We start from the raw sequence: 72,089 nt of genomic DNA, 5'->3' as shown, positions 1-72,089 counted from the left end.
ATATGTGTCGTCAATGGGCATGCGTCGAAGGGTCTGGGAAAAGTTGTCCATCATCTCGTTCCTTGGCCCGTCGAGGGCTTCTTCGCGCAATAGTTTGATAGGATCTCCTACTCCCTTGTCCTTCTTTTCTTCCACCATGGGAGACTGTCAGCGTCAACTTGGGCGGTATTGCAAGGGCTTAACAAGTTCCAGTTCCAACTTCTTACACCCTGACCTCGTTGGGTACATGAACAAAAAAATAAATAAAGAGTAGACCACTATGATACCATTGATCCAAATTTATGATGGAACAAAATTAAATATAGATATAAACATAAACATAGAGCTACAATGAAAATAAAACTTCAATTCATTAAAACAAAGTATTGAAATTTGTTTACATGCAAAATGGAAATAAACTAGCTCGAGCGAAGGTAGCTTATCTATGAGAAGAGATGTGGCGACTACATGCCTTATGAACTATGTTCTAATGAGGCTCAAAGGCCTTTTTATATTTAGAAACAATGTAAAACCCTATACATCCAAAATAATAACTCTAGGAGATGAAGCGCCAAAAGTATGTGGGCCCCTTTGGGGTTAGTTGGTACATCAACTTCCCGAGGTCGTAACTTTGGCATACAATCTTCATTTGACATGTACAATATCTCGTTAGAAAGATGTAACCAAGGACAACAACTTTTGCCTGTAGACCCCCATTAATGGCCATAGGTTTACCTGTTTTCCAAAGGAACGTTGTTTAGGGCCTCAAAACGACTCTGGAAGTTTAGGACTCAAAAAACTACCAAAAATAGTAAATTGTGCTACAATTAAGAAACTAAAAGAAATAATGGTGGGGGTCCAAGTGGAATAGGTGGGTGGCCACCAATATCCACCCGAATCATTGTGTCATCAAGGTCATTGTTATACACTTCTCTGAAGGTTCTACTCAACACTGACAGGTACTGAAGATTTATCTGTGTGTGAAATTAATGACAATAGGGTTCACCAATAATATATATATCCTAAAATTATTCACAAATAGGTTACAAGAAAATCATCTCCATAACTATTAATTTAATGTACCTCAAATACCATATCACACTCTTTGTCAATACTAACTATACCTTGTGCACAACATTGTCAATACACTCCTTGATTAGGCACAACAATTACTCTACACAAATCTCCTACATCGATCTCGTTGCCATTACATTTAGATCACCCTTGTTGTGTCTTTTATTTGTCACACCCAACACTACAATTTATGTTACAGGTGAATTGTGTTCAATCTTAGGCTAATCCACGCTCATTCAGTAATCACCCACTGCTAACCAAATGACCACACACCAGGCTTCATGTTTAGATATAATTTGTTTGGATCCTAATTGCACTTTGACATTGGCTGCATTACTCTTTTACCAGATCGCTTCATGGCATGTTCCACACACGTTACACCCCAAACAAATGACATAGAGAATGTGTATTTTTACCATCCTCACACACAGGCAACCTCTACTCAGACGTTTCATTTTTAGCCCTTAATCGCATTGTGTGTGCAACCTCTACTCAGACGATGATCCAAGAATGAAAACCATTGTGCATCATGTTTCTTATTGCATTATTTGGTGATACAAATATGCTACAAACTTCCACATACCCCATCGATCTCGGGTTCATTAATTCAACACTCAAATCACACACATTGCAACCTTTGCCTCAAGAATGTGCACAAAATACTAGGTATTGAAATGCTTTAGGCCTGAAAAATGCGTATATGACAGTTGGGAATATTGGTTAGGGTTCTTGGATCAATCAAGGTTCAGAAGAAAAAAGTCATCAATGCTACAAGAAGTTAATTTTTTTGCATGAAGCCATAGACTTAATAAAACATATGCCCATAATAGCCTAGGTAATTCTCCTTGTTTAATGACCATAGGGATAATCATGTGTACGCCACTACCCTAGGATGAATGTACATTTTCAAACACGATTCAAGTGATATTTTTGCCCATCGATTTATGTTGCACAAAGCTTGTCAACCAACAATGCCCTATGCCCAAAATAATGAAACCCTTAATAAATCATGTTAGAACACATCCCCAATATGTCACAGATCTGTTGTATTGGGCCACAAAGAATGGACCAAGTTCAATTTCAAAATATGGCAAAACAACCTGCAAAACAAATTCAAATCCCAAATGAATCCCCTCAAAGTGGGTGCATCCCATTAACCCTTCAAAACTTCATTTTGGTAAAAAAAAATTCAATGCACAACCATAAACATTATAACATTGATCACTTCTGAGTTTTTCTCCACTACTCCTGGACATATGGAAATTATAGAGAAACTTCACTCTCCTTTCTTGCCTATCGGAGAGGGAAATCAATATGTTTATATAGTTCTTGGAGGAAGGCTGTTGAATTCAACCGACTTATGGTTTTGGAGGGAAAGGCCTTCTTTTAAAAAATATTTTTCAAATGAATTAAAAACTCCAATAAATGTGGACTAATAAACATTTTAAATAAAATGACCTCCACCTTTGACTTCTGGGAGCCACAGGTTAATCTTCCCAAAAATATTTCCCTTACTTTTAATAAATGTTGATACCCTTCATAAAATCATTTAATTTAATTTATAACAAATGTCCTCTTTATTTTAGCCAATGAGGAATTGCCACATCATCAACATTTATGGCTTTGACCACAAGATGGAGCTTCATATCTTCCAATAGGCATATCTCTCAAACTGTGAGGGCCCACAAAGTACTCTACATGTCAACAAAATGAACATGATGAGGAGAATCCAATGGTGAGGGTCTCCAAAGAAAATTCATTGACCTGCATCTTCAAAAATCTCAACAAACGTGGGGTGTGCTCATCGTACACGAAATACAAACCATAGAGCTAGGGTTTCATTAATGCATCATCTCATTCACGCATACCAAAATATCGAGGACATCAATGATGACATCCTGCACCTTCTTTGATATCTTGCACCCTCTTTGAAATCCTACACCTACATTGACATCAATGACAACATACTCAATAATTCCCCCCTTTGTCATTGATTTCAATGCACCAATCATCGTCTGGCATGTTGCATAGGTTCTCCTTAAATTCATGCTTCTTTCTTTCATTTATTTCCAATATTCTCTCCCCCTTTGAAATCAATGGTAAAGGGTGATTGACGAGTCCTCTTCATTGATGATATCTTGATTTGACATGTCTCCCCCTGACAATGTGCTCTCTTGCTACATCATCTCTTCCATTACACATGCTCCCCATGAAAATACACTCACTAGTTGCATCACGTCTTCCAATTGTGTGAGAATTCATTGTGAAACTTGTTTTCTTTGCCAAACCTTGGTGGTCTTGTCTTCTTACTTGGTGAACGTCCTTCCTTCCTAGTTATGTGGGGTCCACATCAAGATGCTTCTATATTCTCATGCAAAATGGCCAAAGTTATGACATAGGTAACACTCTATAACAGGTCTAAATAATGGAGCAAAGGTGTTGTAAATTTTGTTGTCATAGGCATATGGGGTTTTGTCTTGTCTTCTTGAAAATCCACCTCCAGGGCTTTGATAAAACTCCTTATCATTTCTCCTACTATATTCCCTACAATCTCCAACTTTATGTCCATAGTTAGAACATACATAACAATAACCATAAAATGTGCCTACGTACCTGGGTGTATAGGGTGATGGTCTCTTAAATGTGTCTCATCCTTGAGAGTATCCAAGGATTTGTTGCTCTCCACTTCTGATTTTTCTTTTATGATTTGGAGTCTTGAATACATCATCTTGATTTCTTGAGGGATTGGTATTCTAAATTCTGATGGTTTACTTGTGCGAATCTTTGACTTTGGGCTTCTCTTCATCTTTGTTATGATTCTTCCTTTCATGAGGCTTCTTTTCTTCTTTGTCATGTGGCTTCTCTTCACAAGGCTTATTTTCTTCTTTTACATTTGGCTTATCTTCATATTTGGAGCTTTCATCCTTGCAACATGAGGACTCGCTAACATATCCAAAACCTGTCTTGATAAGTGGTGATCTTTGGCAATTGAGAATGTCATCCAAGACCTGTGAACTCCTCAATTTTTTATTCAGCTTGTCCACTTCTGCTCTTAATGTGACGATTTCTTGTTCATGTTTCATGCAATCCTCTTCCTTCTGCTTCATGTGACTTCTTATAACTTCCTCAATCCTTTTGGCTTCTTCAAGTTCCCTCTTCAAGGTGGTGATTTGCTTGCCAAGTTCTTTATCCTACTTGTTCCATTTATTTGGCTTTTCCTTTTCCTTGAGTTGGCTTGTCAAGGTGCTTTCCCTATTATTTTCCTCTTGCAACATGCTTTTGAGGTGATCCACTTCCTTCTTTTCTTCATTGAGTTCATGATCATTTTCTGGTGTTAGTTGGCTATCAAATTGATTTTGAAGGTGGCTAATTTTAACCATGGTTGATCTCCAATTATCATAGTTCTTTTTATTCTCCTTCTTCAATTTTTCAATTTCCAAAAAAGAACTATTTACATACCTTTCAGCAAACTCATGTCCCATTCCAATTTACTAATTTTGTCTTTTAGTGAATTAACCTCTTCTTTAGGATCAAGATCCATCTTATCTTCAACTTCAAGCTCCACCAAATAGTTTTGTATGCTACGGATCTGCCTTCAATCGGTTAAGCTTCCAATGAAGGACTGACTCTAATACCAATTGTTTGAAATAGTGAGAAGGGGGTGAATCTGTATTTCCCTTAATTTTTCATAATTAGTTAGATTTTCTTTTAAACATTCAAAGCATGAAACATCATCACATCATAAAGATCAATACATAAGAATTTTTTCTCAATAAGCTTTGTTATGTATGGTTCACATACAAATTTACTACTTGAACAAGAAGGAATTACAAAACTCCCCAAGAGTTTTACCAGTAAGGCTGGAAGGAAGCAAATTCTCCCTGAATGAGTTTCGACTCTCATACCATGGACAATGACCCAACTACAATCTGCTCCTCATCTATTACTGTCACAAGTTGTCGCCTCTACTGCTGCACTTCATTGTTACTCCTGCTGCCCCTGCTCCAACTATTCGCTGCCACTATTGCTACTGTCACTTATACTGCCACTACTGTCCACTGTTGCCACTATTTCTACTGTTGCATATTAACTCAGTCATTCAGCTTCAACATTATGCTGAAAAGGGCATGAATAGCATTTCCATGCATCACGTGTCATAAGTCATAAGTCACTGTGATAGAAACACTACCATGCATCACACTGTCATCAATCATAAGTCACTGTCATAGAAACATTGCCATGCATCACACTCTCATCACTTATAAGTCATTGTCATAGAAACATAACCATTCATCACATTGTCATGAATCATTGCCATGCATCATGTTGTCATCAATAATAAGTGAATATCATAGAAACACAACCATGTATCACATTGTCACGAGTCATTATCAATGCAAACCCTAGCCGCTCATTAGATTTCAATGATTCTACTCAACAACATATCCCATTCCCTTGTGAAAGTAGCATCAACAAAAGATAGTACAAGAATGACTAGGTCATACATCAAGGTCACTGTGTGTATTTTTACGTAGAGAATGTGTAGTTTTACCATCCTCTAGGCATACACATGTTTTATTTTTTAGCCCTTAATCACGTTGTGTGTGCAACCTCTACTCAAATGATGCTCCATGACTGCAAACCATTGTGCATCATGTTTCTAGCCACATTTTTTGGTGATACAACTATGCTACAAACTTCCACGTGCCCCATCGATGTCAAGTTCATTAATTCAACACTCAAATCACACACAATGCAATCTATGCCTTAGGACTGTGCATAAAATACTAGGTCTGTAAATACTTTAGATCTGAAGAATGCACATATGACAGTTGGGAATATTGGTTAGGGCTCTTAGATCAATCAAGGTTCAGAAGAAACAAGTCATCAATGTTGCAGGAAGCCAATTTTTGTACATGAAGACATAGACTTAATAAAAAAGATGCCTATGATAGCTTGATGAATTCTCCTTGTTTGATGACCGCTGTGATAATCATGTGTACGACATTGTGCTAGGATGAATGCATAGTTTCAAACATGATTCAAGTGAGAATTTTTTTCATAGATTTCTCCTACACAAAGCTTGTCAAGCAACAATGCCCTATGCCCCAAATAGCAAAACCCTTAATAAATCATGTTAGAACACATCCAATTTATATATCACAAATATGTTGTATTGGGCCACATAGAATGGACCAAGTTCAATTTCAAAAGATGGCAAAGCAACCTGCAAAATAAATTCAAGTCCCAAACGAATCCCCTCAAAGAAAATGCATCCCATTAACCTTTCAAAACTTTGTTTTGGTAAAAAATGTTTTAGCGTACAACCATAAACATTAGAATGCTATGAATATAATTTATATAAAAATAATAAAATTAATGTAAACAATGATAATCATAATAAGTGAACTAAATAGTCATTAGTAATAAGAAGCCATGTCTTAAGACATGACCATTCATGAAGAGGAACCCGCCTGGGTATATAAGCATGCCTCGATTGTAGCATTCACATCATCTCATTAATTATTTTCTATAATATTCAATATATAATTACTTGTCCTACAATCAATGTCTTTGTCTCCAAAGTATTCTGAATATTACTGCATAGTACGAACCTTGTTCATTACATTGGTATTAGAGCATTCCTTTGAGTATACGAGCTTTGTTCGTTACATTGGTATCAGAGTTGTTCAATCCTTTGGCCGCTCAGCCATTGCACAGAGTTAGTTTGATTCAACCTTTGGCCATCAATATTCGTCAGCTTTGTTGTCGTCATGATTGAAGGGTTTTGATACACAAATATTTGGAGGTTCTCCATTCTATTGTTACGCCTTTGGCCGTTAAAAAAGAAGAAAAAAAGAAGAATAAGACTATATTATATATATATATATATATATATATATATATATATATAAAGAGTTATGTTAAAAAAATATACATATTAAAAAAAAACAAAATAAAATAATAGAAAAAAAATTAAAAAAACTAAAAAAAAATTACATATTAAAAAAAAAATGCGGCTACTGACTAGATGATTGGTCATCTGCGATACTCTTTGCCATCGTCTACCACTTTTGTCCATCCGCATTGGCCATTAGTGTTGTCACAAGGCTGTTGTCGCTGAAAGATCCCAACTCCCTTTGAATCACCATTGTCTCCGGCAAAGATCCCAACTCCCTTTGAATCACCATTGTCACCGACGAAAGACCTTGAATTGCTTTTGAATCATCATTGTTGCCGCCGAAAGACCTCGAATCGCCATCGAATCACCACCGAGCATTGCTGCCTCTCCAACCACCAACCTCTGTTCATTGAAATTAGAAAAAAAAGAGTGAGCAAAACAAAAAAGTAAGTTTGTCCCTGGCGTCGTTGGCTTATCTAAGCTACCATCGAACCTTGCTTCTAGACAATCAAATTCTACTTAGTGTACTGACGTACTAATTTAGATGGTTACATCCTCTATGGACCAACTTATTAACTGTACTAACATTATTATTGAGTTATTCAAAAAAAAATATAATATTAAATTAAAAAGTTATAGTATTAAATTTAAAAATTGGAGACATATAATTAAAAAGTTATAGTATTAAATTTAAAAATTGGAGACATATAATACAAAGGACAAAGAATAAGAATAAGAATAAGAATAAGAAGATATATATATTGAGGTTCTCCACATTGTAGAAGCTATACATAAATAGTTAAAAGGAGTATTTCATATATATATATATATATATATTGAGAAGTGAATTTGTGTGCAAAGAAAAGATTATAAAGGATTCAATACTAAGTTTGAAGGAAAAATTAAGTTTAAAAAAAAGGTAATATATATATACTTTAAAAGTATTCTTATAAAAATTAGAAGGGTTACTTTTAAAAACCCTAAGTTCATCTTGACAAAGGAAAATGGAGTCTAATCTCAGAATGAAGGAAGAAATATTTTCCTATAACATTTTTTCAATCACAAATTATAGGTTAATTACATTAAAACGAAGTATCCAAGAGAGAGAGGTGAATATTGTCATTAGCACAGGAAACGAGAAATATTACATCAATATTATTTTGGCGAATCAATTATTAATTTTATAGGTTAATATAGACAAAAGGAAATATATTTTTGGTGAAAAGGAGTACGAATTTAATGAATTAAAGGTAACAATTGATCACTATGAATGCACCTGTCAATTCAGTGTTGTAACTATGTTTAACAAAAAGATTGACATAATTCTTGGTCAACCTTGGTTTAAAAAATTGGGTATATTCATGTTAAATATAGAGGAAAACTTTTTGATGTTACCTTATAAGAAAAAAATGATCACACTCCAAGAAGTGACAATGAAGTCGGAATCAATATTGCATTCATCGGAAGACTTTAAGTATATTTCGAAACTAATGCTTTAAGAAAATTAAGAAACAATATCAAAGAAACAAAAGGAGCTTAAAGAGGTCACATCCACTAAAAGTGAAGAAAATTATCAACTTATGAACCACAATGAAAAATTACTTTCATAGGTCAAGAAGTCCAAGGTTAAGAAACAAAAACTAAAACATGAAAATGAATTTTTTGAGAAGAAAATAAAGGAGAATCTATTATAAAAAGAAGAAGAAAATTTGTGCTTAAAAACCCTTAATCAAAGGTTATTAGAATAAATCAAAGATTTAAAAGATGAGAAACATAAAACTAAGATTGATGAATAAGAAACTTAAGAACTCATACGTCTCAAAACCCATAATCAAAACCTACTCACTCAAATTAAGAAACTTAAGGATGATAAGAAATCATTAAAAAACAAATTAAAATAACTTCCCACGAAGGAAGTATTGAAGTCGTCAGATGTAACTATCCAAATTGAAGAAAAATGAACGAATACCAATCCAGTCAGTATCACAACTCAAGAAGAGGATAAACCAGTTGAAGTGAGGATGTACTTAGACATTGCAGTCCAAACAACAAAAGTTTCAAGTGAAGATCTCACAATTAATCAAGAAATTTCTATACCTGAAAGAAATCAGATACCTCCAATAAACTGAGAAATCGCCACATATAGATTAGGGCAAGATCAAACTGCAAGAACTCTTATCGACATTCGAATCACAAGAGTAGAAAACTAAGTTAGTCTATATATTTTAACCATTTAGAACGTAAACAACAGATTTATGTTCCGAGGAATACTGAAGTTTTCAGAATCCAGTCCTATGATAGCAATTCATTACAAATTTCTAATGATTGGAAGATTCCATAGAAGATTAATCTAGGATGGTTAGATCCATTCCTAGTCTGATAATTTTATTTATCATTCATAGGATCATATCGTCTTGTATTAACGAAGATGAAAGTACTGAGACAGGAAGATATTCGAAACAAAAAATAGATGAAGCCCTTTCATCATTAAGCTTTGAGGACAAAGCTTTTTGAAGAGAAAGACAATGTTATGAATATAATTTATATAAAATTAATAAAATTAATGTAAACAATAATAATCATAATAAGTTAACTAAATAGTAATTAGTAATGAAAACGCATGTCTTAAGACATAATCATCATGAAGAGGCACTTGCTTAAGTATATAAGCAGGCCTGATTTGTAACATTCACATCATTTCATCAATTCTTTTATAGAATATTCAATATACAATTACTTGTCCTACAATGGATGTCTTTGTCTTCAAAGTATTATGAAGATTACTGCATAGTACAAACCTTGTTCATTAGATTGGTATCAGAGCATTCCTCCGAGTATATGAACTTTGTTCATTACATAGAACATTAACGACTTCTGGGTTCTTCTCCATTGCTCTAGGCCACAGGGAAATTACAAAGAAACTTCACTCTTCTTGCTTTCTTATTGTAGAGGGAAATTGATGTATTTATATAGTTCTTGGAGGAAGGTTCTTGAGGTCATTTTGACCTATGTTTTTGGAGGGAAGAGATTTATTTTAAAAATTAAATTTTCAAATGAATTAAAAACTCCCACAAATTTGGACTAATAAACATTTGAAAGAAATCAACCTCCACTTTTGACATTTTGGAGCCACGGGTTAATCTTCCCAAAACATTTTCCTTACTTTTAATAAATGTTGAAACCCTCTATAAACATCATTTGATCTAATTTATAACAAAATTCCTCCTTATTCTACCTAATGAGAAACTACCACATCATTGGCATTTGGGGCTTTGACCACAAGGTGGAGCTTCATATATTCCAACGGGCATATCTCTCAAACTGTAAGGGCCCACGAAGCGCTTCACATATCAACAAAATTGACATGACGAGGAGAATCCAATGGTGAGGATGTCCAAGGTAAATTAATTGACCTGCATCCTCAAAAACCTCAATAAATGCAGGGTGTGCTTATCGTTAAGGAAATCCAAACCCTAGAGCTACAGTTTCATCAATTTATCATCTCTTTCATGCATGCCAAGATACCGAGGACATCAAAGACAACATCATGCATCTACTTTGATATCCTGCACCCTCTTTGACATCCTATACCTGTTTTGACATCAATGACAACATACTCAACAAAGACCCGATTGCATTGAGTATTACTGAAGCTGAATACATAACATCAAATGAAGTTAGTCAAGAAGTATTTTGGCTCCATAAGTTGCTTGTAGATCTAATTGAAGGACCTTTAGATTTTGCCATCATATGTTGTGACAACGAAAGTTGTATAAAGTTGACAGAGGACCCGATTTTCCATGCAAGGATGAAGCACATCAATATCAAATATCACTACATTCGAAGCTTTGCTGCAAGATGGGGTCGTGAAGCTATAATACATTTCCACTGATGAATAGTTAGCAGATATATTGATGAAATATATTCCTAACAAGAAGCTTGAATATTTGTGAAACAAGCTTAGGTTTGTGGATATCTCCTCCCTAGTTGAGAGGGAGTGAGGATGGACATCGTATTCTCCATTTGCCACGTACTATGGCAAGGACTAATAGATGTAAGCCTAGTAAAGGCACTAGATTAGAGAATGGTGTATTGGATAAGCATCAAGGACATACATTCTTGAGTCATGTGACTAGGATTAACATCCTAAGTTGGATACATGGACTCGGTAAGAATGGTCCAGAGGACGAGATTTTCCTTGGGATGAGAAGGAAGTCCTATGAGGACATAATCTAGGAACACCTAGGTGGAGTATGTTCCTGAGAGGCCGCGGTGTCTGTTATCACTCCAGGAAACTCTCTGAGGTTGTAAATCAGAGATGCCTGGTAACATATAATCTTCAATATTGTTCTCTGAACTATTGGAATGAAAGATGGTTTGGATCAAGTCGGATAACCATTCCAGCTCTATTCACACTCAAGACATGCATGAACACCCCCAACAACGCAAGGCTTTAGACTGCTAATTCTCAATAGTTTGTAGATTAATGGATAGATGGAGAACACTGACTATGCCGACAGATAGCATACATGGACCTATATGAATGGCTAGTTACAGGCAGAAAAAGAACTCACTGACTATACTGGCAGATGCACATATAATCACACATATAAATGGCTAGCCATAGGCAGCAAAGAAGCTTGCAAATCTAGTATATCAAAGCAGAGATAAGATGACAGTTATCTGGACTTAAACACACAGAAAACCTGAACAAACTGTTCAAGTGCAAGCATAGAACATAAGAGAAATGGACATTAAACATGTAGCAGCAAAAGAAGCTTGTATTACTAAAGACTGCAGATGAGAAGCTTGAGAAAACAGGGGAGGAATAATCTCCAAAAGTTGAACCCTTGTTACATTTAGTTTTTTGCCTTTCATAGGCCCTTTACAATGCTCCTGAGCTCTCTAGAAGGTTCGGAGTCTTAAAATTGTCTGATCTGTCCCATAACCGTTTGATTCCCTCAATAGGCAGGCATGGCTCGGAGGTTTTCCGCTTCTGACAGAGGAATAACCATACTCAGATATTTTGGGCGGCCTGCTGTGATGTATGGGAACTCCCTCGTGCCAAAGATGCCCCATCATGTTTGTTAGGATGACTGCTGCACTGGCAGGGTCGTTAAGCTCCATGATTTTATTTGATTTGGTTTGAGGCGTGTAGTGGCCCTTCTCCTTCCCTTTCCGGGTTCTGTTTTCCGGTCGCTGTCCCTCCGCCGAAACCTTCTTCTGGTATGTAATCATAACTACACGATTTCTTTAAGGATGGCTTGCCGCTTGAACCTGCAATGGAGTGGCTATCGTTCCTATGAAATACCTGCACCGGTCCCTTTCAGACAATAGCTGCGAATGCTGCTTTTCTGTTATTATGTCTGTTTGGGTCATAAATAGCGAAAACGCTGCAATACTGCTAAATCCCGCCCATTTCTGCTTCTTTCGGGCTTCAAAAATCCTCAAACATGGTTTAACTTTCCATCGGGTCCACCTTTCGGGTCGCAGTGCATATCGCATGTGAAGGCCCTTCCCCTTTGGCTATCCCGATAGCGATATTGCGATGCGATATCCGCCGTTGATCTAGATGCGCGATCGATGGTCCTCATGGAATCGCCGATCACCGTTTCCATCGCCCCCTTTGAAAGTGCTGATGCGATACACCGATGTGATATCGGCAATTGCTCATCGCAAAATATAAAAGCCCAGACCTCTTCGTAAGTCCTCCATTGCGACTCGTCGACGCGATATCGGCGATCGCTCATCGGCGATGTCTTGTGCCCCGATCCTTGGTGAAGCGCCGATGAGATCTGGACCGTTGATCGGCCAGATCGAATGGCTGCGGTTCTTTTTGACCTTTAAGCCCGTAACTCGGGTTTTTTGACTGTTTAGTAGTGTTCTTTGCCTCCTGATAGTGTATTTCCGCCTTCCCAAGGGCTCTCCTCTTGCGATGGTTTTGATCGGTGGAAGGCCTTTGACCCAAACTTGGAGATTTCAATAGTATGCATGGATCCTTTGCCATGAATTTACATGGGTTTGCAGACTTTGGGGCATACATGGATCCTTTTTTATCCCTTTGTATAGCAGGGCTAACACTGGCTCCTTCTGGGGATGAGATCCTCCCTGTGAGGTCTCAAGAACTTTTAGAGCAATGCCTTTCCTGTAGAAAACAAATTAGCCAAAATTTCCTAGTGTTCCATTGGGCATGGAGTCTACTTTTCTTATACTAAAACTGATGAAATAAAATATTTACAGTTTTAAGGCCTAAAGACCTTAAATCACATAGATATTTTAGAAAACGCCCATTGACTGGGCCATCAAAAACTGCTTCCCCTTCCATGCTCTTCAGCATGAAGGTATTGTTCCCTTGGACCTGAGAAATGATAAAAGGCCCTGCCCAGAAAGCATCAAACTTCCCATGGTTCCCTTTCTTTTCTTTTAGTGCATCCCATTTAAGGACCATGTCTCCAACTTGAAAATTATCTGTTTTTGTCCCTTTATCAAAGGCTTCCTTGATCTTTTTCTGATGTGTTGCAGACTTTTCAACCAACTTCTCTCTAATCTGATGTACCTCTGCTAAATCAGTGATTCTTTTTGCCATTCCTTCTTCCTCATCCTGTTCTTGTTGCAGGAACTTTGCCACAGGGAGAGTTAACTGAATTGGGAACACATCTTCGGTGCCATACACCAGCTTGAATGGAGAATTTCCTGTGGACCTTTTGATGGTCACTCTGTCAGCCCAAAGTGCATATTTGAGCTTAGAATCCCAATTCTTTTTGTTGTCCTCCAACAGCTTCTTAATTATCCTTATCAGACTTTTGTTGGAAGATTATGCTAGACCATTTCCTTGAGGGTAGTATGAGGTGGAATGAACTAGTTTAATGCCCATCAAGTTACACATTTCCACCAATTCTTTTGCTCTGAAGGCTGCTGCATTATCTGTGACTAATTTATGTGGACAACCAAACTTGGTGAAGATATGCTCAAACAAAAACTTCATGACCACACTACGATCAGCCTTTCTAGTAGGGATTGCTTCAATCCACTTAGTAAAATAATCAGTGGCCACTAATATCCATCTGTGCTGGCCACTGGAATGCGGATTGATTTCTCCAATGAAATCCAAGCCCCACTGCTGAAAAGGTCCTTTTGCATGCACTGGTTTTAAGGGCAGGGATTTCAATTGTTGTTTCCCTTCGAATCTTTGGCACCTGTCACAAGATTTAACAAATGAGAAGACATTAGAAAATAAGGTGGGCCAATAGTACCTAGCTCTGAGGATCTTGTGGGCTGTAGTTTTTTGGTAATGATGTCCTCCACACATGCTGGAGTGAAACTACTGCATAACTTCCATTGACTTTTCTTTGTCCAGACACCTCAAAAGCATTCCAGATGGGTCTCTCCAATAGAGCAAATTTTCATGGATGCAATATTTTGCTGCCCTGAGTTTAACAGTTCTGGCCTGACTTTGAGTGAGGCCTGGAGGGATTTCTAACTTCAGAAAGAAATTAGCTATTGCGGAATACCAATCACAAGAAGCTAGGTTCTCTGTCAATGACTGCTTTTCTCCTGGCTCGGTTGTTTCCTCCTCTTCTGTTTGACCATTCTCTGAATTCGAACACATGAGGTTCATGTCCAATGTTCTGCGATTTTCTTCAGCTAATAGTCTGGCAAGACCCTGACCTCTGACAAGCTTAGTGGGCTTCAGCTCTATATTAAATTCAATTAACTTCACGATCCATTTAGCCCTTCTTCCATCGACATCAGGTTGTGTTAAGACATCTTTTATTGCAGCAGAGGGTACATATGCAACTACTTTGGAGTGCAGAATATAAACTCTGAAAGCCTTCAAAGACTTGATAAGAGCATATGCTTGTTTCTCAATAATATCATACCTCAACTCGGCATCCCTTAAGGTTTTACTGAAAAATGCCACCGGATGCTCTGAGCCGTCTTCATCTGCTTGCAATAAGACTGCCGCAAGGGTGTCGTCAGTGGCAAAAGAAAATATGCGGAACTCCTTGCTATAATCTGGACTAATTAAAGTGGGAGCCTCCATAATTTCCTTTTTAATGGACTCAAATGACTTTCTCGCTACACCATTCCACTTGATCTCTGATCCCTTCTTCAACATAGAGGTAATATGCTTCACAAGTTCTGCAAAATTTGGGATAAACCTCCTTACAAAATTAATCTTGCCTAGAAAAGACTGGATGTCCTTCTTCGATCTCGGGACAGACAAGGTCTGTATCGCTTTTACTCTTTCTGGGTCAATTCGGACACCTGCAGCAGAGACAATATGTCCCAACAACTTGCCTTCTTCTAACGCAAACTGCGACTTCTTAGGATTTACTGAAATCCCAAACCTTCTGCACTTCAAAAACACTTTCTTCAAATGTTGCACATGGTCTTGATGGCTGCTGGAGTATACTGTTATATCATCCAGGTAGATAAGGACAAATTTATCCTTTTCTCCCACAAATGCTATATCCATAGCTCTCTGAAAGGTGGCTCCAACATTCATCAACCCAAAAGGCATCTTGGAATACATAAAGGTGCCCCAAGGAGTGGTGAATGCAGTCTTCTCCTATTCATCTGGATGCACAACAACCTGATTATACCCTGAAAATCCATCCAAGAAAGACATCACTTTGGCTTCTGAGACCTTCTGCAGCAAGTACTCCATCTTGGGTAGAGGATAATTGTCTTTCTTGGAGCATTTATTTAAGTTTCTGAAATCAACACAGAGTCTGATTTCTCCACTTTTCTTTCTCACCACTACTAGGTTGGCTACCCACTTGGAATATCTGAGAGGGAATATGATTTTGGCAGCCAGCAACCTTTTTATTTCTTTTTCGATCAGAGGGATAAGCATAGGATTTATTGGCCTCAGCTTCTGTTTGAAAGGTATGGTGCCATTCTCTAAAGGGATTTATGCTGGATGATATTCTTATCATAGGTTTTCAGGTCACTATATTCCCAGGCGAAGACATCAGCAAATCGCTTCATTAATGTGCAGTATTCAGAACTTTGGTCAGCAGATAGACGAGAAGACAACTTTATATATCTAGGCTGACCTGGACTCCCTATATCATGCTGACAGACTGCAGATGAATCTTCTTTTTGGGCAGCCTTGTAGGGTACATCGTTTTGGTCAAACAGTCTTTCTAGAGGAATTAGACCCTTAGGAATATGATTGCTAGGAAGCTGAACAATGTTATCTTTGCCAATTTTGTTTTTAAGCTGGGATTGGGGGTTCTCTTGCAAGGCTTCGTTTTCTTGGTCAATTTTCATTTCGGAAAATTCATCAATGACTTGCAGAAACCTATTTATCTCATCGTCATCATCAAAAACTTTCCAATGCTGGACATTATCAGGCAAGGATGGCCTAAATTTCATTTGGACTTTGTAAACCAGCTTGGGCGGCATGGGAGGGATAAATAGACTAGCAAACACGTCGAGGGAATCAACAAGATGATTCTGGGCTCTAGGAATATATGAAATACATAAATAATCAAAAGAGTCTCTGATCCTCCATACCTCATCTCTGTATGCTTTCAGCCTTGGGTGCTTCGCTTGAAACGTTTTATTTACTTGCTGAATGATCAAATCAACATCTCCAAATACTTTCAGATTCTGGATTCCTCTGTCTTTTGCTGCATTAAGGCCTAGTATCAGAGCCTCATATTCTGCTATATTATTGGTGACTGGGAAGGCTCTTAAATGATAGCTGTGTGCTTTCTTGTTTTGGAGATATCAGCACCACCCCTGCTCCTGCAGTCTCCTTGGAACATGCTCCATCGAAGAACATCTCCCAAACCTGATTTGCTTGCTTCCCCTCAGCCTGAACAATTGGTTTCTTGAGCTGCAATGAGGCCTTATGAGATTCTTCAATTTGGAGGATACATGTTCCAAAATCAGTGTCCACCGCATAAATAGGATGATTAGAAGGACTATTTTCATCACTGATGATGTACGCCAATTGTGCTTCTCTATACAATCTCCTGCTTTCTCCTCCAAAAACTGGGACAGTGGCATAAGATAGGTCATTCTGCAATGTCCCACCTAGTCTCTTAATCCATCCTCTGGACAACAACATGCCAAACCTAGGAGGGACATCTGCCACCACAATATCCATCATTATGCTCTTCATGGGCAGCTGGGTTAGGGAAATGGCTAAATCTTTAATCAATCCCAGACATTTCACCTTCCTCGAATCAAATGAGAATAGGTCATGATATGGTCTGGTGATGTCAAGGCCTAACTCTTCCGTGACAGTTTTGGGCATCAGATTGTGACTGGCACCTGTATCTAGGAGGCAGTTGTGGAGAATTTTGTCATGAATGGTCAAGGAGACATAAAAAGGTGGGGAACTATCATTGGCAGGTTCAGTCATTGGGCTTAGCAAAACTACAGGCCTATCGTCTTGCAAATTGACAAAGTTAGTGGAGGTTCGTGTGATCTTCAGCTCGAGAGCCTCAAGGATAGGCTTTCTAAACATTTCACTCTTCACCAGTTCTGTCAGAGGAACAATTATTTTTAACTTCTGAACTTCTGATTCGAAGCTGAAAGAGAGAGGTAGCTTGTCAGGACCTTTTACCTCTTGAACTGGTGCTTTGAGGGTGACTGGATCAGCTGCTGGTCTTCTCTGTCCGCCATTCTGGGTCTCCGTTTGGACAACAACTTTTTGGGCAGGATTCCCCTTGATATTATTTGCATTTGACCTTAGATTATATCTTCGCTGCTCCCTAGTTTGTAGAACAGCCTCTCTGTCCCACCTTTGACTGTCTTGCTCCTACAGCAAAGATTTTCCGTATGCAGCTAATGTCAAAAAGGCATCATTGCCTTTAACTTCCATACAGAGAATTTCATTCTCATCTTCAATCTGTTCCTCCTCCATGACCACATTTTGGAAAGGAGCCTTAACTTTTTGATCTTCGTTAGTTTCTTTACCCTTCTGAATGATTTGCAATTGTTTGCTGGTTTCTCTAAATGGATTCGGATTTCTTGGTGCAAATGTGCCTGGGAGCCTTGTCTTCCCAGAGTTCTGCTCAATCTCTAGCTTAGAAATTTTAGCAGACAGTGACTGGATCATTCTAGTCATTTTATCAAGTTTGGTATCTGAGGATGGAGCAGAGGAAGAAGAAGCCTCGCCTCTTTGCCTCCTCCTATCAGTGTGGCTTTTGAGCTTTTCTGCAGCCATAATGTTAGACTCGACCTCTAGTGCTGCATCTTGCATTTCAGCTAGGGTAACACATCTTCTTTCTCGTAACAACAAACAGAAATCAGAGTCAAAGGCACTGGCGTAGGCAAGTTTGGCAGAGGTGGGGGTAGGCTTTACCTCGACTGGTATTTTACTATACATACGATTGAATCTTTTATTAAAATCAGATAAGGATTCCCCATTTTCCCTCTTCAGGTTTCCAAACTCCGTATGATAGTATAGCAGGTCCTTTTTATCTCCCCAATGTTTTAGGAACGTATCATCTAAAGCTTCGATATCTGCTATAGATCTTGGGGCTTGTTCTCTAAACCATTTCTTAGCCTCCCCATCTAGACTTTGGACAAAGACTCTCATCCACACATCATATTCACTAATATCCAGATTATCAGCATAGCTATAAAATGACTCAAGGTTTTCTTCAGCAGTGACACCTTCAGTCCCAGTGAACTTAGGCATATACTTCTGATATTCTCCAGTGGGCATAGCATTCAAAGGAGCGGGCAATATTAGAGGTCCATACCTAGCGACTATGATTCTTTCCATTTTGGTGGGTGCTTGCGGACCTGCCATAACTGTGGTGGCCAAAAGGGTACAAGGAGTCTGAAAGACGGAAGGCGGAGGAGTGATTGGTAAGACCAAAGGAGTATGGTGAATAGGAGGTGGGGTTCCCTTTGGGCTAACAACAAAAGGAGAAATTATAGAACAAGGAACTTTATGAATTTCTGAGAGATTTTCCTCACTACTAGTATTTGAATCTGTACTCTCAACCTATATTTGTTATATTGCAAGATCTTGCTGAAGAGATATAGAGTATTTTTTAGGTTTACTTGAACCTGATGCTCTTTTCTGCAATACTTTCTTCTCCTTGATGGTCTTTCCCGGGGAACTGGAAACTGAAGCTCAGCTTCCCTGGGAAACGACACAGACCCAACTTTGATGATAGACAAAGTCTGGGCACATTTTTGGTCCAGAGCACGAGATTTTCCTTGGGATGAGAAGTAAGTCCTATGAGGACATAATCTAGGAACACCTAGGTGGGGTATTTTCCTCAGAGGCCGCGGTGTCCATGCTCCCCAACATTGTGCTATGATCTAGTGGAGAGATAGATCTTAGTCGTCAAGGCCTTGGTACTTTTACAATGTCGGTTATGATGATGCAAATCATCATCGATGCTTATCAATTTGAATCCTTTCTTATATGAATATTACAACTTGAGATTTTCTTGTTGAGTCATTAAGAATGCCTCTCCCATTAAGATGGAGTGTTGAAAATGTAACTAGTGTCCGTCTTCATAATGTAAATTAATTTTATCATTGATGTATTTTTCATATTTATTATTATTATTATTATTATTATTATTATTTTGGTTAAAGGATGTTCTTCATGCTCAAAAGAGTAAAAAAGAGTCAAAATAATTTGTTATTGAGTCAAGTCCCATTTGAACTTTTGAAAGAAAAAGAAAATTATTATTATTATTTTTTGAGATAAAAAGTCAAAATGTGATCACAACTATAAATGCAAGTCAACTTGATTACTTGGAGAGTAATTCATCACTCAACATATCACAATGATTTATGTGCCAAATATAGAATAAAAATCAATCGAAGTCAAAGGAGAGAGAGAATTCACATTTTATGCCTAGTTTCTACTCACACATGCAAAATTTCTATGAAATTTTAGAGATATTATAGGGTTGAAATTCAATCTCTACTATAGAGTTGAAAATTTATGTGATTTGAGCAGAATCCAAAGCTTTGGCTAGCATTGACTTTTGTTGACTTTGAATTGATTAGAGGAGGAATGACTTGGGATCTTTGTGAAATTTTTTGGTCTTGGTCTTGGAAATATCATTTTGATATGCTTCTATAAGAGAATGATTTGTGGGTTTTCCCCCTTGTGGGGTTTTTCCCTAGCTTGGAGCCTAATTTCTGGTGTTCTTTGTCTCTTTGTGATCTTTGTATTTTGAACATATGTTCAATTGCTTGATGAAGAGAACATAAACGAAGTAAGAAGTCTGCTAATATCCACAAGTAATTATCAATGAAGGGAAAACAAGCATTAAACTACGTAACCCTTGGTTTCTCACTATAATGTCTACTTATGGAAATGGGGTCTAAAATTTCAACCTTTTTCAAACTTTTCAAATCCTAAAATAAAAAATGTCATTGTGTTTGTCTCATCGAGACCTTTCCGGTGACATAAAATTTGTCTCAATATGACTCCTAGATCAAAAGATATGGCCCTTTAAAGATTTAGTGCAATGACCTCTTGCCACATCATCTAGTTCTGCCATGACACTAGACTCTACCACATCATCCCATATTGCCATGTGGCACCCACGTGGTGCCCATGTGGCTCATCTCATCACAACCGTATCATCTCAAGTGGGTCCACGTTATTTCTATCAGTAGTGACCACCGGGGCCTATGCCACATCACTATGTACATGCCCCCTCCTTTCCACAACTTGCATAATAGACATATATGTATATATAATAATATACGTAAACCCCCTTTTTGGGAAATACACATGAATATATATATATATATATATATATATATATATATATATATATATATATATATATATATATATATATATATATATATATTGGGAAATACACATAATGCAAGACCACTGTCAAGTAGGGCCCACTCTGCTACATAATCTCAGGATGAAAATCCTGAGAGTTTCCTCTTGCACTTCCAATTAAAGCCTTTGGGTCTAGGGATTGGGACAAAAGTGCCTGTACGTTTTTTGACAAAAAATTCTTGTTCTAGGACATAAATCCCATACCTTTCTCCAAGATACCCCATTATAAAATGTCAAGGTGATGTCATCATTGAATATCCTTGGGGTGACGTCACATTGACGTTCCCCTCCCTGAACCTTTTTCCCCAAGACTTCTACACCATGCCCCTTAAGAAATCGTTAGGGAAATGTAAACTCAGGGTGACTTCATACCCAAGTCATTTTGACATCACATCCTTTATGTTCCCTCCTCCAGGAATGCCACATGTCATGCATATTTGGCCCATTTGGCCCTACCAAATGTCCATTCCAAGTGTTGCATGTCTGTTGGGAACGGGATCCCCCAAGGACAGTTTTGGGGCTAAAAGCCTATGTTTTGGGACGAATTTTATAATAAAATTGTAAAGTTTCCACATTTTGTGGTCGTGGAGCGCGAAGGTGTCACAAGTCATAAAGGGTTTTCCGCCCTTAATTTTGTAAAGTAAAGTTCGCTATAAAGATATACCCATGGTCCGCATTAAGTAAGTAAGCTCTAAGTAGTCTTAACGAGTCATGAATTGTAGTAAGAAGTCTTGAGCGATAAGGAGAGAAGTCTAAGTTTCGGGTCGTAGCGTAGGTAGAGGATCTACAACTGAGTGCGCAGAGGCCTAGGGTAGAAGTCTGCAGCTGAGTGCGCGGACCCCTGTAGTTGTGTGCATAGGGCAGATAGAGTTTGTAATCGTCTGAAGATATCAATAAAGAGAAGTATTCTACAAATTCTGTGTCTTTGTTTCCTGTTAATGCATCTTGTCATATTGTGTATGAATTTCATTTATAATACTTATGTGATGCACGAATGTATGTAATTATGTTGGATAATTGAACGCAAATAAGGATATCTATTTACGCGGTGCTAACTGTGATTATCTAATAAGATAAGTAAGATTCTTAAGATAACTTGGGAATCTGTGCAATACGCTGCCTTAGCAACACGAAAGTATCTAAACCGAAGGTTAGGGCTGTGCGAAGGTCAGTCGTACCCTTTCGCGGAGGTATCGAAGGGAGGAATAAGGGGCTAGGCAGACAAAGCCCTAGAACTTAATGACCTACGCGAAAGCAGGAATAGAAGGAATAAACTGACATCATGACCATCTCACGGTGCGGAAACTTGGTTCCAACATCCCCCCATACTGCTTCAGGTGAGACTTCGGTCCGCGCTCTGTGGGCTGATGCTGAAAGGGCCAGTAGTGTAGGGATTTGTTTGGCTAACTAACGCTGAACCTGGGTCAGGCCCCACCAAGCCAACAAATGGTTCTGTTGTTGGGACCGGAATCTGCATAAGAGATGTGTGATGTCATATCACTGGAATCCAACTAAGAAAGAGATCAGAGACTGGTTGGATAGGAAGATCCACTAATTCACGACATAGGAGAACAAAAGCCTGTGACTGACCAAGGAAAAGTGGCTGGACAGATACCTATATACAAAAATACACGAGATCTTTTTCTGTTCCTTTTTGGTTGAGCTATACGAGTGGATCACGAAGCTAGTAGATAGCCAAGGAAGGTGGAGACTTGATGGTCCTATTGTCTGGACCTCAGAGTTAGTACAAAGATTGGAAGCCTCTAAGGATAAGATTGCCTGCGCTGTCGATCATTGGCTCGATCACATCATAGGAGGATTTGTGACTAAATTCACTTTCGATACCTCAGTCATCTATAATGAGGTGGAGTGACGCTTTTTCAAAGGACCGCGAGGTAAGTACTTGAAGTCTTTGAATACCTGGATTAAGATGTTATTGTGCAAAAAATGGGTTATGCAGCTACCTTGATGTTCGGAGCTACGCAAAGTGGAAAAACTTACAGGAACAGAGGAAGAAAGGGTCCTGAATATAGTCCATTAATTTCACCTCGACAAGGTGATGAAGAGGGAGTAGCGTAGGCTTCTCCGCGAAGTGATATTCAATTAATAAGACAAGGGTTTCTGTGACTGCCACCTCCACCCACACCACCTCCAACTACACCACTGTCACCCGCGGCTTCACCCGTACCACCTCCACCTCCATCGACACCACCTCCAACTACACCACCGTCACTTGCGACTTCACCCGTACCACCTCCACCTTCACCACGGTTCAGCATGGCAAATTTCGTGAAGCTTCCTTTGTTTAAAGGCTTGGGAAATGAGGACTCGGACCAGTTCTGGTTCGTGGTGAAAGATGTATGGGAATCTCAAGGCATTACAGATGATCACTTGAAGAAGGCAACACTGGTTAGTGCACTGCAGGATTGCACGCTAACCTGGTACATTAAGTACTCTAACGATAACCCAAATGCTGGAGTGGCAGACATATAGACTGCATTGAACAAAGAATTCAGTAGGCCTAAATCTGAGGCACAATCGATTGTGGGGTTCAAAGAAATTGTGATGAAGCCAGGCGAGACACCTTGGGAATTAGATTAGAGGTTGAAGTGTCAAATCCACGAAGCTAATGTGAACTTGATAGACGGACAACATCGTGAGTGGTTTGTGGCTTCGCTCCTGCCACACCTAAGGGTTGCACTGTCACAAAAGAAGATAACGACTCAGGCAGAGGCCTTAGAGATTTCAATGAAACTGCATGAAACATCGATGCAAGATCCAAATCTGAGGGTTCAACAGTTCCATACATAGCTGAAAAATATGTGCCTTGAGATGCAAAGTTTGAAGTAGGACAAAACAGTTTGACCAGAGGTGCGCGAAGAGGTATGGTGCCTAAAATGAAAGGGTTAGGGGCATGAAAAAGACCATTGCCCGATCTTTGCGAACTACATGGCAGGAGGAGGACCAATGCCTTTGAGGTAGAGAAGTTCAAGCAAGACCAAGTGCAAGGGTTGCATTGTGGTGCGCTATATGTCAAGTAGTAGGAAAACATGCCACGTATAACTGTCATTTGCTGCAGAAGTTTGTACAAATGCCATAACAACTATTCTGCAACTTTTGTAGGTCGGTAGGGCATGATGAACACAACTGCAAAAGCTATGAATTGATGATGGAAAGAACACCTACCTATAGGGTTCAGGCAGAAACGTGCCCCCCTGACCAGAGCGCAGGAATGGCGTGAATAGGCTTTCAGGGGCGCGGATGAGGCCAAGGTAGAGGAGGACCTGGAAGAGGTCGGGGGCAGCTGATTTGCTACAATTGCGGAGGACCAGGACACTATGCCTGCGATTGCACTAACCCAACGCATCCGTCGTGCAAATATTGCACTCTGTTTGATCATGAGACGAAGGACCGTCCTACACTGACAACGAGGATATGCGACAAAGGGGCGCTACCACCCTAGTCAACTCAGAACCTGCAGATGATGAGGTCTGAGCATCCTGGAGAGAATTCAAATGTAAATATAGTGATCCGAAGTGGAATTGCAACATGAGATGATAAGGGGAAACAACTCGAAGACAGCGCATGGGTTCGCAAAGCTCTAGCGAAGGAGGCTGACTTCGATTTGGAACGCGCACATGAAACGTTCATGGAGGCAAAGAAGAGCTTCGCTGAGGCCTCCACCTTAGGGAGAAAGGATAAGCTTGATCAAGGAATAGACCTTTATATGCTTATGACCTTTCTGGAAACCTGAATGAAGTTGTTGCATGTCAGCAAGGCTGTAAAGGGATTACAGTTGCTTATAAATAGATGCGTCAGAAACACTCTGGGCGAACCACGCATGGTACGAAAGATTGGTAAGAATAAAACAAGGACATGATGGGAGATGAGAATGACCGCGCAGATAGGAGAGTATGTGATGGATCAAGTTATTCTGGATCTGGGTTCAGAGACGAACGTCCTACCGAAGCAGACTTGGGAACAGATGGGAAGACCTGCGTTGCAGTGGTTTCCAATTCAGTTAAGGATGGAAAATGAGCAAAAGATCATCCCCATGGGGTGACTGCAAGGGGTGACTGTAGATATTGAATGCGTGAGTGCACTCGTTGAGTTTGAAGTAATAGAAATTGTGGATGATAGCAACCCCTACCCTGCGCTCCTTGGAATTGATTAGGCTATTGATATGAATGGGGTAATCAACCTAAAGAAGCGAAAGATGATATTTGAGAAGAAATTGCTCCTCGTAATAGTACCACTAGATGCTGCTGAAGGATCATGATATACTGAACCAGTCCACGATTATGAGAGTGATGACAATCTAGACTGCATCTATAAGATAACAATACGAGACCAAGACTAGGTGAATCCAACAACGAATGGACGAATTACATGGGATCGTGAGAGTTCCTACACCTTAGACTTTGACAAAGAATTAGAGCACTGGTAGAATCGGTTACATGAAGTAACCACACTGAGCTATAACATGATGACCTGGTCACTGCGCTGTGTGTCGTCAGAGGTAAGAAATTTTCCCACTTATGATGGCTTGAATGATGTAGATATATTTTTGGATGCATTTGAGAGGGAGGTACCAGAGAAGCAGCGCTTCCAAGATTTGGACTGGGCACTGCATGCTATGCCCACAAGGTGGTGGGGTACGCACAAGGGTAGCCTTGATGATTGGGGTGAATGTAGGAGGATGATAAGAACATGCTTTGGGAAGCGAAAGGTATGACTAACAGACAAATATGATGGGCAGGATGATCCCCACGCGCACTTAACCAAATGGGCTCAAGCTTATGGAGAGAAGCCCCAACCTAAATGGGTGCACTTGTTTTGTCACACACTGGATGTCATCCCCGATGAACTGGTACTTAGAAATGGAGCTCTGCCATGGCACAGATGAATGGGATATTCTGTGCGAGGGATTCATAATGACATTCAACTTTGAATACGGGTTTGACTGTATTGACGAGTCGCTACAAGAAGTAAAAGCAGCAATATTTAGGATACCATAGGATCCTTTGGACCTGATTCAGCCTGATTGGGCTACTCAGTTGAGTCACGCACTGGAATGCTATAATGTAACTGCTGAAGAAGAAGATGAGGATCTGTGAAAGGTTAACATCCCTGAAACAGAAGGTCACCGCGAGGTTGAAGGACTGCAGATTGAGAATCTTGATATAACCGCGCCGTTGAAAATGAAACAAGTAAATATTGGTATGGAGGCAGAGCCCAAATTTGCGAAGATTGGAGATCACTGGAATGACACAATAGTGGATAAAGTCACTGAATTGATCCGCGAATACCAGGATTTGTTCCCTACCAAGTTTATGGATTTAAAAGGGATAATCGGGGACCTGGGTGTTATGAAGATCACATTAAAGCCTAACGCGAAGCTGGTTAAGCAAAGACCTTACTGTATCAACCTGAAGTATAAGGAGAAGGTCCGCTTAGAGCTAGACAAGGTTCTCGTGGTAGGCATCATTAAGCCTGTAAAAGAATCTGATTGGGTGAGCCCAATGGTGGTACATTAAAAGAAGCAGAAGGATGAAATAAGGATATGCATAGATATCAGGAAGTTGAATGACGCTTATATACATGATCCTTGCTCGATGCCATTCACTGATTAAGCGTTGGACAATGTAGGTGGCCAGGAAGCATATTCCTTCACTTATGGGTTCTCTCGGTACCACCAGCTCAAAATCGCGCCGGAAGATAGGATAAAGACAACCTTCGCGACTGAGTGGGGATGTTTTCAGTACACTATAATGCCTTTCAGAATGAAGAATGCGCATGCGATTTTTCGCGCGTAATCATTGCCGTGTTCAAGGAATTTATTCATAAGTTCCTGGAGGTGTACTTTGGTGATTGGACTATGTTTGGGCTGGTTAAACGCCATGTCGCCAGTTTACGCCTGATGCTAGATACTTGTCGAAGATACCAAATCGCGCTCAATCTAAAGAAGTGCTTGTTTTGTATTCCTTTTGGGACCTTGATGGGTCATGTGGTTTGTAGGTAGGGACTGATGGTAGATCTCGCGAAGATTGCGGTGATACTTAACTTGGAAGTGCCGAGGAGTGTGAAGCAGCTGCGCGCTACCCTAGGACATACCGGATATTACAGAAAGTTTATCAAGGGCTATGCCCAGATCACCGCGCTTATGGAGAAGTTGTTGAAAAAAGATGTCACATTCTGCTGGAACGAGGATTGTAAGAAAATCTTGGATGTATTGAAGGAAAAGATGGTCACCGCGCTGATTCTAGTCTTCCCGGATTGGAAGAAGGAGTTTCATGTACATGTCGATGCATCATGTATAGCACTAGGAGCAGTACTGACACAGGCTGGCAGAGGAGACTTGGACCATCCTATAGTGTTCGCAAGCAGAAGGTTATCCAAGGCGGAGAAGAACTATTCCACCACCGAGCGCGAAGGGTTAGCCATGGTATACGCGCTCCAGAAGTTTAGACACTACTTGCTAGGTGGCCATTTTAAGATGTATACAGATCATTCCGCGCTGAAATACCTAATCAATAAGCTTCTGTTGGGGGGGGGGAGAATTTGCAGGTGGTTGTTATTGTTCCAGGAGTATGATTTTGAAGTTATTGTGAAGCCTGGACGACTAAACACGGGACTAGACCATCTTTCGTACATTGAAACAGGGGAAGAGCCAACTAATTTGGAAGAAGGATTGCCTGACACGCAACTATTTGCAGTGCGCGTCGTGGATGGTCATTTTGAAGATATCATACACTTCTTAACGACAGGAACTGCTTCGGAAGGATACACCGTCCAACAAAAGGAGTTAGTGGTGCGTGCGACAGAATTTTTTGTCATTGCCGGGCATCTGTATAAAATGGGGTTTGATGAGATATTGCGATGGTATGTACCGGAGTTTGAAAGGAGCAGTGTCCTCACAGACGCTCATGGGGGCGCCGCGGGAGGATATTATGCAGGGAGAGCGACTGCGCAAAATATTCTACACGCAGGGTTATGGTGGCCAATTTAACAAAAAGATTGACATAATTCTTGGTCAATCTTGGTTTAAAAAATTGGGTATATTCATGTTAAATATAGAGGAAAACTTTTTGATGTTACCTTATAAGAAAAAAATGATCACATTCCAAGAAGTGACAATGAAGTCGGAATCAATATTGCATTCATTGGAAGACTTTAAGGATATTTCGAAACTAATGCTTTAAGAAAACTAAGAAACAATATCAAAGAAACAAAAGGAGATTAAAGAGGTCACATCCACTAAAAGTGAAGAAAATTATCAACTTATGAACCACAATGAAAAATTACTTTCACAGGTCAAGAAGTCCAAGGTTAAGAAACAAAAACTAAAACAAGAAAAGGAATTTTTTTGAGAAGAAAATAAAGGAGAGTCTATTATAAAAAGAAGAAGAAAATTTGTGCTTAAAAACCCTTAATCAAAGGTTATTAGAATAAATCAAAGATTTAAAAGATGAGAAACATAAAAATAAGATTGATGAATAAGAAACTTAAGAACTCATACGTCTCAAAACCCATAATCAAAACCTACTCACTCAAATTAAGAAACTTAAGGATGATAAGAAATCATTAAAAAACAAATTAAAATAACTTTCCACGAAGGAAGTATTGAAGTCGTCAGACGTAACTATCCAAATTGAAGAAAAATGAACGAATACCAATCCAGTCAGTATCACAACTCAAGAAGAGGATAAACTAGTTGAAGTGAGGATGTACTTAGACATTGCAGTCCAAACAACAAAAAATTCAAGTGAAGATCTCACAATTAATCAAGAAATTTCTATACCTGAAAGAAATCAGATACCTGCAATAAACTGAGAAATCACCACATATAGATTAGGGAAATATCAAACTGCAAGAACTCTTATTGACATTCGAATCACAAGAGTAGAAAACTAAGTTAGTCTATATATTTTAACCATTTAGAACGTAAATAACATATTTATGTTCCGAGGAATACTGAAGTTTGCAGAATCTAGTCCTATGATATCAATTCATTACAAATTTCTAATGATTGGAAGATTCCATAGAAGATTAATCTAGGATGGTTAGATCCATTCCTAGTCTGATAATTTTATTTATCATTCATAGGATCATATCATCTTGTATTAATGAAGATGAAAGTACTGAGACAGGAAGATATTCGAAACAAAAAATAGATCAAGCCCTTTCATCATTAAGCTTTGAGGACAAAGCTTTTTGAAGAGAAAGACAATGTTATGAATATAATTTATATAAAAATAATAAAATTAATGTAAACAATAATAATCATAATAAGTTAACTAAATAGTAATTAGTAATGAAAACGCATGTCTTAAGACATAATCATTCATGAAGAGGCACTTGCTTAAGTATATAAGCAGGCCTGATTTGTAACATTCACATCATTTCATCAATTCTTTTATAGAATATTAAATATACAATTACTTGTCCTACAATGGATGTCTTTGTCTTCAAAGTATTATGAAGATTACTGCATAGTACAAACCTTGTTCATTAGATTGGTATCAGATCATTCCTCTGAGTATATGAACTTTGTTCATTACATAGAACATTAACGACTTCTGGGTTCTTCTCCATTGCTCTCGGCCACAGGGAAATTACAAAGAAACTTCACTCTTCTTGCTTTCCTATTGTAGAGGGAAATTGATGTATTTATATAGTTCTTGGACGAAGGTTCTTGAGGTCATTTTGACCTATGTTTTTGGAGGGAAGAGATTTATTTTAAAAATTAAATTTTCAAATGAATTAAAAACTCCCACAAATTTGGACTAATAAACATTTGAAAGAAATCAACCTCCACCTTTGACATTTTGGAGCCACGGGTTAATCTTCCCAAAACCTTTTCCTTACTTTTAATAAATGTTGAAACCCTCTATAAACATCATTTGATCTAATTTATAACAAAATTCCTCCTTATTCTATCTAATGAGAAACTGCCACATCATTGGCATTTGAGGCTGTGACCACAAGGTGGAGCTTCATATATTCCAACGGGCATATCTCTCAAACTGTAAGGGCCCACGAAGCGCTTCACATATCAACAAAATTGACATGACGAGGAGAATCCAATGGTGAGGATGTCCAAGGTAAATTAATTGACCTGCATCCTCAAAAACCTCAATAAATGCAGGGTGTGCTTATCGTTAAGGAAATCCAAACCCTAGAGCTACAGTTTCATCAATTTATCATCTCTTTCATGCATGCCAAGATGCCGAGGACATCAAAGACAACATCATGCATCTACTTTGATATCTTGCACCCTCTTTGAGATCCTATACCTGCACTACCCGGGGAGAAATCACGCAGGTCAGCCGAAAAGTGACTATTAAAGTCACTGTTCATGATTTGACGATAGAAATGCAGCCAAATGGAGCAGGCGACCGAAATTTAAGACAAAATTTATGGGGTAGATCCTTGAAAATCTGCTGCCAATCCGACATTAATGAACCAAATTTGGGGGGAACAATTGGATTTGAATTCAAAATGCCCTATAAATTACAAGTGGATGTCCAGCGAAAAACACTTGGCATTTTGAGAATTGAGTTGTTGAGCTCTCAGGCGCACATGAATCGTGAGCACTACGAACTTCTGATAGCCAGTTCAGTATTTGAGACATTATCGAAGGAGACACAGGAGTTCTTGTAGAACATCATGTCGCGCCCACAGAAGCTATAGATACCGAAGCAGAGGAGTCGGTGCCAGAAATTGAAATGGAGGCAGAAGTAGCTGCTCCAGAGGTTTCCAAAGTACTAGCAAAAGTCTTGAAATCACCGAGGATGTCGAGACCAAAGCTGAACCCAACCAAGGAGACCACAAAGGATAAAAAGGGCAAGCAGCCTGCAATACCGGCGCACGCATCGCGAAGAAGAAACCCACCGAAGCCTACTGCACAGGAGAAGGGAAAAGCCATCAACTTAGAGCCGGAAGAGGAAGAACGCCAAGACATCTCGATGGACGATGAGGATGTGGGAGTAGATGTGGAGGAATTTGAAGCCCAGGGTGTTGACCCTATTACTCGGTTGCCTGAGTACGTCCCTTCGCGGAAGGGCAAGGCCAAGGTGCCGAAAGATATCGATGAAATAAGGACCCCCTTGCAGACCCCTCTACTGCCGGATGAGATTGTTTTCAAAGGATCGTGCTTGGCACAGGTTCCGCTATTAAAACTCGAGGACTGGGACTTGGCTAATCATAAGAAGTTCCCACTCCTGGTGACCAAGCAGCTGATGCGTCGCATCATCGATACAACCACCGGAATGACCGCATTGGAGCCGTGGAGGTGGCTCAAAGGAGTAGATAAGGCAGGGTTGCTCAACTTGCTTTGGGTGCCACACTACAACTGCACCCCGGTTACAGTATTGGTCATCAAGCAGCTGCTATGCTTGGTGCATGATGGGTGTCTGTGGCTGGAGGAGCCAATACCCATCACTGACAGATTGATCCACATGATCACATGGTTGCCTTACATAGGAGAAAATCCAGCCATGATATTTGGCAGAAAACGTGGTGAGCAAGCCCTCGCAGAGGCCATGAAAGAGAAGTTTAAGTTGGTGAAGAAGCCGCATGGATATGCCATGTCTAGCATCTGTGACCCTGCTATAAAGGTGGCTACACAAATTTTATCAGGGAAGGTGATGAGGAAGTGTCACGCCGACGAGGTGCCGACGCCTATTGTCGCGCTAGCAGCCCAGTGTGCCGAAGGAGTCCAGTTCAACTGGTCAGACTATCTTCACGGAGAGTTCCTAGCAAACTATCGTGCATCACAGGAGCTCAACAAGACATTCCCCTATGCGTGGCTCTTACTATCGATTGTGCTAGTAGCATGGGAGCTGCCAGAGGACATCTAATTCCCTTCGGTTGCACCCAACCTACCCGAAGTAGCGAAGTACGCTTCACTATGGGCGACCAAGGATGCACAGCGCATCAAGGACAACAAGGTCTTTTGGATCTTGATGGAGATGAACATCCGCATGGATATCAATCACAAACCGCGATTGTTACCTACAGTGTACGCCAACCTGCAGGGCTACGTAGAGTTCAAAGCAAATTTCCACCATGTGGTCATCGGGGCGTGGAAGGACCCTACGCAGAAATGGTATGACTTGCCTTACCTGGCAACGGATGATGCAATTAATGCAGTACTTGACCGATGGCTGGCAGAGTGGCGCTCTACAACAGACTTGGTGGTGGGAGGGAGTAAGTCCGTCGCACAAAGAAAGAAGGAGGAGGCCAAGTTAAAGATGACGCAGCTGGTCGAGAAAAGGAAGGAGGAGGCCGCTGACAAGGCCCAGGCGGAGCGCGATGCTGCTCAACAAACAAAGAAGCACATGGGTGGAATAGAGCGAGGCTCTGAAAAAGGTGCGAGGTCGCTTTCACCTACGACAGAGGAGGAGACAGACGAGCAGACAGAACAACACAGCGCAGACCCACAGGCGACGTCCGCCCGCATCAAGTGTCCAAGGGAGCAGGAGAAAGGAGGGTCCGGGAAGAAATCAAAGGCTACTAAGACATCACTGGACCCAATCACGCTAATAAAGGGTGGTTTGCATGACATCAGTGACACGGTACGGGATGTCACTGGGGAGGCCCTACAACAATTTGAGCAGCAGCAACAACTAGTCTTGGGGGTTATCCAAACATGTCTGCAGGAGCTGCAGACCTATGCGTCACAGGCTGGAACGGTGTCTACCAGCCTTGCTACAACACTTCAGAAGCTGTCGAGATGCTGCGTGCGAAGGCCTCCAGCGCGATAGTGCTGCCTGATGGAGCACTGACCACAGAGAACGAAGTTAACAGGTCCACTGTTAGCACCCGAAAGGGAGTAGGGTTGAATTTGGCAACACTCCCTGGAGAAGCGCTCCACCTCTTGCAGGATGGAGTGATTGTAGAGCTGAGGGCCCGTGAGCACTACACCCTCCAGGGGATTAGTGAGAAGCAGATCAACAATGAGCAGATGGACCTATAGCAAGATTCTGCCATCGCCGCTGTGACTGAGGCGATCAACCAGAACAAGCACATTATGCAGGTCATCGAGGAGGCATGCTGAATGGTCCCAGAGTTGGCCATTCCTGAGGAGGAACCAGTCGAGGTGCGTGTCTCCAAGCTGGATACGGGGGTGCGCGATGCTCGTACTGCGATGGTGAGGGTTTAGTTGGATTCTAACTTGCATATCACAGAGTTACAGTTGAAGGCCTAGCCTTCAACTTTGCCAGAAGTAAAGGAGCAGCAGGCGACCGCTGTCACAGAAGTAGTAGCGGTGGTTGATAGTGCAGTAGCAGACTGCACACAACTTTTTGAGCAGTCGTTCGAGGTCCTGAAAAGCTTGCAGGAGGACCCCAATGTACAACGACTAGAAATAGAAGTGCATGAGCTACAACAATGCTATGATGAAGTCAAAGGCACAACGCAAACTATCGCACTCACACAGAGATTAGCGAAGCTGCAGGAGGCCAAGTAGCTGAAGGAACAGGTGGATGTAGCGCTGCACAAGGAAGCAGTGCTGAAGGCATGACTGAAGCCCTGGCTGGATGAGGCTTACACGATGATAGCCTCTATTGAAGGAAAGCTTGTGACTCTGCAAGCAACTTAGCAAAAGCTTCAGGCTGACAGTTCAGGAGCAGTGACCGAGCAGATGGTTGAAGATGCGAAGCAGGCGACCGCACAATGCACTGCTGAGGTTGCAGTCATACAAGTCGAGCTGGAAGGTCTTCGCGCTAAGATCTCCATGCCTGCCGAGTGACTCGAGGGTGAGTCATGATGTTTGTGTTGGGGGCCTGTTGGGAACGAGATCCCCGAAGGATAGTTTTGGGGCTAAAAGTCCATTTTTTGGGTCAAATTTTGTAATAAAATTGTAAAGTCTCCGCATTTGTGGTCGCGGAGTGCAAAGGTGTCATTAGTCATAAAGGGTTGTCTGCCCTTAATTTTGTAAAGTAAAGTCAGCTGTAAAGATCTACCCATGGTCTGCGGACCATGGGATTGTATAAAAAGAGCTAAGTAAGTAAGCTCTAAGTAGTCTTAACGAGTCATGAATTGTAGTAAGAAGTCTTGAGCGATAAGGAGAGAAGTCTAAGTTTTGGGTCGTAGCGTAGGTAGAGGCTCTGCAGCTGAGTGCATAGAGGCCTAGGGTAGAAGTTCACAGCTGAGTGCGGGGACCCCTGCAGTTGTGTGTGTAGGCAGATAGAGTCTGTAATCGTCAGAAGACATCAATAAAGAGAAGTATTCTACAAATTCTGTGTCTTTGTTTCCTGTTAATGCATCATGTCATATTGTGTATGAATTTCATTTATAATACTTATGTGATGCATGGATGTATGTAATTATGTTGGATAATTGAATGTAAATAAGGATATCTCTTTACACGGTGCTAACTATGATTATCTAATAAGATAAGTAAGATTCTTAAGATAACTTGGGAATCTGTGCAATACGCTACCTTAGTAGCGCGAAAGTATCTAAATCGAAGGTTAGGGATGCGCGAAGGTCAGTTGTAACCTTTCGCAAAGGTATCGAAGGGAGGAGTAAGGGGCTAGGCAGACAGAGCCCTAGAACTTAACGACTTTCACGAAAGCAGGAATAGAAGGAATAAACTAACATCACGACCATCTCAGGGTGCGGAAACTTGGTTCCATCATCCCCCCATACTGCTTTGGGTGAGACTTTGGTCCGCCCTCCACAGGCTGATGCCGAAAGGGCCAATAGTGTAGGGATTTGTTTGGCTAACTAACGTTGAACCTGGGTCAGGCCCCACCAAGCCAACAATGTCATAGCACTAGGTCACCACATCATCCCTTGTCCATGTCATATGCCACCGCGGCGTTGAGTCCTACTAGGTTATCTACCCTTTGTAAATTCACATTTCTTTGTTATAATAATTTTGGAATTTTCTGGCCTTAGCTTCCATCTGATGGCCATATTGTATTCAAATCCTTGATAGATCCAATCATGACACATGTCCTCGATATTTTAATTTCGTCCAAAACTAGAATGCAAAATTACAAAAAACTTCGAGGTCCCAAGCCTTGGGGTTCATCCAATGGCTCCTACGCTCATTTAACTCAATGGATAGGGTTTAAATGAATAACCCACCTCCCTTCACTGACATGGCAAGGCGGGGCGGGGGGTCCACTATCACGATTCCTATTCAAAGTTCCACTACCCCCCATTGACGACTCTGATGCAATTCAAGTCTCCAACAACCATGATTAAAATGTGCCCCCCCTCGGCATGCAACCCTTGGTCTACCCCTCCTCAACATTGGTTATACACACATATGGCCTCTGCCATAGCTTCTGGCACACATCCATGGTGCCTATATATATATATATATATATATATATATATATATATATATATATATATATAGCTTCTGGCACACATCCATGGCGCCATATGCGCCATATGCACACACACACATATATATATATATATATATATATACATATATATATATATGCGCCATATGCACACATATATATATATATATATATATATATATATATATATACACACATATATATATATATATATATATATATATATATATATATATATATATGCATATATATATATATACATATATATATATATATACATATCTATATATATATATATATATATATATATATATATATATATATATATATATATATATATAGGCACCATGGATGTGTGCCAGAAGCTATGGCAGAGGCCATATGTGTGTGTGTGTGTGTATATATATATATATATATATATATATATACCCTCTTGAGATTTCAGTCATATAAAGGCTAATTATAAAAATCAGTAAAACACAAAGATCATTCTAATAATGAAGGTTTTTTCCATGTTTCATGCTCAAGAATCTAAATCAACCTTCAAGCTCAGAATTAAACTAAGGAATTGAACCGTCCCCTAAAAACTTTGCACAAGAGATCAACAATCCTCATTTATGCAGGAAACAACATTACTAAACAATTTTTCTTAACAATACAACAATCCTCATTTATGTAGGAAACAACATTCCTCAACAATTTTTATCAAAATTGCAATGTCACATTAAATAAAGACATGATTCCCATATGCTCAATGAACCTAATGGTAACCATGCTTCACTGAATAATCTCACAACTTCATCCCATTAATACCATATAGTTTAAAAACACACAATGTTAATTGAGATACAGAGGTCCAACCTCCTCTTATACCCAACAAATATTCCAAGATTTCAGCTCCATAATTAATATAGAGTTCAAGATCCAAACCATTTCTTATTAATCACATAGAATGCACCATTCCACACGATTATGGAGGAATATTTCCACACATGTAAAAATGGAGACAACAACACAATAAGCAATGCTATGAGGCTTGCATGCATACAAAGCTCTATGGGTACTTATCTAGTAATGAATAACATGACAAATAAGATTGAGACTCTAACTCTCCACCCAACCTTCGATTGACTTGCAATGGAAATCTTTCTTGTAGCCAATCACCCGTGAGCTAGATTTTAGAGATTGAGGAAGGGTACTCAAAGGAGATTCTCACACCTTTAACATTGTTGGGGGTCCAAATATCCTGTTATCTTCACCCAAAAACGAATTCTTTTAACACCCCAGTGCCTCCAACCTAAACTAGGCATCATGAGGACATTGGAACATTGCAAAATCGCAGAGTAAGATGAAGTTTGTTTGACTTTGTTTCCACAACAACTCCTCCTTGTTGTGGTCGAGCTCCCTCTTCTCTATGCTACTTCTAGGAATGTTTTCCTTGCTTCCCCCTTCTTAGTCTGTGCTTTTTCACTGCTCCAGGAATCTTCTTCCACCTCTCCCCAACCCCGCGTGCTCAAAATCTATCTACCCTTTCCTCTATTTTTGTCTTTTGAACTATCCATCACTTTGTGTGGCCATTGGAGGTTATGGGCACGCTATCCCACTAACTCTTTCCACTCCTCTCTTAATTTATTTTCTTTTCTTTCTTTGACTTGTGGGATTTCACAAATAGGTATGAGATTGTCCTTGTTTTTCCAACTAATTAATATATAAACAACCCCATTAAGGCACACCAGTTAGCCCATGATTGATATCAATAACCGCTTCTTTTAACTCACATGCAACCTCCTCCCCAAGATCTGAAATTTGTGTCCCATATCTCAGGCTTTTTTTTATATATTTTATTAGTACAACAATGTTACAATTATTTGTAAGAGGGAGATTTTCCCAAAGGAGATGTCACAAACCCTAACCCCTTGGAGGAACACCATTCTTGTTGTTCTAGTCCTGAACACGATGCACATACATGCTTAGTCCCAAGCACAAATCACTGTGATATTTGTAATGCAACTCAATTACAATTACATTTTACACATACAATTTCTCGCACAACAACTAAATAAGCACAAATACTTCATTAGATCAGCCACTTTCCATGGATCTTTTTGCAGTTTCCTGATGCTTTTGCTACACCCATTTTAGCTTGATAGATTTATCTTTTCTTGGAGTGTTGCATGCCTCCATTATCTAGCGTTGTTGTCCTTTGTGCTTCTTCATCCTTCAACAAACAATCCCGGTCCATTACTTCTTGGAACAACCCCAATTTTCTTCTGATTCCAATCAGCCATGCTCACGACCCCTTTTTAAAACCAAATTATTTTTTTGATATGCCCTTCTCTGAATCCTAGTCCCTCAAGCAATCCAGTTGCTCTTTTGTGTAGTGACACACCTTCCAAGTTCAAGCAACCCCTTTTTGTTGAATTCTTTTTTATTTTCATATCTTGGTAATTATTGCCTTATGATCAATAATTACACACTTGAAAAATTCTCAACCTTAATTTCACTTTTATGATTGAGTAAACATTATTAGATTGATATAAGATATATGAGTTATTTATTCATGTCTGATTACAATTGAGGGTTTATATATATATATATAGTGAGGGTGTCTTTTCAATGAGACATGTTTTTTCCTTTTTTATTATTAGTTAATTAATGATTATTTATATTTATATATTATGTATAATATAATATATAATATAAATATATATTGTTATCTGGAAGGGAATACTTTCCATTTGTATATAAAATATCAACACTCCCTCTTAGTAAGGAAGGTATTCTTCCATGATGTTCTTCTCTAGTAGTCTCAATCACACCCAAACACTTCACAAGGTATGGATGGGACTACCACCATTGTCTCACGACTACGTTGTAAGTATCTATGATGTTTCTCTTCTCCTAATAGTCCCAATCACACCTAGACACTTCACATGGCATAGGAAAGACTTGTACCAGGATACTCATTACTCCCTTAGTCACTTCTCTTGACTGATATGGGAAACACTTAGCCAAAGGGAGAGTATTTACTTGTTGTAGGAGAAACATCACAACTCCATCTCAACAACGTTATACATTCTACATCACACCAAGCTTGTCTATGAAGTATACAAACTTCACTTTATACAGAGGCTTGGTGAGAATATTTGTTGTCTACTCATCTGTGGATATGTATTGAAGTTCCACAACTCCTCTTTGTACCATGTCTCAGATGAAATGGTATTTGATCTCTATATGCTTTGACTTGTTGTGGAAGACAAGATTCTCTAAAATATTCACATGACTTTGATTATCATAGTATGTTAAAGTTGGCTCTAACTCTAGATCAATCATACACTCATTTTTTGAAGCCATGTCGCTTCATGGTTTGCATCATTGGTTGTTATATATTATGTCTCTATTATACAAAGTTCCACTGACAACTATTTTCTGCTAAACCATGAGATCATACCCAATCCCAAACTGAAGCAACATCTTGATGTGCTTTTCTTGTCTACTTCATTCCCTTCCTAGTTAGAGTCTGTAGAACCTTGCAACTTTTCTTCATTGTCTGAGACTTAACTGAATCCATATCCAACTGTACCATGTAGGTACCTCAATACATGATTTGTTTCTACCAAATGTACATGTCTAGGCTCAACCATGTACCGAATCAATGTGTTCACTGCAAAGCATATATTCGGCCTAGTATTAACTAGGTACATCAAGGATCTGATCAATTATCTATACATCATGGGATCAACCAAATCTGAAGAAGAATCACTCAAGAACTTCAAATTCATAACCATATACGTGGCCATAGACTTGCATTCCATCATCTTGAATATTTGTAGAATCTCAACTGTATACTTCCCTTGGCTAAGGAAGAGCTCACCTGGTATCTGCCACACTTATAATCTCAAGAAAGAGTGCATTAAACCCAAATCGTTGATTTAAAATTATGAAGTGAGCTCCCTTTTGTACCCATCTATGAGCTTCTCATCCCATGTAATAATCAAGTCATCTACATATAGTACCAATATCAAGGGGCAACCATCTTCAACCTTGTAGTAAAGTTTGGGATCTTCGTTACTCTTGGTAAACCCCAAGCTCATCAAATAACTATCTATTCTGGCATACCATGCCTTGGATGTCTACTTAAGCTTGTACAAAGATATATTCATGGGAATCCTTCCCATGGATCAAAAAAACCTTGTGGCTACTTTATGTACACTTCTTCTTCAGTTACGCCATTCACGAAGGAAATATTTGCATTCATATGGTGTAATTTCCAACCCATAATAGAAGTAATAGAGATGATTCCATCTTTATGGGAGAATCCTCTAGCCACAAATCTAGCCTTGTACTTTTCTATGCTACCATCTGCAACATGTTTGATCTTGTAGATCAATTTTGAAGTCGCACTGACTTCCCTTCTTGTCCTAGAACCACATCCCGTGCATCATTTTTCTTGATGGATTGGTACTTTTCCATCATAGAATCCTTCCACACTTGCTATTTTGTGGCTTTCTCATAAGTGGAAGGTTCTGAATAAATGATCTTACTCATTAGCACCACATAGTTGGAAAACTTGTGTGGTCTCTTGCTCTCTTTGAAGGAGCCTCTGGGAGCTGCATGTTTTTTTGCTTCTTGCAACGTGTTCCAGAGCCATATTGGTCTCTTCTTGATGACTGTAACCTCTTTGGGTGGATCTACCGGTATCTCTAGCTCCACTGTCTCATCTTGATATTCTGGGATATGTCCTTCTAGAGTAGACTTAATCATCACTATATCCTTGGGAGCCTCTTGCTCCTCTCTGTCCTCGTCCATGTGAGACTCTCTAGATTTCCTGAAAGCTGCTTCTTCATCAAAGGTGACATCTCTATTAATCTCAATCTTTCTCTATCCAGAGATGTATATTCTATAAGCCTTTGAAGTCTCACTGTATCCAATGAAGGTTCCCTTATTTCCTGAAGGCTCTATCTTCGTTCTCTTTTCCTTGGGAACATGTATGTACACTAGACAACCAAATATCCTCAAGTGGATGACTTCTAGTTTCTTCCTGGTGAATACTTCTTCTGGTGTCTTGTTCCCTAATATCTTATGAGGACTTATATTCTAAACATATACAATTGTTTTGGATGCTTCTTCCCATAGATACATGGTAAGTTCTGGTCATGGATCATTGCTTTAGTTGCTTCTACAATTGATCTATTCTTTCTCTCTACAACCCCATTTTTTGGGGGGTTGTAGGGAGTTGCAGCTCCCTCTTAATCCCCGTTTCTTAGCAAAAGTCTTTGAACTCATTTGAGGTGTATTCACCTCCATTATCTAACCTCAAAACTTTAATCTTTCTTCTAGAGAGATTTTCTACTAAAGCCTTGAATTCTTGAAACTTATTGAAAACTTCATCTTTTGCTTTCAAGAAATAGATCCATGTTTTGCATGAGAAATCATCAATAAAAGTGACATAATATAAAAAGTTACTTAGAGATGGTACAATCATTTGTCCACATACATCTGAATGTATAATGTCCAATATCCCCTTAGATTTATTGTCATTGCTTGGAAAACTTACCTTGGCATTCTTTCCAACTGCACATCCTTTGCACACTTTATCATGCTCCACTTGCATATATGGTAGACATGCGACCATTTTTCTCAAAATTGGCAAGGATCCATAGTTGAGGTGAGCAAGTGGTTAGTGCCATAGCTCAATGGAGCTAATACTATTATGTATAAGAGCTTGCTCTGGGTGTCCCTTTAATTTATATAATCCTCCCTCTTAGACACCAATCACATAGGCTGAATCTATGCTTGAACCCTTAGGCCATAGAAGGATTTAGCCATCAACGAAAGTTACTTTGAAGCCTTGATATTCTAAAGCAAAGATAGAGAGAAGATTTTTCTTTAAATCTTGTATGAGCAATACATTTTTTTATTGAAATCAAGTAACTTGAGCCAAGTTGGTAGGATGTTTCTCCTACTCCTTTTATTGCCAAGTTCCATATGAAGGGATGAACTCCTTTTTGTCAAATTTGTAAGAGAATTTCAGAACCCAGTCATGTGCTTGGAAGCACCACTATCTACTAGCCAAATATCACTTCCTTGAGTGATGGTGCTTGTGAGAGCTGAGACAAAGACATACTCTTCATCTTTTGTCTCTCTTGTATTTTTTTGAGATGTAGACTCCTCCATATTTGTTGCATGTGCATGATGTTTTATTTTTCCTTTCCATTGAGAACACTGGTAAGAAAAGTGTCCCAACTTCTAATAGTTGTAACACCTAATCTTAGATACATCCTTCTTGTGATCTAGAACTGATCTTCTATTTTTCTTCGGATTATTGTTTCTTCTTTATTTTCCTTTCTTCACATGAGCAGCAAGAGCTTGATTTTCTTCATCATTGGTCTTATGTGCCTTGGATATCAGTCTTGATTCTTCTTGAGCACAATCTGTCCATAGCTTATCAAATTTAGGTAATTTCCTTCTTGCACAAATTCCTTGAACAAATGCATCCCAAGAAGAAGGAAAACCATTTAGAGTTGTAGTCACAAGCTCTGCATCATCCACTGAATCTCCAATAGTTGCTAGCTGATCCTTGATCTGAGAAATCCTCATGAAGTAGGTAGAAACTGAATCTGATTTGTTCATCATTACATTTCTGAGTTGATGCCTTAGAGTTAGCTTCCTTCTTGTATTTCCTTTGGTGTCTTAAATTCTGACACATGAGGAATTTAGTGGTCTTAGATTGAATCTGACAAGATCCTCTTGGCTTTGATCACATTCTTCTTATGCTTTGCCTTGGCCTCTTCCTTTCCAATTCTGAGATTTCTTCCTTGACATAATCCAAGAGCTCGTTCTATTATAGGATGTGAAGTATTCTATGCTTCCATGATATGAAATTGTATGCTCCATCTAGGTTGCCTTATACTCTGGGATTGGACACCATCTTGTAAATGGAAAATTATATTAACTTATTTCCAAGTATGGAGTAGTGTTTCCTTAACATGCACTTCACGTTAATATAACCTTTCATTTTGTTTTATATGGCAGGAAATACCACGGGCCAATGGTTTACCAAAACCATATACCTATAAATCACCAACCTTAAAAAAATAAATAAAAATTACTAAATAATACATAAAAAAATTGATCGAGTAAAATAAATTTTATGGATCAGTAACAATTTCTTTTTACAAAGTTGTTTTGGCAAATACCATGGGCTCTTTACCATCACTCTAGTACCATGTTGAATTCTTTCTTATTTTTGGATCTTCGTAATTATTAAGATCAATAATTACACACTTGAAAAATTCTCAACCCTAATTTCGTTTTTATGATTGTGTACACATTATTAGATTATCTAAGATATACAAGATATTGATTGATATCTGATTACAATTGAGGGTCGTGACATATATATATATATATATACAGTCGGGGTATCTTTTTATTATTACTAATTAATTATTGATTATTTATATTTATATATTATATTATATATATAATCTAATATATAAATATATGTTATTATACATAATATAATATACATGTTATACATTGTTGTTTCAAAGGGAATACCTTCACTTGCTATATAAAACATCAACACTTCTTCGCTTCCCAGTCCCTCAGATGATATATTCCTTGGCAAGGTTTCCTCGCATCGAAAGAATTTCATAATTGAGGCAAAAACCTGCCTCTATACTTTTATACTAGTCATGGCATGCTTTGTGGAAATCGATGGACACTATTGGGTGCTAGTGTCCCACAATGGTCATGTCCCTGAAATCCTTAGCCAACATGTCGTTGCGTTGCTCTAATACCTTTTTTTGTTGTTTCTATTAACCTTGCAACCAACTCCATTCACCCAAACTGGGAAGTTCCCATGCTTTCCTAAATCATGGCATACAAATCTCCATGAGACTCATCATAAAGAAATTGCAATAATTTTAATTCATACCTCATTAGCAGCTTATCCATGTGATGAAACTTGCAATTTCATTCTACTTCCTATCACAACAAACCAAATCCGTTCATAATCTAAATCATCATAAATAAGAATATAAAATCATGTTCATAATTTAGAAATTCATAAAATGAAATGAAATGTTGATACTTCTCTTTGAATCATTCTTTTCTTCATGATTTATATACACTCGATAGGTTTCCAAACTCAACAAGCATTTAGTGGCCTTCTTTTCTCTTCGACCTCATACACACATTGGATTGGTTTTGCAAACCCAACAAGCATCCAATGGTGGATGTGTGTGTGTGTATAATCGCCCCCCTTCTCACTCGTTTCCTTGTGAGTGTGGGCACTATCAATCTCGGTAGTATTCTATCGACAATAATATTTTTTACCATCGTAACTGTATTATCATCACAACTTCCACATCACAAATATTTTGAACACACACACATACATATAGCATATACACAATTTAATATAAATGTAAATAACAATGCAAAATTTACACGTCACCGTGATTTCCCCATCATCACAACTCCTAGGCTCAGGAAACCCCTAATCCCGGGTGGTCTACCTGTCCCAATATTAGCCCAAGCAATCCCCAATCCGGGTATTGTACTTGTATGTATTGTAAATGATAGGATATGTGTATTTACCATGCTTTATTGTGTGCACCCACAACCCAAATCCCAAGCTTGTGGTTCCTTCAATTGTCCAAGCTTGTCCCAGCGTACCGCAGATCACACTGAGGCTTTATCTGTTGACAAAAACGTTAACATTCCCTGTTCATGATGTAAACACAGGCACAAATATAAGAGTCATAATCACATGACATTAAAATAATAAATAAACTAGGGCTACCTCTTGCCCAATTGATTCCTCAGACAACCGAGAATCTGATTGGATAACTTCATTATGTTATCCCAACTAGCCATTCACAAATGGATCAAAGAAATTTAAATCATCATTATTCCACTAGAATGATCCATGAACATACCTTATCAGACATACTGACATTTTTATATATATTCATCAACATAACCATGCAAATAAAGTCATGGTCAAGATATCCTCCTTTGTGCCATTTTCATGGTTGTCATAATTAGCATTGTTAGCTGATATCATTGTTGTTGCAATATTTAGTGATTTATTATACTTATCATTTCTTGCTCATGTTGTTCACACACCAACAATTTTTTACCCTGCATAAATTCCTCATTCATGCTTGTTATCACATTCAGCAGCAACATTCTAAGGTATTCTAGTGATGACCTTTTTCCAACCCATCTCCCCAACATCAACATGTTCTCATCCTTGCTAATTACGCATTGCCCATTCCTAGTCTTCCTCATTTTCATTCATCCTCTTTATTTGTGCATAGGGCCTCTCTTAGGTTGTATTTTTTGTTGGTCCTCCTCGACTGTGTTACCAAAGCTTCATGGCTTCCCTACCACACCTAACCGGTTTTCTCGAGGCCCCAAACATGAAATTCAAAAGGAAAAATTTAAAGAGGAAACAAGGGCAACAAAAAAAAAATGAAATTCATGACAACAATTGTAAAAATTACAAAACAAAACAACATGTCCATGTGCATAATCCGCAGTTAATCACAAACAAAAGCATAAATACATTCATGAAAACCCATGAGACATGCAAAAATCCCAAAAACTGACTACTCCTTCTCAACACCTTGCATCACTGGTTCGTGTCTCTGTGACTCACAGGGATTACTTTTTTTTCCTTTTCTGCCTATGGGGTTAGTCCCTTCTTAAGTGATCCCCTTTGCAATGCCAATAGGGAAACATTTTCTTTTTCTTTTTAGCCTTACGAGGCCTTTGTGTGGTCCCATCAGCAATACTTTTGTCCACATCTCAGAGGGTAGGAGTGTGTTGCAAAAACCCTTGAATGCATGGAAAATTTTGCATCAACATGGCATTCAACCTTGCCTTTTCCTTTTGGCTCCTGATAAGATTTCAATTATCTATCTTATATATCTTGAGCTAAACCTTCAACTTCCTTATGGTTCTTTTCCTTTTAAGGGATTTCCCTTTATTTTTCTTGATGGACTTGGCCCATATCATGTTGTACCATGCCACTATCCATGCTTTCCTTTTGGTTTTGACTGAGTCTTCCTATGTGCTACCACACACACTCAATGGTTAGTGCATTAATAAAATTGAAATACATACACTAGCTACCACCTTGCCATGCTAAGCCAAGCACTTTACCCTGCAGTTGTTCACGAATCTCTAGAATTCTCACAAATCCTATGTCTCAAACTAGGACACAATTAAACATATTCATAAGCTTGGTTCAAAATTCAGAAATTCATATTAGCATGGTTACCATCATGCGCTTGTAGATATTTATTTATTTTAAAATCGATCTTTTACCAAGACCATCAACATTAACTAAAATCAACTACCATTACCCACATTTAAAATAAGCCTTATTTTTTTTTAAAAGTTTAGCCTTCTTTACCAAGGTTAGCTACAATCATTAACTTCAACCTCTTTTCCAAGGCCAACAATTCATGGCATATGTAATCTCAAAAGGGTCAGTTATAAAGCCATCTAACACATAAGCATCTACCATCTTATAATTTATAGTTGCCACAATTATAAATGCATCGTGGAAATACAAGCAACCCGCATTTAATTCATAACCTCTCAATCATAGTGCTACACCCAACACCCACTTGCATGACCAAGTAATCGACATACAATCAATAGTCATTGTCCCACAGCCAACACAAACAAGCAATCATCGAAACACATCACTCTCTAATAGAGTCACAAAATATCATGTCTCCATTCTGCCAAGGCTCTTTGCCACATAATATACAAACCATGGGATTCTCACATCCCAATCAACATAGGTACACACACACATCCCAATCAAGGTGCACACACACACACACACACATCCGAATCAAGGTGTGCACACACACACATATACACCCCAATCAACGCATGCACACACACACACACACACACATGTACATATCAATCAATGCACACATACACACACATATACATCCAAATCAACGTGCACACACACATATACACATTCCAATCAACATACATACATACATACATATATATAACAAAGTCAAGCAATGATTTGCAATTACAAGCAACAAAAATATTTCCCAAAATCCCTCATATATCATATGAACATTCACATGCATAATTGCTCCAAATGTGTAATATTACACCACTTAACCAATGGTGCTAACACATTACAAATAACCATACATACAGACCATGCAGGCAGTCCTGCAACAACTAAAGAAGCGACAAGCATTCAAGGTCATAGCAATATACCATTATGACCTTTAAAATTACAAGCAAGTAAACCCATGCAATGCCAATCATGCATTTAGTAAAATAATTCAAACATCATGACATCATGCAATCCACAATCAATGCTTATAAGTATCACACAATAATATTCACATTCAATTACTACACTCAGAGCTTGAGCTCCACTCATCTCTAGAGGTCCAACATTGAATCTATTTCTTTGTTAATTTTTTAACATGTTGCCAAATTTATTCTCAAAGGTCTAGTGTGGAACATTTTCTTTGATACCAATCAGTAACATACCCCCTTACCACCCATAGCCCACATTAAGGATAGAAGGAAACAATTACTATAATGAACTGACCTCCAATGTCCAATTATTGAAATGGGGTCTAGAATTTCAAACTTTTCAAAGCTTAAAATAAACAATGCCATTGCATCCATCTCGCTGAGACCTTTTTCAACGATATAAAATTTGTCTCAATCTAAGTCCCAGATCAAAAGATATGGTCCTTTAAAGATTTAGTCCAATGACCTCTTGCCACATCATCTAGTTTTGCCATGTTATTGGACTCTACCACGTCATTCTATACTACCACATGGCTCCCCACATCACAATCATATCATCTCAAGTGGGTCCATGCAATTTCTGTTAGCAGCTACCACCAGGGCATATGCCACATCATTATGTGTGAGCTCCCTCTTTTCCATGACTTGCAATATAAGCATATACACATATATCATAATATATGTAAACCCCATTATTTGGAAATGCACATGAATATATATATATATACAAGACATACCACATGACGCAAGACCACAATCAAGTGACGCTTGCTCTACAACACAATCCTGGGGTTAAAATCCTAGGAGTTTCCTCTGCACCTCCACTTTAAACCTTTGGGGTTTAGGGAGTGGGATAGAAAGTGCCTCTATATTTTTTGGTAGTAAAATTCCCATTCCAAGACACAAATCCTAGACCTTTCCCCATGATACTCCTTTATAAAATGTCAAGTTTATGTAATAGCTTAATATCACTAGGGTGATGTCATGGTGATGTTCCCCTCCTCGACCCTTTTTCCTTGGGACTTATACACCATAACCCTTAAGAAATTGTTGGGGTGACGTCATCCCAAGGTGACATTATACCCATGTCATGGTGATGTCACACCCTCCACTTGGCCCTCTCTGGGCGTGTCATTGTCACACATATTTGGCCCTACCAAATGTCCATTATGGGTGCCAATTGTCATGCCACTAGTGTACTACATCACCCCCTATCCATGTCATCTTCCATATGGCCTTGAGTCCCACTAGGGTCTCTGTCCTTTTTAAATTCAAATTTCTCCATTATAATAAATTTGGCATTTTTTGGCCTTAGCCTCCATTTGACAACCATATTACATTCAAATCCATGACTACTTCGATCATGACAGGCATCCCCAACCTTTTAATTACAGCCAAAACTAGAGTGTGCATGTACAAAAACCTTTGGGGTCCCAAGCCTCAGCGTTCATCCGACAACTCCGAGGCTCATCTGATTCAACAAAAAGGATATACATGTTGACCCCCCTCCCTTTACTAACATGGCGAGGGGGTGGGGTCACCTATCGCGGTTCCTATACAAGGTTCTACTCCCCCTCATCAATGACTTCGATGTAATTCAAGTCTTTAATAGCCACGATTGAAACATGAATCCTCAGGGGAGGGGGGGGTCCCTTTGCTTTAAAGCTCAAGAGGGATAGGCATGATGGTTGTGCGCTGCAAGTTATCACAGAGGCCATACGCACAATTTTATTGATCAATCGCATTCGGGCATCACTTAGAATTGATGTGTTGAGAGCTTGGCGAAGGCACACACACACACACACACACACACACATAAACGTGTTATCCCTCATGAGATTTCAATCATATAAAGGTTAATTATAAAAATCAATAAAACACAAAGATAATTCTAATAATAAATGTTTAACCCATCTTTCGTGTTCAGGAATCTAAATTAATCTTCAAGTTCAGAATTAAACTACATAGGACATTAACGATCCTCATTTATGTAGGAAACAACATTCCTTGGAAAATTTTCTTAACATTGCAACAATACATTAAATAAAAACATGATGTCCATATGCACAATGCACTTGATGGTACCCATACTTCACACAATAATCTCACAACTCCGGCCCATTAATACCATACAATTTAAACACACAATGTTAACTGAGATAAAATGGTCTAGCCAACTCTTATACCCAACAAATATGCCATACTTTAAGCTCCAGAATATATATATAGAGGTGAGGATCCAAACCATTTCTTATTAATCACACAAAACACACCATTCCCTAATATTATGCATGAATCTTTTCACACATTAAAAAATGGACATAACAACACAATAAGCAATGTTATGAGGCTTGCATGCATACATAGATATATGAGTAATTATTTGGTAATGAAAAACCCGACAATTGAGATTGGGACTCTAACTCTCCACCCAACTATAGATTGGTTTGCACTGTAATCTTTCTTGTAGCCAATCACCCCCGAGCCAGATTTTAAAGCTTGAGGAAGGGTACTCAAAGGAGCTTCACACACCTTCAACACCGTTGGGAATCCAAATATCCTCCTATCTCCATGTAGCAACCAATTATTTTAACACCCCAATACCTCTACCCTAAATCAGGCATCTTGAGGACACTAGAACATTGCAAATCTGCAATTTGAGATGGAGTTTGTTCGAATTTGTTTCCACAGTTGCTCGTCCTTCTTTCACTTGAGCTCCCTTCTCTTTGCACTAGTTCAAATAATGATTTCCTTGCTTCTTTCCGTTTAGTATCTTCTTTTTCGTTTCTCTAGGAATCCTCTGCTTCTTCTCCCCAACTATGCATGCTCAAAATATGTCTACCCATTCCTCTTTTTTGTTCTTTTGACTTTTGCATCACTCTATTAAGTCGTTTTAGGTTGTGGGCACATTGTCCTACAAATGCTTCCCACTCCCCTCTTAATTATTTTTATTTTCTTTCTTTTACTTGTGGGCTTTCCAAAACATGTATGAGATTGTCCTTATTTTTCCAGCTAGTTGATAAATAACCAACCCCATTAAGGCACACTCGTCAACCCATGACTGATATTAATAACCACTTCCTAACTCCCAAGCAACCTCCTCCCCAAGGTTTGAAGTTTGTGCTCCATATATCAACTTTTTTTTTATATTTTAACAACAATGTTACAACTGTTTGTAAGAGGGGTATTTTCTCAAAGGGTTTGTCACATCCTTCGGGGGTTCATTATTTTTTTATGTCTAGGTTCTTTTGACACGACATCAAGTTTTGTAGTTACAGTTTATGTAAAGAAGTGAAAACCTTAAAAAGACACTTTAAGTCTCATAAACAAAACATTATTATGGGCAAGGGATCAGTTTTGTAGATTCTTACATGGTAGTAGTGGTGTTAATAGAGTTCTAGTTACAAAATTGAAGTGTGTGCTTACTAGTATAACATAACATAAAAGATGAATAGAGGGGACACTATATACATGAGAAGGTAGACATCCAGTTTGTATTCATCCAAAATTATAATATGTGTTCTTACATGTATATGTTTGGAGAGGAGAAATATGTTTTGTTATGTCTTCCCGTTTGTTTATTATTCACTCCAAAGTATTTATTGTACCAAGTATTTACATAAAGTACATGCTAATTACTAAATAATGACCATTATTATTAACTACATTAACATCCTCCCTCAAAGATCATTAAGGAAAAGACACAAAGCTTGTCTCTAAATTTGACAAACTTATTTAGACCAAGTGGATCAATGATGATGTCTACAATCTACTCTTTTATGGTACAATATTGAAGTTCAACGTCTTTCATACTCCACAAGTTGTCTAATGAAATGACAATGTACACCAATATGTATATAAACTCATGAAAGACTCAATTATTTGTTAATTATAAAGCACCTTGATTATCATGAAAAGGAACTATTGGCTTGGTTTGTTCAAGCATCAAATCTCAAAGTATTCTTCTAACCCAAACTACCTCATATGTTCCTTTGGTTACCTCCTTATTCCCTGCGTTAGCAGGACCTAGTTGTTGACTAAAGGAGAGTTTAGTCCAATTGCTGTTGGATGGGGCTATGACATGGATTTATTCATTTAATAACATGTAGATGAAACCAAGTATTAGGTTACCCTATAAGCTACATTACATCTAGGCCACTTTTCTATTTTCTTAATTTAATTTAATTTCATATCACCCTTTGATCAAAACTACCTCAATAAAAGAAAGAGAAACAACATGTTGTTTCTTGCTAACACATGGAACTACACTTGGGAACACAAATAATTGTTGATTTTTAATCATCCATTGATCCTACCCTATCAAAATCCATATAACCAAACAATTGAAGTGCATCATTTTCACCACATAAAAATCCAAAATTTATTGTATTGTTAATGTATCTCAAAATCCTTTTTGTCGCCATTCAATTTTATAATTTAGAGTTGGATAATGTAGCTAACTACAAAGCTAAGATCCACCCTATTGTTTTAAGATAAATCAAACTTCCCATTAGTTTCCTTTAATTGTCTCATTTAATCATTTTGAGTTGACTTTGGCTTAAGTTTCAACTCTTTCACCATAGATGTAGATAATTTTAACAACTAGGCACCTATATTTGTCTACATAACCTTTGGGATACTTAATTTGTGAAGAAAAAACACATTTATTAATTTTCTAAACATTTATAACTAACCAATAATGTAGGAAGCCTAAGACTATCATGTCAATAGAAAAACATAATTCAAAACTCAACGTAATTGTTCTAATCTCCATACTTGCGATGAAGAAGTCATTTACATATATTGCTAATATTACCACACCATCATACTGGCTATTGACATAGATATTGAAATCATACTTCTTTTGAAGCCATAATCTTGAAAAAGTTTGCTAGTTTTGATGTACCAAGTTCTTAATGGATGTTTGAGGCCATAAATATCCTTAACCAATCTACATACTATATGTTTCTTCATAGGAACTTAAAAACTCGAGGTTGACACATATAAACCTCTTTCTCTAAGTGACCATTGAACAAGGTACTCTCAACATCCATTAGATAAATTATTCAACCAAAATGTGTTGTAAGAGAAAGAACTAACTTGATCATAATCATCTTTACAAGGGGAACAAATGTCCCCTCAGAGTTTATCCATTCACTGTATAAATCCATTTATGACCAATATTGCTATGTGATTGTCTAGTGTACACTTTAACTTGTCCTTGACCTTATATGTCCATTTGCAACCAATTGTTTTTTTGTCAATGAGAACACCCCCCAACACCCAAGTGTAATTTTTCATCATGTCATCATATTCGACTTGCATGGATTTCTCCCATATTGGTTTTCCTTTGGCTTATTCATAACTTTAAGATTTAAAAGAATGTTGAATGTTTGCAAATAAAGCAAATCATATTTTTCACCTCTATTTCGCAATAATCATCCTCTTACCCTAGTTCAGGTATCTCATCTAATTGAACACCGCCAATTTCCAATAGAACCATGTGGGGTGAATCTATAAATTGACATTCATATAATGTTTATTTGGACTAATATCAACACTAACATGATCTTGATTTGGATTGATTTTAGTAGCCACATTACTCTTGAATATTTTCCCTACCTCATGTATGTTTGACCTATTCAAAAGGGTGTTAGGTAAACTTTACTTGGGGATAGAGTCAAAGTTTACCAAGTCAAATAGTGGTGGTTTTGGAACATGATTTAATGTATCCCTGGTTTTCTGCTCATGGGATTCATGTAATGAAATATTTAAAAGGCTTGGAAGACTTCATTGTAATGTAGGCCTGGAGGTGAGTGGTGAAGGCTCACTTAACTGCCTTGGCTAGGGTTTTAGCCAAGGGATCTAATTAAATTCCTTTAGGCTGGGGTTTTCCTTGAGTAAACAATGTGCATTAATTTTTATGTTGTTGTGGTATTATTTTTTTCGAAAGGAAAAGTCGTAATTTTATTCAACCTCAAACTAAGGAACTAAATTACATTATGTAGATGCTGGTAAGCATTTGGTCATGTCAGCCTGTCGATAGATGCACAATAAAAGAAAAAAATATAAAAAAGTACATAATTTTGCAGGGCTAAGTGTGATAAAAGTCACTTAGCTCCCCCTTTTTCCTTTCTTTTTCTATTTTTTTTTAGAATCCTTGTTTGGGAGTGGCTGTTACTATTGCCCAATGTTTTCCTTCAACCTTCAGAGGGGATTCTTTGTCTAAGTCCAAGCTCTCACATACATGGTACCTCTTTATGCCCCTTGATTCCTTTTTAATGGCTGTTTCCGATTTTTATTGCACTGTTGATATGATCTTTGTTGATTTAGTACCCTTCTGGCTAAGAACAACTGTTCCTGACTTATCCCTAATTGCTCCTTTTGCTTGACTACCAGGTCATGTCCGTGCATTTGTATATGGAATATTTTCCATGTAATCTTCTTCTTCATCTTCAGAAATGTCAGGAAACTGCCATTCACATGGTTTTGAGGCCTGCCTTTTTTTCTTTTTTTGAAGCCTTTTTTTTCTTGTGGGCAGGTGTCCTGAAGTTGTTATGTTTGAAAAAAGGTATGAAGTTGAAAAGTCGTATTCTCATAATCTAAAACATGTTCCAATGAAGGATTTCATGTTTTAGAAGAATATGATTAGGGAGACCTTTGATAAAGTCTATGTCTACACATATTCTGGAAAATGTAAAAATACCTTTTGTTGTTTTGTCCAAGTCCATTTTTTTTTAATTTACCTAAGGCATTTCTGATATCCCAAGACCTGATTGTGCTAGAAGGAAAGATGGAAGTTTGGAAACCTCACCCTTACCGGAATTTTTGTTACCACCTCACCCATACTAGACAAGAGGATTTCCCCAATACGCGGCAAATATTGCATGAAATCCCAAAATCCCATCATAATGGAGCCTTCAATAGGTACAAAATCTAATTGTGAACGAGTGATGGTTGACAATCCATGGTTCTAGCCTAGTTGCAGCCATTTAATAAAAACCAATCCACTGCCTTCGCAAAAATATTTGTCCAGACAGATCCAACCATTGCCCACGGAGATCCAATGTTCGTGGCTATGGTGAATACCCTTCATGATTTGCAACAACATAAATAGTCCATGCTCAATATAAATAGTCGTGTAAATTTAGTGGCATCTCATAGTAGATTACTCTGCATGCACAACCTAATGTTTCCAAGTTTCTGAATAGCGAGGAATATGTCCAAAATAGAGAGCACAACTACAAGAACAAATAGCACAACTATCCCAGACAACGATTTGGCCACAGTAGGCTCCACAGGGAAGGCTACAGTGTTGATTAGAAGCACGCTGGAAGCTCCGACACTTAGGTGACGTGCAATGAGGAGGATTGTCAAGCGAGGCCCAAAGTGAATTGGGGCATCGTCCCACTGGATATCTAGGAATTCCTATTGCTAACAAGAAGTTGTGAGGAGGGAACCAACATGGCACATTGTCGCTCAACGCATGCATAAGTGTAGACCTAAAAAAACAAATGAAAAATGGCATCTTAACCCTGTAGAGTGATATGGTTTTTGCTGAGAATGAGAATGAACTTGCTAAGAGGTAATCGAGTGAGCCATGTGCATGGGTGTGGGGGTAGTGATCGAGATAGCAATGATGTTGGCGTTTTCTTCATCATAGGTAGGTGATCGAGTGGGCCATGGTGTGGGGGTGGTGATCGAGATAACGGTGATGTTGGTGTTTTCAATGGAAATTACGACATGATTTAATTAAATTTGGCGGAAATTTTTGGAAATCTGGGGTACAACGGTCAAGATTCAAGCTTTTGGGTGCTATAGGAGTTTTTGATGGTGCTGAATCCATTTCCATCATAAAAAAACACAATTCAAACACTCCTATTGTCATATTTTTTTGAAAAAAATGGCCAGATTCGAACGAGTTTTGCTCGTCCAAACAAAATTGATGCCTTGGTAGACAACGCAAAACAGGTGGTGTTCCTTAGGTTTCACATGATAACTTGTGTAGGAGTAATTTGTGATGGAGAAGGTAGCGATCAACAAGGATTGATGCCTAGATAATTGGTCATGGTGTGTATGGCCATAGAGTAAGCACAACCATCGAGGACAACAAACTATGGGAGGTCCAAGAAAGAATCCATACAATGGAGCATCTGATGTGTGAAAATTAGAGGATAAAGAGAAACAACAACAAAAAAACTATACTGAAGTCAAATTATTGCATGTAAATGGGCATACTATTGTTAGACCTCGTAAGGCATGCGTATTTCAGGAAAATTGCCAGTAAAGTCTAGTGTTAAACCTAGGTGGGGGGGGGGAATTTCGGGTTAATAGATACCCTGGGTATAAACTTTGAGGGGGGTGAGGGTTAGAGTGACTGGGGCTAACACACATGGTTGGTTTGGTAATATTTGGTCAAGGGAAACCCCAAGTCAAGGTTTAATGGGGAAATGTTAGGTAAAATTGACTTGAGGAGAGAGTCCAAGTTGATTGAGTCAATAATAGTGGTTTTGGGCCCATGACTTTTTGGTTTCTCGAGGTAATTTGTCCATGGAATTCATGTTATGGGGCCTTTAAAAGGCTAGGAAGACTTCATTATAATGGGGCCAGGGGGGTGAGTGGTGAAGACTCACTTGAACGACTTGGCCAAGGTTTTTTTAAAACCAAAATGAGTAGTGTTTTTATATATATAAATCACACCCGTTCGCGTGAAAAATCAAGATTTTACATCATATTTTGAGCCTACTAAGGGCTTATGATACATCAATTGTTCCCCATCCCTTCCCTGAGAAGTTTTGCCATGCTTCTTTAAAAAAATTCTCATTTTTGGTAACCTATGATTATACAATTGACAAAACTAAAATAGTAAATCTATACATTTATATTGTGCCATTCAAAAACATTTTGCATAAAGATAGTGAGAGAATAAACTATTCTTCCATTGGTGTTAGACTGTTCAGATTCAGGCTAGTGAATTCTTCTTCCTTGCTCTTGTTTTTCTCCTCCATCTTGAGCTTCAATTGTTTAATATGCTGACGCAATGCATCCACCTCGTCTTCCAATTGCTGGATACACTCCTTCTTTTCCAATTGCTGCTCTTGCATGGCCAAAGTCTCAAATTGTTGTTCTTGGATACATCACTGCAGAATTTACAAACCTTATCGAATCCCCAAATGTTCCTGCAAATAGTCGTTGTAGGCCTTCATGTTGCTGCCGCCTTCCCGAGCTTTACCCTCCCTCGACCCCCCTGTCCTAGGCCTGTGGCAACCCCAGGAGATGGACAGAGAGATTTCCTTTGTTGTATTGTTATCTCATGGTTTTCTCTAGAATGCCACAGATGCCCCACTCCAGAATGCCATAGACCCACGACTCCAATATACCACAGATCCCCAACTCTAGAATGCTCGTGAAGTTCTGCTCCAGATCCCCCACCGGCTCTGCTTATCCTCTCAATTCGTGGCCTCATTCTGACAACCAACACGTTGTAAATCGTCACGTAGAGGTAAATCGACACCCAGATTCTATTTTCGACAACAAACTCCTCCAAATACACATCTAAAGGCCGACACTTTGATGGAGAACCTGCAATAGATGCTCAGAGACCCCAGTTTCCGCCGCCAGGCCTTCGCAAAGTTCACCTGAGAAAGGATTGAACTTAAACCATAATAACAAATCAAACCATTACTCCTTAAATAGAAGGTGCAGGTTTGGATATTAATGCTGTACTTGAGATCAGTACTCATGGAGTTGAGATCCCCATGCTCCTCCTTAATTTCCCAACTAACAACCATAATTTCCTAGTTCTTCCCTTGGTCCTTCATCCTCACCCACACCTTCTTCCCACGAGTGTCTAGAACAATTATGAGCAGTGGAAATAAATGTTTCTCCCTATCTCCCATTAACTTTCCTTCGCCTGTACTGGAGCGCTGACCTTTCCAACAAAATTCACACCGTGGGGGTTCGATTCTCACGTTGTGTGATCTCCCAAGCCCAGTGGTAGCACCATCATGAAGGACACAGACACGTTGCTGCAATAGACTAAGATAACCAATGCCACGAGGCACAAGGACAGGTTGGGCCAAGCAAGGGCCGATGCGACATGGACCAAGAAGCGGGAGGTTGAAAGAAAAGGGGGAGGGGGCCATAACAAAATGTAGACAAGGAGGAACGGTAAGAAAGAGAGGTTTAAATGGATGAGAGGAATATAGGAGATAGAGGATAGGAGGAGAGGTAATAAACGAAACGAGGGGAGGGGGAGGAAGGGGAGGGGGGGGAACAAAAAGAGAGAGAATGAGGCTAGTGGGGGTAAGGAAAGCTTAAGTGCAACTAACCTTGAAAATCCAACTTCATACTTTCTAACCTCTTGGATGAGCCAGGAATGTCATCCTCAGACCAATAGTTGAAACCCATGAATAAGATTAGGGAATGCATATCATTTCCTCTACCTCGTTCACTATACTTTTTTATGCATTCAACTGGCAAGCCAAATTTGCTTGCTTATCTGCTTCCTGGTTATTCCCTCTTAGGATATGAAAAAATGACACAAAATCAAATAAGGGAATCATCCCTTGGGATCTCTTAATAATTTGATTTAGGTTCATTTTTTTTGCTGATGAAATATAGTTCATATGCTTTATGATCAACATTGAGTCTGCTAAGACCTAGATCTTTTTGATGCCCCTTTTTTGAGCCAATGTTAGACTGAGAAACAAACCAAAAGATTCTTCTTGATTGTTTGTCTTCCTACCCAGGCCAAAAGCATATCTGTCTTCAATGATTCTTTTAGGATTAATGAGAATCCATCCCCCTCCTGCCACCCCAAGATTGTATTTTGATGATCCATCAAATTGAGGGGTCCATTGATTCGAGGATCTTATCCTTTCCACTAGCCTCTCAGAAGATAATCTTAGAATCCACTAGGCACGAGAGGGATTACCTTTGGTCGAATGTTGAGTAGCAAGGGTACCAACCCATGGTGCCAACTAAGTGGATTCAATCTCATCCAGGGAGGGGTCCATTTCCGGTCCATGCAATTCCATACACAATGAAAGGGCTAACATGGTTGTTAATCCAACAGAAGGATGGGTCTTTCTGAATATATCTTTATTCCTTGATAACCAAATTTTCCAACAGACATACTTAGGAAGAGCAAGCCAGATATATTTGAACTTGTTTTTGTCCTGAAGGGAGCCCAAATAAAATTTGAGCCAAGAGTTGAAATAACATCAGGAGGTCAGATGGCCATGAAGTTCTATAGTATAAAGGGTCGAGTACCACTGACCAAACTTCCTTAGCCACCTGACAGTGGAGAAAGAGATGGGGAATAGACTCCTCCGAAGATTCACATAGCGGGCATCTTGAGGGGCCAATATGACCCCGCTTTTGGAGGTTCTCTGCTGTGAGGATTTTTTTATGCGAAAATAACCAACAAAACAAATTGACCTTTGGAATAGCATTCATTTTCAAGATTTTGTTCGAAATGGAGGATTTAGGCAGTACTTGGGAACTAAAGAGCAAGTGTGAATACACTTCTTTGACAGTGTTGCTGACATTTTTCCATCCCCACTTATCTGCATCTATGAGAGCCATGGGGGCATATCCTCTTAGTTTCTTTATTAGTTTATTTCTTTGGTGGAGAAGAGCTTATGAGATGTTGTCTATATTCCATCCCTTCCATCCTTGTTGCTGATTCAAATCTGTTATCTGGTCCAAATTTTCCACCCCTCCTTGTCTCATGAAAGATATTAGATCCACCAGGGAAATATCCAAACCCAAGGGCTGAAGACCCATGATCAAATCCTTGAAAATATTGATGGAGGCTCCATTCCCTAGGAATTTGCTTAATTTTTTTAATAATGGTGTCCATGGAGGAATTGATCAACTTCCAGATGGGGGAGCCCAAGCCTGGGTCCACTCTTCTCGCTCGATCATTTTGCTGAATTAAATACTTAGCCCTGATCACCTGAGTCCACCATTGATTCAAATTCATAATCATATTCCAATACAATTTTTCTCCCATTGCTAGATTTGCTAACCCTGGGTCCCTTATTCCCAATCCACCATGTTGTTTTAGGGCTCTGACCATTTTCCAATTTACCAAATGATACTTCTTGGTTTTTGTTCTTCCTCCTTCCCACATAAATTTCCTTATATACATCCCCATTTGATGTAAAATGCTCTTGGGGGCTTGTAGGGCAGTAAACTGATACAAGGAGATCTCCGACATGACTGACTTCACTAGAATTTCCCTACATGCATAATTGAGCCATATCCCTTCCCAATTTACAATTTTTGTTTTCATTTTATCCTGCACTTTTTACCAAGAATAAGGAGCCGCTCTTCTAAGAAATATAGGGACCCCTAAATAATTAAAATCTTTCCAATCTCCTACTACTTTAAACCCACGAATTTCTTCAATTTTCTTCTCTTTTTGTCTGTAGATACTCCAACTGTAGATGTGGCTCTTACTGTCATTAGTGGCTCCACCCAACACATCAAGGAATCTGTCTAAGGTTCTTTTGAAGTGCCAAACAATTAATATTGAGGCTCCACCCATAAAAATTGTATCATCCACAAATTGCCCATGATTTATACTTTTGATACCTTCTTTATACCTTATGCCCGAAAGGTTTAGAATTTCTCTTTCATGTTCCAATTTCCTACTCAGGGCATCCGCCATGATGATGTATAAAAAGGGGGAGATGGGACACCCTTGACGAAGGCCCCTTGAAGATTTGAAGAAGCCTGCCACCCAACCATTAACTAGTGGAGCAATCCAAGGGGAAGAAATACAAAGGTTGATCCATGAATGTATCATCCAACCAAGGGATCTAATGGAATTCCTAGGTTTTTACCCAGAGTTGGGGTTTTCCCAGGTAAACTGTGTGCATTAATGTTTATGTTTTTATGTTGCTATGGTAATTATTCTCTCACCGTAATTATTTTTAGGTTAAAATTTCTAACAAAGAGTTGGATTTCCAACAATATCGCAACAATGTACAAGAAATCCAGACCTTATTTATATCCTAAATTACTTGGAAGCAAGTTGTTCGTTTATTACAACATCCTTACCAAATTTATTAATGTCAATAGCAACCATTTCATAAGTTGCAAACATTAATACCACATTTTGAACCCAACTTATTGTAATTTTCATTAAGAATCTATACATTAGCAATTGAACCAAGAGCATTGAGATGACTTACTTAAGGCTTCTTTTCACACCAATCCTCCTTTGAAGTCATAGTTTGAACCAACTTTACAAGAGATATATATATAACAAATATACATTAGTATGAATTGCCTCTACTCAATATTTGTTAGGAAGGGAATTGTTCTCTAACATGTACATTTCTATCTCCATAATAGTTCATTTTGTATTTCCGCAAACCCACTTTACCCTGGAGCATATGGTGGTATATTGTCTCTGGACCACATACATCATTGAAACTATGTGAACAAAACTCACAACAAATATCATTCCTAAGAAATCAAATGTTTTTTTTTCTTTATTAAATCTCAAGCATAAGTTTAAATTTTTGAATCTCATAAAAGACAATTGATTTTTGTTGTAGGAAATACATGGTAAATTTTTTTGGAAAAACCATCTCAACATAATGTACCTTGCATAAAAAAATGATATTATCTTCATTGGTCCTCCTCCCCGTTTCTTCCCCTGTCGCTCATGTTCACCCAATTCCCCTTTACAAGCCAATATAAGTATTGACTTCTCTGCCAGAGATGCATCGTTCCCCCCTATTGTCCCCTTTCTGGACTTCCTACTCCTATACAAGCCTTTTCCCTTATTCACTCGTTATAAACAATCATTCTTTGCCAGTGTCCTTTCCCTCTATGAAATGATCAGAGGTATAAACATCTCAAGTTGTGGTATACAATATTCAATTGAGATTGGTCCTACCCCATTAGGAGAACATCTCATGGGGTCTTGGGAAGTTGTCCTTTTTTATCACCGAATGCAGAGGAAGAGGTTGGCCCAAGGCAAAAGAAAAAGATCACATTAAACTAGCCACGAGGAAAAAATCTCTATTCATGGGGTTCTTAGAGCGCTTTTGGCACCTGGAGGGGTTTCCTAATGAAACTTCTTTACTTTAATTGCAAGGGTATAACATTCCCCCATAAAAAAGGTGCTCTACATCGGCTGGTTGAAGCTAATTTTCTAGATGTGGTTTTCGTTCAAGAAACCTTGGGGGATGACAATGACATTGCCAAATTTTTAGAGGATCTCTTGAAGGGTTAGAGATTCCTGGAATTGGATGCTAATGGAAGATTTGGGGGGATTGCAGTGAGTTGGAATTTTAGGAATATTCAAGTCTCTAATTTTTGGAATATGGATTCTAGGTTTGGGGTTGAGGATTTTGTAGAGGACCTTGGCTCTTCATTCACTTTGTTAAATCTATATGGTCCTTCCTCGATCACAAGGAGTTCTAGGATAGGATTTTCAACAAAACCATTATCAATTCTCTAAACGTCATCCTCAATGGAGATTTAAAATTATCCTTAGGCTCATTTGAATCATGGGGCCCTAGGGCTAGGATGAACCATTTAGATAATTACTTCTTGAACAAAATTGAGGGTTGAAATATGGTGGATGTGGAACTTGTGAAATTAGCCCCTACTTGGCAGAACCATCGTATTGGGATAGACAAAGTGGCAAAGAGAATTGACCGCTTCTTATTATCAAAGGCTTTGGTGGGAATGTTCCCATTGATCAAACAATGGATAGAGGACCGGGGTGATTCATACCACTCTCTCATATTTCTAGAAATTAGAGGGGCCTCTATCAAACTGACCAACCCTTTCAAGATGAAATCTTCCTATTAAAGGAGGAGGAGTTTCTATCCCTTTTTAATTCTTATTGGAAAGCTTTTGATTCTCAACTTAGCTCCTTTGTGGCCAACCAATTTGAAGCTAACCTCAATCTCATTAAATTTAAAATTAAAGGATGGGATAAAAAGAAGTTAGTTGGGGTCTAAGAACTGAGGGAAATTGAAGAACATATGAAAAACTTTTTTGATCAATATGGGGAATGATTCATCTCTCTTGAATCTACAAAGGCTGTTATGACCTTGGAAAGTTGAAAAAAAATTATTTTAGCAAAGTGAGAGGAGGAGTGGTGATTAAAAAACTGAGCCATTTGGCTAGCTAGTGGGCATGAGAACACTAAATATTTTCAGGCTTATGCTAAGGGAAGGAAAATGCACAACACCATACAGATTCTTCAGGGACCTAATGTTACAAAAGTTACACACTTTGAAGGGATAACAACATTGGGTAACATTCATTTTGAAAATCTCTTCCTAGTTCCTCAATCACATATGTAATAAGAGTGGCTCAACTTTTCCCTAGGTTGGTTGATGATGATGAGAACTGGGCCATCATGGAAAAGGTTTCTGGAGGTGAATTAAAAATTGTTTTACATAGTTTTCAAAGAGGCAAAAGTCCAGGCCCGAATGGTTGGGCTATAGAATTCTTTCTTGAGATATTTGATACTATAGGTCAAAATATTCTTAAGATGATTGAAGAATATAGAAGGGAGAAGATATGTTTATTGTATTCAATATGACTTTCATTTCGCTTATTCCCAAAGTGGACCATCCATCTTCTCTGGATGGTTTTCATCCTATCTCCCTTTGTAATGCCATTTATAAGGTCATAGATAAAATCATTGCCTTAAGAATTAAATCCATCCTCTCCCGTTCTATCTCCTTAGAACAATTTGATTTTTTGAAAGGGAGATAGATTCACAAAGCTATAGGTGCTTCTCTAGAGGGTTTACACAATCTAAAAATTTTGAATTTAAAAGGGGTTGGTGTCAAAATTGACCTATCCAAAGCTTATGACAGAGTCAGCTGAATCTACCAAAGGCTCATTATGACACATGTGGGTTTCAATCTAGATTTTGTGGCATGGGTGATGAGTTTTATTATGACTACTTCATTCACAATATTAATCAACATGTCAATCCCCTCTTTCTTTCATACGTAAAAAGGTATGCACCAGAGATGCCACCTTTCCTTGTTTATGTTTTTGTTGGTAGCATAAGGACTCAATCGCCTACTGGTAGAGGCAAAGAGGTGAGGTGAATTCCGTGGAACTCTTATAAAGCAAGCCACAACCATCACACATGTCCTATTCATCGATGACATCATCATCTTTTGCAATGATTCTCCAAGAGAGTAGAGTGTGTTGTCAAAAATTCTCTCTTTGTATGGAAAAGCCACTAGAATAATAATTAACAACAGGAAATCCACTGATTTGAACTTAAACAGGAATGCAACAAATTACAGATATAACCATAAATGCAAAGGTGCAACAGAAATAACACTTCCTTTCATTAATATCAAATAATGAGATATGCTTAGAAACAAAATGGAAATGAGACTAGCTTGGGCGATGGTAGCTTATCTCTGAGAAGAGATGTGGCGGCTACATGCCTCTCAACTAAGTAACAATAAGGCTCAAGGGCCTTTTCATTATTGAACAATAAGAGAAAACCCTAAACAACCAAAACCCTAACCCAAGGAGATGTAACACCAAGAGTTTATGGGCCCCGTCTGGTTTAGTTGGGCAACCAACTTCCCAGGGTTGTAACTTGGTCATTTTATCTCCATTTGACACGTAGGATACCTCGTTGGAAAGATCTCTCCGAGGACTACAACTATCAACATGGTTAAAATTGCAATCTTTATTTTTCCCAAAAAACATTGTTTAGGGCCTCAAAATGGATCTGGAAGTTCAGGACCATAAAAACTACCAAAAATAGTAAACTGTGCTACAATTAAGGAAACATATGAAACTGATTGGGGGGTCTAGGTGGAATAGGTGGGTGGCCACCAATATCCACTTGGATCATTCCCCTCCCCTTAGGAAGTAATGGTCCCCATTGCTTGCAGAGCCTCCATGAGGTGAGCAAATTTCTATTGAACTTGGTCCCTGGTGAGATGTTCTGCAATCTCTGATGTGTCCAATAATGATGGGAAGCATGGTTGAGGGCGGTCCACATTGAACACTCAGTGTAAGCTAAGGAATAGAGGAATGTTGTGCTCCAAAACATTGTTTCCCACAACCTTGGTAATGGTGTAAGGACCATATCAGAGTGGTCTGAGTTTCCGATGGGCTCTTGTAAGGCGTTCTTTCTGCAAATGTAACCAAACTTTGTTGCCCACCTGAAACTTGTGTGGCACTTGATGTTGTCGCTACTTGTACTTGGAATTTTCCATAATGGAGCAGCGATATATCAACCCATTGGGTAGAGGTGCTCCGGGAGTCAGATCAAATGAATGCTTAACCTGACAGTGCAACAGTACCCCTGTGGGTGAGGAGAATATGTCCCTATATTCTTTCATGACCGTATCCACCTGTTTCTGCTGCATGGAGGAACCCTTCCGGGGGGCCATGGATATGGCTATGATCTTCCCCTTACTTTGAGAGTGAACTAGAAAGAAAATAAATTTACTAGTCTGGGAGATGATCTTACTGCATTTATTGGCAGAGATCAAAGAGGTGGCAGTAGGTGGGGCTACCTCTGGTGTCCTGTATAATGTATCACCCAAAGAAATAATCATAGAGCGAGGTCTAGAATCATATACAACATATCGCTTCCACAAGTATGGTTGTCCTAATAATACATCGCAAACGTCAAGAGGAGCAACATCACACAATACCTCATCTGTGAAGGGCTTGATGCTATAGGGAAGGTGACACTGCTAGTTGACTTGGAGATCTCATCCTTGTTGAAGCCACCCGATGTTGTATGACTGCGGGTGTGGTATGGTCAGTAGGCTAAACCACTTCACGACCTCTGCTGAAATGAGGTTCTTTAAGTTGCCACTATCGATAATGAATTGCAACGATGAAGCCTTCACCCACATTTGTGAGTGGAAAATACGCTCCCCCTCCTCTGGATCGTCGGGCTCATTCTTCTGGATCTTGGTGGTGGAAATAGTGTTGGGCTCCACATCAATAATATGCTTCCCTTTGTCATTCCTCTTGTCGGGTTCTGACTCGGGGTCGGAACATGCATCTGGTTCAGAAGCCTTCAATTCAGCCACCAGCGACTGCTTGGTCCGATACTCACTTGTGTTGTGAGTGGGGCTCTTATGGAACTCACACCACTTTCTTGTGTCCTTCTTTGACTTCGTGGTGGTGTTATTTTCTTGTAGCTTTGACGAGTTGTCTTCGGTCACCCTGCCTTGGTTTTGTCCTTTGTTCTTTGGATTCGCAGATCTAAAGTCTCGCTTCTTTTGTTTAAACTTATGCTCGATCGTGACAACGTATCGGTACATCGTGCAATGTGAGGAGATGTCCAGGAACTCCATCTCATCCTGGATGTACCTGTGTAGGTAGCTGCGTATTTGAGTACCAAATTCCACTCTGAATCCTTGATACCCAACTTTGTGCGAAGGGTATGAAAAATATTGGTAAACTCCGGCACGTCTTGGTCCCTTCCTTGCCGCAACGTGGTCCACTTTATGTATTTATCCTCATAGCTTCCGACAGGGTTGTACTGCTCCTTGATGGCATCTCGAAATGAATTCCAAGTGGGTGCGACTAAAAACAGTGAGGCCATACTTTCATCTTTCTTTTCGCAGTAGGTTTCCCACCAGTCCTTGACGTGGGGGGCGACTTTGAGAAGTGCAAAAGTGATATTTTCCCAGTTGGAAAAATCATGAACATAAAAATATCCTTCTAGCAGATTTAACCATTTATCTACAACATCCACATCTATCTGACCCTCAAATATGGGAATGTCAAAATTAACTTGTACTTTAAAGGGTGTGGCACTTCCAGAGTAGTTGCTGGAAGTAGATGTTTCTCCCCTAGGTAGCTGCTGAAGGATATGGGCAAAGTTGTCCATCATTGTGTTCCTTTGTCGCTCGAGGGCTTCTTCGTGCAAGATTTTGATAGGATCTCCCCGCCCCCTCGTCTTTCTTTTCATCCGCCATGGGAAGCTATTAGGATTTGCGAGGCTGATCTTGCAAAGGTTCAACCAGATTGAGCCCTAACTCCTTATGTCCCGACCTCGTTGAGGACATGCAAAGAAAAATATAGAAAGAGAATACCGCTCTGATACCATTGATCTGAACTTAAATAGGAACACAACAAATTACAAATATAACCATAAATACAGAGGTGCAGCATAAATAACACTTCCTTTCACTAATATCAAATAATGAGATATGCTTACAAACAGAATGGAAATGAGACTAGCTCGGGCGATGGTAGTTTATCTCTCAGAAGAGATGTGGCGGTTACATGCCTTTGAACTTAGTTACAATGAGGCTCAAGGGCCTTTTCATTATTGAACATTAAGAGAAAACCCTAAACAACCAAAACCTTAACCCAAGGAGATGTAACACCAAGAGTTTATGGGCCCCATTGGGGTTAGTTGGGCAGCCAACTTCCCGGGGTCGTAACTTGGTCATATTATCTTCGTTTTTCGCGTACGATACCTCATTGGAAAGATCTCTCCGAGGACTACAATTGTCAACAAGATTACAATTGTAATTGTCTTTTGCCCAAAAAATGCCGTTTAGGGCCTCAAAATGGCTCCGGAAGTTCAGGATAAAAAAAACTGCCAAAAATAGTAAACTGTGTTACAATTAAGGAAACAGATGAAACTGACTAGGGGGTCTAGGTGAAATAGGTGGGCGACCACAAATATCCACCTGGATCATCCACTATTTCCATGTAAAACTTGGATGAAGGGGATACTCATCATCTCATTCAAACACTGCCCTTTGTAACTATACCGCTAGAAGAGGGCTTGAAGTAGCTTAGTTTCAATCTTAGGCCAAACTGTTACAATAAGGAGGATTGGTTCTGGTTCATCGCTAAGATTGAGAAAATACTGAAAAGATGGTGTTTTCGATGGCTATGTCGGGAAAGACAATTTGTGATGATAAAATTGGATTTTGAAGATATCTTTGTCTATTGGATGTCTATGGCATGGATTCCAAAAGTTGTTCTGGAAAAAATCAGAAGAATCTGTTTCAATTTTCTTTGGTTAGGGAAGTAGGATCATGGTGTTCTCCCTTGGGTTAAATGGGAAAAAGTAGTTATGCCAAAGCTCTTAGGACTTCAAGGCTTAAAGTATATATATTTTTTTCTCTAAGGCCTTGTCTGTTAAGTGTGGGTGGAGATTAATTTCAACTCAGAACTTATGGACATCCATTTTCACCCAAAAATACATTGCTCCTAGCTCACGGGAAGAGTGGATTAGATAGGTGGACAAGACGAGAGAAAACATATTTGGGATCTGGATGGATGTCCTCAACTGCTTCGAAGTTATAAGAAAGAGGTTGGCATTGAAAGTGGCTAGAGGTGACCAAGTGAGAATAGGTCCTGATCCTTGGCTAAACAGTGGTTAAGGCCACCTCCTTCCTCCCCCCTTCTCTAATCGATCATCTGGACAAAGGTATTTCTAACATTGCTAATCCAACTTCTACATCGATAAGGAGCCAATGATGGATCTCAATTGAGGATTTGAGCTTGGAAGGGGACTTTCATGAGGCATGGAATGAATTCATTAATAACTTATTAGCTATTCATATCTAGTTGATAGACAAGGAATATGAACTAGTCTAGACCATTTCTCCCTTTGGCTCTTATACCCTTAAACTCGGTTGCATCCCTCTTATGGAAGTTAGAGATGAAGTTGTTACCAAGTGGTGGTGGAAAGCGGTATGGAAAGCTAAATGTATTTCAAAGTCCAAACTTTTCATGTGGTGCTTGATGGAAAATAAATCCCCCATGCGGAGCATCCTTTAGAATTATTATTATTATTATTTTTTTTGGGCTTGCCTGGTGTTCCTTGTGCAAGAATGACGAAGAATATGCAAATAAAATCTTCAACACCTACCATTTCTATCAATAGGCTTGGGAAGTATGCAAACAAGCCACGAGTCACACAGAGGTATGGGATGGGGAGGAACCGGAGGGGGCTTGGAAGAATTGGCTCTCCAAAACGTCTTGTCGTGCTTTCAAATATCTTCCTTTGGTTATATGTTGGAGAGTATGGCTAGCATAGAATATAGCCATATTCCAAGATAAAACTTCTATTCCAACTCACTTTGCTGCTAAAGCAATGGAAATCTTAGAAGACTTCCCTCAAGAAGAAGGTGTTGCTCCCCTCAAAACAATTATTGCAAAAAATATCGATCATTCCATTCCTTAGGATTTTTTTGATTGTGCATCTTGCAACTTAGGGAAGAAAAATGGAGGGGGATGGCAGGAATATCGCTCTCATACCTATTTTAGAAGAAGCAACTCAGCTGAAAATTTCTTTTAATTTCTTCTCATGTTCTCACATCTACATGGAAAAGAATAAGGAAGCATATGGCCTCTCCAAAGAAGGATTGCTAATGGAAGAACTTTCTTCCATAGGCCCTACAAGGATTACCTACAGGAGATGAAATGATTTAACATTATGCAACGACTTCAAATTAGCTTTAATCAGTGTTATTATGTTCACAATGTTTAAACAACACATACTTGCAGGAAAGACTCTTGTTTTTTCTTTCCCCAATCACAAATTATTTTTGTTGAAAGTGTCATTTTTTATTTTCTTGTTTTAAGACAACTATAGGCATTTAAACAACACTCTTTATTTGAATGCACCCATAGTGTGCATCTACAAAATGTAATTTATCATTTCTATAAACAACTAAAATTACAGAGTCTTTTCTTTCGGAAAAATTATATAATATATAACCTACTCATATAAATAACTATATAATAATAATAACATACTAAATATGAAATAATCGAATAATTTTTGTACCGAGAGGCGCTCTCCAACCCAATATGAAAGAAATGTTTTGTAAATAATAATAATAATAAAAAAAAAAAAAAATACTCCGTTAAAATAAAAATAACTTCAAACTAAAATAATAAAAATAAAAATTCCACGTTATTATTATTATTTTAAAGGAACAACTATGGGGTTTATTTAACAAAAGGCTAGATTATGGGCTAGAACCTTTACAACAATATTATGAGATTTGAACATGAGAATATTCACTTGCCGATACAAATAAACTAAAAAGCCATTCCTGACACTATAGTTCTTTCTGTATTCAAGCTTCTGTGATCCATAATAAATTAAACAAAGAATGAATTAAACTATAATTCTGGTTTATAAAAAAAATTACCACTAATAACTCGACAAAAAGCGTCGAGAATCAAATAGTAGTTGCATTGTAACATAAAGACAAATTAAGGTAATGAGAGAACCAACAAAAAAAACCATTGCGACGTCCACCATCAACTTCGACCATTGTCCGGAAGGATCAACTCCTTGGCGACTATAACTGTTTTTCCTCTCATTAGAGAAACTGGAGCCAAGGCCACCCTGACCAAATTCAACCCTTCTGGTGAAATGTTTTTCCATTAATGTAACCTAACCATTGAGGGCAGAAAGCTCCTTGCGTAAACAATTCATCGAGAGTTCCATGTTGCTGAGGTGCCGAAGCAGTTTTACTTCCAGAAAGAGTTGGAAATATTGACGTTACCTCTCCGCCATATCATCTTGTCTTGGCCTAGCCTCCAGCAAGGTCTTGGCCAAGTCTATAATTTTGTCAAATATCTTACCATTGTTATCAGGCTCCGAAGGTTTTGAGTAGTCCACCATGATTGGAGTACGCCACTGAGAGCAGGAAACAAACACAGAGAATGAAATGAACAAATCTTAAGGTCTAGTAGAAATCAACGCCCTGTAGATTACCAAGGGATCCCGAGTCAGCAATAAATTAACCACACAGGGACACTAGCATGATCTAGAGTGTGAATTAAAGTCCATTTCTGGACCCAAATCCTCGAAAGGGAAATGGGAATATTTTTGGTCGTAGATACAGGGTGGTGATATTAAATCCAACCCTCTACTCGATGTATGCAAAGTATTGTCCATGGTAAATCCCACCCATTCCAACCCACAACAAAACAATTAAAAGTGCTTCTCCAGAAAAAAATAGATGTGAATTCAAGCCACTTGTTACAAGGAAGATGCCATGAGGAAGGAGATTTGAAAAAATGTGGTCTAAATTTAAACTTCTGCTGGTGCATGATTATCTTCAATCTTAATAGACACGCCAATAGCTGACAAAGATGAGTGATAAGAGACCACAGCCCGAGAAGAGTTATAACTCTGTTACCAACCCTCATCCGAATGTCATTCAAAAAACTTGGGAAACTGAGCGTGTTTAAGGAATGGGGTCATAATTTATTAAACCATGATTTCTTTCTATTCTACCCTACCCGAGGGAGGAACTCTTTTTTGGAGTCGTCTAACAAGGCGGAGGAATTGCCCAGGGTCAAAAGTGGTCGGAATCCGGGTAAAAAAATTTCAAAAAATCTTGTAGAGACGGTGTTTGAATTGTGTTTTTGATGGTGGAAATGGATTCAGCACCATCAAAAATGGCTAGAACATTTAAAATTTTGAAGTTTAACAACTATAACTTGGATTTACAAAAATCCTTGCCGGATTTTCTCTAAATTTAACCAGAATTTCTATAACTTTCCTTGAAACTCCTCCGCCTTGTTAGACTACGCGACTTTTTTTTCCAATCCATCAGCGATTGAATTTAAATGTCTATACACATGAATAAACTCTAGGCGAAATTATAGTAATCCTTTGGAGAATAGGAATATGCTCATGAAGTGTCGCTTCCTTAGCTTTGATGACTTGTTGAATGGAAATCATTGACTCGCCAAAAATCAATAACTTATAGATTTTCTTGGATAGTGTTATTTCCAGAGTTTTCCACAGTGCTAAGAACTCAATTTGATTATTTGTCGTAGGACCAAGACTCTAGGCGAATTGTAAAACCTTTTTTCTATCAAGGTTGAATAACACCCCTCCTGCTCATGCCTCCCCTAAAATTCCACATTATTATTATCTTTATTAATTTTTGTTCAGTTGTTAATGTAAATTTGACTTTGTCAAGTTACTATGGTTTTCGAGCTCCAAGTCTATGAGAACCCGTGGTATTGACCCATAGTATTTGTGTGGAATATAATCTATTTAAAGAGACATGCTCTTTATTTATATAAACTAAACATTAATCTATAATCCATAGTTATAATATTTTCATGATATTTTAAAATTTTTGAAAGGGCATAGTTGCTTTTTGAGATGTTTTGGTAAGACAACAAGAATATATATATATATATATATATATATTTATTTTTATTTTTTATTTATTTTTAGTTCGTGTAGGATCAAATGTTCCCCTCTATTAGTAGATCAATTTTTTGTTTTTGTTTTTTTTTGACTAAGATCAGACTTAACAATGATGGATCCAAGAATCTATGGTAGGATAAGTGGTGAGCCCTTGTATTTCATCAAGAGTGTTGCAACTCCCAAGGGATCTTCAAAATTATCAACTCGAGGTTCGTACGAACTTAGAAGTGATAGTACTATATGCATAGTAGGTTAGGTTCTACTCATGTCACACTTAGTTATGAAATCATATCAAAGTGTTTAGATACCATTCCTCCAACTAACTATAGTGAAAACTTCTTATGAAAGCATAATTGAACTGATTCTAACTATGAAAGTGAAAATGCCATTCATTCAAATGTAGATGCTAATTGACATTGCATGAAAGAGAAAGGGCTAGTCTACTTGCAGAAGTAAAGCTACTCTACTTTGCACATTTAATCAAATCAGTAACCTACTTGCATGTATCATTGATATACTTTATATTTGCTTGAAAATAAGGAACCTAACTTTTAACATGCTTATGAAAAAAAAAATACTAATTCTAACTCTGTTTTGCAGTGAGGAAAGGAGGAGGTTGGATTGGTCTAAGAGCCTTCCTTAATCGTCAAATCACAAGTTGGGGTCATTATTCAACTTAACTAGGCTAGGATCAAAGTGGGGAGCAAAACTGGTTGAAAATAACACTGCTACAGGAGGTCCTGTATTGCTACAAGAGGTCCTATATTGCTACAGGAGGGGTTCCGAGAGCCTTTTGAGGGTAGAAATGGTGCCTTGAGTGTAGAAATTCCTTGTATATTCAAACTACAAATTGTAATATGCTAAAAAAAAATAACTTAAATCTACTCATTAGTGTAAACAATAAACAATCGATGAAATCACGAAGCATATAAGAGAAATAATTCAATCACACAACATAATAATTTTCTGGGGAAAGCCACAACTAAATAACCCTTGCTATCTGTATATTGCATTAATCATAAAATATGAAAAGATTACAATGCTTAGCTCAAGCCCGAGTAACCTCTACACTATCTCTATCTATCTCACTACCAACCTATGCACAAGCTTCTCTTGGTACACCTTTCTCTCACAAGCTCCACGCACAAACTTGTGCTTCCTATTTCTTGGTCTCACTATTAACTCGTGCTCACCAAAACAATGATTAAAATTGTTCCTTCATTCCTCCTTTTAAAGGTAATTCAAATGGCTAAAATTAGTGAGTTTTCTAATTAAAGAATGATTTATTTTAGGCCTTCTTTTGATTGCATGCACCATATGTTTATTTTATATTATTTTACAACTGATAGTACACTGTCCCTAAAATCCAATCTCAGCTGGGTCTTTCTCTGATATGACATGCATGAGTTAATTATGAGCGAATCTTCAGTTTACTAGTTAAGAAATGTTGGTTACACCCTACTACTAGATCTCCCACTAATT

Source organism: Pinus tabuliformis, chromosome 2_1 (genome assembly GCF_031772625.1).
Source record: "Pinus tabuliformis cultivar Carrire ecotype Pingquan chromosome 2_1, CPIR1, whole genome shotgun sequence".
Classification (NCBI taxonomy): Eukaryota; Viridiplantae; Streptophyta; class Pinopsida; order Pinales; family Pinaceae; genus Pinus; species Pinus tabuliformis.
This window is presented reverse-complemented; position numbering follows the sequence as displayed.